Source organism: Cryptomeria japonica, chromosome 9 (assembly GCF_030272615.1).
Source record: "Cryptomeria japonica chromosome 9, Sugi_1.0, whole genome shotgun sequence".
Lineage (NCBI taxonomy): Eukaryota > Viridiplantae > Streptophyta > Pinopsida > Cupressales > Cupressaceae > Cryptomeria > Cryptomeria japonica.
The window spans coordinates 68,225,514-68,297,602 of NC_081413.1; the positions used below are offsets into that span (position 1 = coordinate 68,225,514).

General features: G+C 35.5%; 1 protein-coding gene across 1 annotated transcript; it reads left to right on the forward strand.

Annotated features, from left to right (window-relative positions):
- The first annotated feature begins 18,338 nt into the window (after positions 1–18,338).
- Positions 18,339–19,055, forward strand: LOC131858280 (uncharacterized). The gene has a single exon (XM_059211470.1). It carries the CDS (start codon positions 18,339–18,341, stop codon positions 19,053–19,055), a length of 717 nt encoding a protein of 238 aa, XP_059067453.1.
- The last annotated feature ends 53,034 nt before the right edge of the window (positions 19,056–72,089 follow it).

Sequence of the window (72,089 nt, forward strand, 5' to 3'; positions counted from 1 at the left end):
TTTTTGTCTATTCCACAATCCTTTAGCTTTGCTCTTAGCTCATTTGCTTTGGTTACATAATCTTGGATTGTATCAAAATTCTTGGGATCTAAGTTGGTGAGCTCATTATCAATCTGGTAGCCTCTGATTTCATCAACTTGTCCATACAATTTCTGAAACATATCCCAAGCCTCTTTAATTGTTTTACACTTCTCAATGTGGAAAATGAGGTCATCTGATACATACTTGCGTAAGGTTCCAAGAGCCATGCAATTCTTAGTGAGCCATTCTAAGTGAGCATTTGGATCAGCCTTAGGATCAGGTGGTGCTGTTATTGTTCCATCTATGTAGTGTGTGAGACCCTTTTCCATTAGTTTACTCCATACTTTAATTTTCCATGATGCATAATTATGTGGAGTTAATGGTGGAAACTTATTAGGACTCATTGCAACAAGAATGGAAAGAGCACAAAAGAGGCACAATCACACAAGACACCCCCCCAAATTCACTCAATCAAAGAACCCCCCCAAATGTGATGATTTTGGCACTTTATAAGTAGTGCGTATACAATGGGCCACTTGCAAAAAATGGCAAAGTGGATTTCTGATTTACAATTTTACAACTGCCTCAAGAAGGCCAAAAGAGACTCAACTGAAAATGCAAGAGATCTAGCTAAGATCCAAGCAATTTACAAGTACCTAATAGGCCAAATAAGACCAATATCTGAAAGTACAATTTTCACTCAAAATCTCTGAAATCTGATCATAGATTCTGAAAGTAGACGAAAAAATAAGCACTTTAAAAAAAAACGGCACCTGAAAAGGAGGTCGTATGAGCTCAAACGAGGCCTTTGAAGTTGCAGAATTGAGGATTGGACAGGTACAGCTGAGAGAATCCGAAAATTCCGAAAAACCTGTGCATCAAAATCAGAAAATAACCACACCACTGCGAAGAGCACGAAATTTTAGCCCATTTCAAAAAAAATTGCACCAAAAAAGGAGCAAAAATGAGCAAGATATGGCCTTCCAAAGTTGGACTGCAAAACTGAAAAGCCCAATGGAGAGGGGTTTAAAAATTTTCAAAAAATGCTGATGTAGCGCTGACGTCAGCAAACCACTGTGTTAAATTTGACGGCCGTATGACCGTCACGAAAACTTCGCTGCCTGGCTGACTGGGCGTCCGTACTGTACGGACGGATGACTCGGCCTGCTGACTGTGCAGTCCGTACTGTACGGAAATGATGACTGTGCAGGCTGATGTGTGCGTCCGTACTGCTGACTGTGCGTACGGTGATCTGCGTGGCGTACGGATGTGTTTATCCACGGGCCAGTGGCCGCCTGCCACGTGGCGGGCGTGGTCCACCTGTCTCTGTCCGCGTGTCCGGGTGACGTGGCTGCCGGAGAGGTCTTCGCCGGAGTCTGAAGCCGGCGGTCACAGTGTCACCGGAAGCTGGAGGCCGCAGGCGCCGGAGTCCGGGGAGGAGGCGGAGCTGGCCGGGAGCGGGCGCCGAGGAGGCGCTGCAGCAGAGCCGGGACGTGCACGGGAGGCGAAGCCCGAAGGGAGCTGCGGAGGCGGGCGAGTGGGGAGGTGACGCCGGGGACAAGCGCTGCTCGGGCGGCGAGCTGGAGGCCGCGGTACGAGGGAGGCGCGGTGGACGATGCAGACGTCGGGCGGAGTACCTGCGCGCACAGACCTGCAGGTACCTGCAAACAGGAGGTACGGCGAGCACGGGGGGGGGGTCTGCGGACCCCCCAAAAACCAATATTTGTTTTTTTTTGCTTTTCAATTTTTTTTTGATTTTTTTTGATTTTTTTTTTTTTGATTTTCAAAACAATATTCAGAAAAACAAAAAATATATTTTTTTTGAAAAAAATATATAAAAATTCGAAAATCCGTACAATATAGCCAAATTGGGGAAAAAAATTTTCCTCACCAAAATAGGTCGACTTTATAGTCAAAATTTATGGAAATGGCCTCCCGGATTCAACGGTGATGTCCAAATCGCTGTATGATGCCTCCAAAAAATGAAGATCCCCAAATCCGAAAATAGAAGCCTTCCACGATGTCTCCAAAAACTGATCAACGAAGCCCCAATAGCTCTGATACCATGTTGGATTTTGCCAAGATCAAGGGCACAATGAAAAGCATAAAAGAGACAATAGAATGACAAGAACAAACTGTATTCTCATCAATATAAAAATGATCAACTGGATTAACCAATACAATGAATAGAGGCCTGCTTATATAGGCAAGGCCATGTGGATGTATGAGCACACAAATATGACAAGTGGCTCAATGAGAAACAAGGGTAGGTAGGAAATAGGTGTGGGTAGGTAGGAGAAATAATATAATATTCCACATGAGGTGGATCACCCACCGAAGGTGGAATTATCACTCCACAATAAGTGGATATGATAGTGTAATAACAAGATCAACACCATAAGAGGTGGAATTTCTCCTACACACACTATCCCAATGAGGCACAAACACCCAAGTGTCTCATATCCAAACTACTATGAAATGCATTATCCTAAGTAAACTTAAGTAAGTGTAATAATATCCATGATGAATAATTATTTACACCAACAGATAGTATGCATGTTGTGGTCATGGTTGCTAGATATCAAGTTGATCCAAAAGAGATTCATGTCACTGTTGTTAAGAGGATATTCAGATACCCGAAAGGAACTATGGATTATGGTTTGTGGTATCCAAGGAATGATTATTTCATGTTATGTGCCTACATTGATGTAGATTGGGCTAGTGGTGTTGATAATCGAAAGAGAACTATCGGTGGAGCATTCTTTTTGGGTAAGAAGTTGGTTTTATGGGCTAGTAAGAAATAAGATTCAGTGTCCTTATCTACTGTTGAAGTTAAGTACATTGATGTTGCTAGTAATTTCACTCAGGTAGTCTAGATGAAGTAAATGTTGAAGGATATCAGAGTTATCTATGATGATCCTACTGTTATATAATATGATAATTCCAGTGCTATTAACATGTCATAGAATCTAGTGCAATGTTCAAAGACTAAGCATGTGTCAATCAAATATCATTATTTGAGAGATCAAGTCAGTGAAGAGAAGGTGAAGCTGGAGTATTTATCTACAAAGGAGCAAATTGTTGATATTTTCACTAAGCCTTTTCCTATAGATACATTTGTCTTTTTGAGTAGTGAGCTCTAGGTAGTGTGCTTGAATGCATGTGCATTCCACATTGTAACATTTTGACATACTAATACAGAGTATCATCTTACTGTGGCTAGGTTCCCATCGTCATTTTTCCCTTAACTAGGTCTTCCACATAAAAATCTTGGTGTTATGTGTTGTGCTTTCAATTTTATTATTTGTCTCATTACTGTAGTTTATCAGATCTATTATTTATGTTAGAATTGTTGATCCAGTGAAGACTGATTCAATGGCCCCCCTCTCAGTCTTACTCCTTGATTGCTTCTAACATAGGTTATGTCTTATACCTTTAACATAATAAACATCATTTACTTTATTCTTACCATCAATAGAGTTGTTTCTTTTTCCACAAATTGTTGTAGCTTCCGCTCCTACAAACTTGACTAATCTACCATCACATTTATCAAGGTTAATAAACTTATCTCTATCACTAGTCATATGATTTTAATTTCTGGTGTCAATGATCTATGCCTTTGGTTTCACTTAAGAAAGTAGACCACATTTGTCTTCTAAATTTCTACATCATCCATCAATATTTTCTTCAAAAGATAGGAACAAGTATTATTCATTCGAGTCATCTTCTTCTTTAGATGATTAGGCCTTCATTGAAGAAAAAATCCTCTTCTACTTATCTATATCGTCTCTTTTGATATCACTTTTAATCCTTTTATATTTTTCCAATTCTTTGTTATCATCATTTGTTCTTCAACCATAGTATTCCTTATACATACTTCTAGAAGCATAATATCCTATTCTTTCACAATTCAAACCTTTAGGGGTAACTTATCTCTATAGTTGTTAGTTCCCCTCCTCAAACCTCTTACAAATTTTTCTTTAATCTAATCCAAGTCTTCATTCTCTTCTTATTAACCTTCAAGCTTCGTTATGGATTTTAATGCTACTTTATTCCTTTCCTTCTTGAAGTAATATAATTCTACAATATCAAAGGTAGCAAGTGACTCAATAATCACATTGATAATGTGTAACTAGTTAAAGATTAGGGTTTCACCCTTTGATATAGTAAAACCACTCATTTTTCTTAGGGACCATGAAATTTGGGAAAGATAGTATTTGATAGATCTTGCCTTGATAGATCTAGATTCTAATCAGATTCTAGGGGTTTTAGATGAAACCCTTCTTCCCTTTAAAATGAATCAATTTAATTAATAATGTTGAAATTAGGTTCAATATGTTGAAATTGAAGCAATTATGCATAAATAGTGAGATACAATCATCAAACAAAGCCACAAACCTAGATCTCAGAAATATATGTGATCCAGTCACCGGTTAGGAGGGGCCTCAAAGAGATCAATCTGGACTAGGCAGCAAGAGTAAACACAATAGAAACAAGAGGATATGATGGAGATAATGAAGAACTGAATAAATTAGATCATGAAAACTGTTTACAAGCAACCGCTAATATTTGGGTTACAAGATTTGGCTCACTAACCTATTACAAACATGCCTAATTATAGAACATATCACTCTTGGACCTCTAAATATTAAGATCTATCTACTATGTTCTATCTAACTTGATAATGATGCTTAATAACACTAATTTATATAGTCTGGAGGGATCCGGTTGGCACAAGAGAGATCAAATACCGAAGAACAAGATCAAACATGCAAAACCAATAGGTCGGCCTCCAAGTTCCTTCAAAAAATCCAAAGGATGGAGTGAAGATCAAAGGGAAGGTCAGCCACATGCTAAGGAACATCGAAATCAATGAACTAGGAATCCACAAGCTATGAAAGAGATCCACAAGATTTGCCAATGCAAATAGGTCCAAGCGGTTCTAGTGCCAGAAAAATGTCTCAGAATTCAAAATCAATAACTTGTCAGTAAATGATCCAAATGCTCTATGGTTTAGGAATGAAGAAGATGATCATGTCCTCAACCAAAATGCTTAAACAAAAGATTTAGTGAGAAAATGCAAGAAAAATGTAGAAAGAAATGTTGAAATTTCAAAACAAAAAACATCAAACATCCAGGGTTGTTGAAAAAAAGTGAGTTTCTCACTTTGCATGGGTTAGAGGAAAACCAAGGCGGTCCACCTCTGCCTAAGAAATCCAAGATGGACCCTCAACTGGTTTGTCCTTCCACTTCACAAGATACTCCTTATACTGACTTCTCTGAGTGCTACATCCAATCCTACTATCCAAAATATCTTCAATCTGATCCGCCTCCTTCTGAGGTAACTATTTCTTGAAGTCTACAATACTATCATCACTGAATTTTGATTCATGATACTGATGTAGATCTGCAATATTGGATACAGGTGAAATACTCAAGCTATCTAGTAATTCAACTTCATATGCATTTCTGAAACTCAATTTCCTCAAGATCTTGCAAGGTCCAAACTTCCTCATCTGCAACTTTTTATAGGTTCCAATTGGAAATATTTTTTTCTAAGATACACCATCACTTCATCAAGACTTCAAATTATTTATGTCTTTGCTTCTCATCTGATTTCTCCTTATACTTGTTGTTCATATCCTCCAAATGTTGTTTAACCTAAATCTATAAGTCCTTCATATGATCTACAAACTCTTCTGCCTCTGCACTCCTTTTGTCTTCATTAATGAAATCTCTCAATTCTGATATACATCTAGGGTGTGCTCTGGTAACAATCTCAAAAGGTGTTCTTTCGTTACTCATGTTCATTGAATTATTGTAGGCAAACTCTGCTTGTGCAGGAATCAAATCCAAACTTCTGGTTTTCTCTCCAACTAAGCATCTCAACAAATTTCCCAAACTCCAGTTTACTACCTCTGTATGTCCATCGGTCTGTGGGTGAAAAGTGGAACTAAAATTTAAATTTGTCTTCATCTTCTTCCAAAGTTTTCTCCAAAAATAACCAACAAACTTAGCATCTCTGTGTGAAACTATGCTCTTAGGCGATCCATGCAATCTCACCACTTCCTTGAAAAATAAGTTAGCTACATGTAGTGCATCTAATGTTTTCTTACAAGGTATGAAATGAATTATCTTTAAGATTATATCCACCACCACAAATATATAATTATGTTTCCTCTCTGTGTCTTAGGCAATCCAAGTACGAAATCCATGCTTGTGCCTTCCCAAGGTCTCTCTGGTATTATCAAAGGTTTATACAATCCCACATTCTGACTACTACCTTTTACAACTTGGCAAACTCTACAACTCTGCATGAATTTCCTAACATCCTTATGAATCTAAGGCCAAAAGTAATGTTCAATTACCAATGCTACCATTTTGTCAACACCAAGTGTAAGGCTAATCCTCCACTATGCTTCTCCTTTATCAGATTCTCCCTCATAGAACTCTTAGGTATACAGAACTGAACTCCTCTAAATAACATCTCATCTTGAATGAAATAATCCAACCACTGACTTCTTTCCACCATAAACAATTATCCACAAGATTTCCATTGTTCTGCAAAATTTGGGTCATCATCATACAAGGTCTTCAACTTCTCAAATCCAAATACTGTCACTCTCATCTCTATCAACAAATTCCTTCTTCTACTTAATGCACCAACAACTTTGTTTGACTTTCCACTCATATGCTTCAACACAAAGGTGTAACTTTGTAAGAACTCTACTCATCTCATATGTCTCTTATTCAACTTATTCTCACTATTCAAATACTACAAGGTGCGATGATCAGTATACAACACAAATTTCTTAGGCAATAGGAAATGTCTCCACTTCTTCAAGGCTTGAACAATGGAATAAAATTCCTGATCATACACTGAATATCTCCTCTGGGAATCATTCAACTTCTCATTGAAATAAGATACTACTCTCCCTTCTTGACTCAAGACTGCTCCAAATGCATTCCCACTTGCATCACAGTCCACTTGAAATACTTTGTTGAAATTTGGTAAAGCTAACATAGGTTGTTCAGTGACCTTCTTCTTTAGCAATTCAAAAAAATTATTTTCTCTAGTGGTCCACTTGAATTCATTCCTATATCCTCTCATTTTCTCAGTCATAAGACTACAAACTGAATCAAAATTTCTGATGAACTTCCAGTACAAACTAGACAATCCATGAAATGATCTAACCTCTCTAATTATTTCTATTGTAGGCCATTCAAAAGTTGCTCTTACCTTCTCGAGGTGCATCTTCAATCCATCCACAGATACCACAAATCTCGAATAGACTAACTCTTCCTTCATGTAAGTACACTTCTTAAGGTTTATTAGAAACTTTTCTTCCCTAAACCTCTGTAAAACTTGTCTTAAATGCAACAAATACCCTCTTTTGTCTTACTGAAAATCAGAATGTCATCCAAATAAATGATAACAAACTTACCCAATAATTTCTTCAATACCTCATTCATCAATCTCATGAAAGTACTCGGTGGATTAGTCAACCCAAAAGGCATCACCAACCATTCATACAATCCTTCCTTTGTCTTGAATGTTGTCTTCCACTCGTCTCCTTCTACGATTCTAATCTGATGATATCCATTCTTCAATTCTCTTGGTGTAGTGCTTGGATCCACTCAAACAGTCCATTATGTCATCCATCCTAGGTAAAGGAAATCAGTACTTCACTCTGATCTTGTTTATTGCTCTGGAATCAGTACACATCCTCCATTATCTATTCTTCTTAGGTGTTAATACTACGGGTACTGCATAGGGACTCAAACTTTCTCTAATCAAACATTTCTTCAACAGCTCCTGCACTTGTCTATTCAACTCTTCATTTTATGTCGGTGTCATCCAATGTGCAGCTTTTTTAGGCAAACTAGCTCCGAGAATCAGGTCCATGTAATGAGTAATACTCCTCAAAGGTGGTAATCCATCAGGCACATTATCTAAAATGATGTCTTCATACTCTGTCATCATCTCCTTTATCTCTTCTAGTCCTTCTTCATGCTCTAGATTCTCAATCTTCTTAGGATCTAAGGAAAAACACACATTATCATGTCTCATTCCATCGAGGAATTTCCTTCCATCCCCTAAATAGATTCTAGCATTCATATAGACTTCACTCTTCAGGGGATCCTCCAAGGGTAACAAGGTTTGCTTCATCCCATTTTCTACAATAGTGTATATGTTCTTTCTCCCATCATGTATTGTTTGTCTATCAAACTGCCAAGGTCTACCCAACAAAAGGTGACAAATATCCATAGGCATAATATCACACAAGACTTCATCATATGAACTTTTTTGAATGTATAAACAACTATATTGACTTCTTCTCTCCAATATACAAGAGGTAGGTTTTCTTCTGATATCATGCTTCTAGCTGCATCTAGAATAGTTATGTTCTTCCTTTCCACAACTCCATTTTGCTGGGGTGTCCGAGGTGCTGATAATTTTATTTTGATTCCATTCGCTTTACAGAATGTATTAAATTCCTTAGATGTGAATTCACCTCCTTGATCTAATCTCAAGCATTTGATTTTCTTATCAGTTTCATTCTCTACCATTACCTTCAATAGTTTGAATTTCCCAAAATCTTTTGATTTCTCCCTGAGAAAAGTAACCCAACACATTCTAGAATATTCATCAATGATTAGCATAAAATATCTATCTCCTTGTAAACTTCTATTTGTTGTTGGACCACATAAATTAGTATGAATTAAGTCAATAACATTATTGGATTTTTCTGGAATACTCTTAAAAGTTTCTCTAACTTGTTTTCCAAATTGACATTCCTTACATACCAAATTGTGAGGTTTAACAATCTTAGGTAAATCCCTTCCTTAGTTGTATTGATTTTCACAATGCAATCAAAATTTACATGACAAAGTCTTTTATGCCATAACCAACTTTCATAAATATGTGCAATCAAGCATGTCTTCTCATTGTTATTCAAATAAAAGATATTACCTCTAGTCTGATTACCGGTTGCAATTTCCAAATGAGTTTTGTTCATAATTTTGCATTTACCATTCTTGAATTGTAACTGAAATATCTTTTCAACTAATTGACCAACACTCAAAAGATTATTGCTTCAAACCTTCAACATAATAAACGTTGTCAGTATTGTGCTTACCATCAAAAGATATAGAGCCTTTTCCTCTGATCAAACAAGCTTTATCATCCCAAAATCTTACTAGACCTCCATTGTATTCCTGAAGGGTTAAGAATTTACTTTTATCACTAGTGATATGATGTGAACATCCGGAATCAATGATCCATTTAAATCCTTTTCTTCAATTTTAGCTGCCAGGGCCTGCTCTATCGGTTGAATAGTAGGTGTCGGTTGATCTTCTGTTATTGCAACAAAATCCCATCCATTGTCTGTCAGTTCGTCATCAGAATTATCAGTAACTCCTTCATCAACATAGTAACATGATTTGTCTCTATTATTCTTAAATTTGTATCTTTGATATTCAGGGTTAGGCTTATATGTTCTTTTAGCTACTTCTTTCAATCTTGCATGTCTATCAGGACACCTAGATGCCATATGACCAATTTTATTGCAGTTAAGACATTTAAATGGTGCTTTACCTTCATACTTACTTCCAACTGGACCTTTAGGCATTTACCTTCCAAATAGTGCTTCAATCTCTTCAAGTTATTCATTCTCTCTTCTGATTTCTTCAAGTTCTCTAGCATAGAGTTCTTTCCAATCAGATTTTTCAGATGATGATGATGATGCTATAGATGATGAAGCTTTGAAAGCCAAATCTGTCTTAATTGTAGAAATAGGATGAAATTCATCAAATTCAAAAGATGAAATTTTTCCAACCAAAGTATCTCTAGATACTGATGTATTAGGCATTGTTCTCAATTCATTAATAGCAGTTACTTTCATTTTGCATGCCGGTCGCAATGCTCTTAAAACTTTAGAAACAATTTCATCTTCACTCAAGGTTCCTCCACAACATTGTATACCCAAAAAAATTTCATTAACTCTTTCCATAAAAGCATAAATCCTTTCATCTTCTTCCATTTTCAGATTTTTACACCTAACCCAGAAGCATTCCAGTTTTGCAATTTTGACAGTGGTATCATCTTCATTCAATGTCTCCAATTTATCCCAAATAGATTTAGCAATAGATTGGTATGATAATTTGATGATTTGTTAATCTAACAATGCGCTCAAAAGTGCTTCCCTTGCTTTGCAATCATTCTCCTGATCTTTAGCCAAGGTAGGTGGATTAGGTTGACTCTGTGTAGGACCAACATAGCCATTCTTTGTAACATCCCATATGTCTTAACCAATGCAATTAAGATGTGTCTCCATTCTAATCTTTCATTTACCATAGTTAGTTCCATCAAGCTTCGAATTGTCCTTCCTGAAATAGTTAGTTGCCATAGAATCTCCTCAAGCTATTAAACTTTTGCAAAAATAGGAATTAGCTCTGATACCAATTGTTAGTACCCAAAGGAAACTAAGAGGGGGGGGGGGGGGTGAATCAGTTGTCTATTAATTTCAACCCAAGTATAGCTTAACCAAAATTAATGCATCATATCGGTAAACCAAACTTAATGTCGATAGACAATTTAATAGTTAATAACAGTATCGGTAAAGTTTAATGCATGAAACAGAAAGACAAATAATATCCACAACACATAGCACAGATATTTGTACATGGAAATCCTGTAAGGGAAAAACCATGGTGGGAAACCTTACCCACAATCAGATGATACTACTGCAGATAGTATGTGTGTACAAATTTGGTATGCACATGCTGAGAGGCCAACTGCCTAGATCTTACTGCTCAATCAAAAAATGGGAGTCACACTTACTACAATTGGATGGTTAAATCCAATGATAATGTACTACTCAAAATAGCATCTTCATATGTTGGATTCAGTACCAGTTAAGCTCTGATTGTCTTCTTTATACCTTCCTTGAATTTTTAAATGATGTCTACGTGTATAAATTTTCTTATATTCGCATATACCTTATTGCATTCCCTTTCAAACCTTCTCTATAATATCACAAATGAGATCTTACATATATACCAAAACCTAAGACAAAATGTGTAGGTCAACTCACTAAGAATATTACAATTAAATTAATTACAAATGAAACGATATGCAATGCATCATGTCAGCTTAATGCATTTAAAATAATAACCAATCAATAAAAAATCTCCATAATGTAACGTAATAATGCATTTCATGCATGTTGGGAGATAAACTGGGTATTAGCACTTACTGATAGGAGTAGATGGACAATAGTACACAATCTGTCAATCATCAGTGAGAAGAATCTTTGTCACTTGTTGGCACTAGTGTGACATCATTGTCATTGAGCAGATACATCTTCCTTACTATCCTACAGTAGTATTCATTCTTTTGTATTCTCTTCATCTGTGGACAACATCATTACCCAGTGGGAGTCTTGTTGATTGTCATCAATCCATCTCTATACCGGTTGCACTATTGACCCTCTATTTGTTCACCTTGCTTTCTTACTGGTTGGCAACATCTTAATTTTAACACATCACTCATCGATCAATGTCAACATATCATTCACCTATTGACATGACTAACTCAAATGCCTACTCATCGGTGAGTACCAACATGTATACCAGGTACCAATTCTTTCTTTGGAACACAAGCTTGAATGTTAGTGACTCAACTTGTATACTGGTTGACCTCACAGGCCACACTATCAATTGACATCAAGGACAATACTGACAGCAATACCAGTTGACATCAATGACCACAATTCCATTTGATGTCAATGACAACACAATGCCAGCAAACAAGACCTTAAACTCTTAGATCAAAGTACTCTTGTCATCTCTGTTTTCCACCTAGATAGTTATAGGGTGTAAGTTATAGGGAAATATGTGAATCTAAAAGATGATTATTCTACCCACCCACTACAACAAGAAAAACAAACCATAGTGAAACTTTTTAAGATCAGAAATGCTAAAACCGAGAAATAACTAAAGCTAAGATCTTTCAAACCCTCATGTAAATTTTAGATAAATAGATGGCATATTTGGATAATGCTCATAACCAGCTTTCTAACACCTACTCATTTGAAAAAACTAGAGTTCAAGTGTGCAAGATATGCCTTGGAAGCATAAAAATATTTTAATCTGACTTCATGGGCCTAGTATGGAAAATTGAATTAAAATTTATAAAAATACTAATATCACTTGATTGGTATTAGAACTAGCTTTTCAATGATATCTCATTTGAATGATTTTAAGTTTGTATGTCCATATTATGTACCAAAATTTGAGTGTAGTTCAAAAACCAAACATAAAGGCTTGGAATGGTGATGTGGTGCTTATACAGTGTTGATGTTAGCATGATGTCAGGTTGCATCAACAAATATTAAATGTTGAATGGGCCAATATTTTACTAAGGTGAGAAACATTCTACTGATGTGATAAATTCCTTTTGACATTGCAAACTAGAGAAAAAAATGAAATATTTCAAATAGAATATTTTTTTGGCCAGATATTCCTTGGGTTGATTAAGTGGGCTGACATCAACCTAGTAGACCGTGTGTGTTGACATCATCCTTGCATGCACAAGTACAATACTAAAAAATGGTATGCACAAGTTTATTTTTTTGTTGGACCAAAAGAATTTAATGAACCCTTAATTTTGTTTTGGAAAATACTTTTAATCAACCTACATTTTCTTGTGTTTCGTTTTATGTACTAAGAACAACACAAAAGTATGTCACACTATTATACATAGTATAGATCTATATAGAAAATCATGCCAACAAATATTTTTCCCTTGGATTCAACTTTTCCAATTTTGATGATTTATTTGTTCAACTTAGAGTTTTTGGGTGTTTGTAGTACATTGTCCACATCTATTTTGCTACAAAGTGCCTAGCTTTTTTGTTGAACCCTATATTTTTTATTTTCCCACTTCTATAGATTATAGGAGCTTTTCCATAATTAAATTAATATTTAGTTAAAGTATATGAGTTCTATTATAACTGAATACATCAACATATTCTTATTTGGGCCCTTATTCTAAGTTTTCCCTTCATCTTATATCATTTAAATCTTATATAATTTTTAAGTTCAATTCACTTTTCCATGACTCAAATATTGTCATTTTTCATATAAATTATAGATTTAACATCAATGCCATATTATCTCTTGACCCTTAAAATTTTGGCATATTTTGTTGAGATTATGGTGCTTAGCCCCTTAGTCTAATGCTCTTTGGGTAAAATTTTTAGAGGAGGCAACTAAACCTAGTCACCCAAATACAATATTAGGGAGAGATCAACATATTGAGATTCTTGTGGTAGATATGAGTAAACATAGTCAACCAAATACATTTTTATAGTCTTTTGTTATAAACATACACTTCTAGATGTCTATCCAAAAAGATAGTCCCATCCCTATATTTCATTCTACTCATGTTCCAAAGATTTAGTTGCACAACAACCCTTGTGATAAGGAGATTATTTGAAATAGCATTCCCTCATCTATAAAAAGAATAACAACACATAGCAAAAACTAAAATATTAACACATAAAATACAAGAAAGAATATCAGCCATTTCCACTTTATTCTAAGAAACAATTATATGTTTAGAATTTGCAATGCTACAATGATGTAGTATTAACCGAATACAAAGAAAATATACTCTCTTGGAAAAGTCAACAATTTAGAGGCATAATGTACACTAATAGAGTTATCTCTTGTATCTTGTATTCATCTCTTTATTTGGCACCAATAACTACCTAAAAACACTTTGGAAAGAATAACTCCCATTTTTTGGTGCTTAGAAGTCCAACCATTCATTTTCCTATCCAAAAAGAAATTTAATATGAATTTTAAATTTTCATAGCAGAACATCTTGGAGCTATATCATTTTACTGAAGCATCTAATTTATTATTATAATATATTCTTTAAAATACGATGAAGAGTTCTACAACATTAAAATCATCTAAACTTTATTTTGTTCACTTTTTGAGCATTTATGAGGTTTTAAGGGGCTTCAAATTTGAATACAAAGCCTTATATGAATTTTTTCCATGATAAAATATTGAGATGATAAAGCATATAGAATATTGAGATGATTCTTTCACCATTCACCTCTTTTTGCATTTCCACACCTTAGAGTAAGCTTTTAGGTCTATAAGTACCCATACAGGGTGACTTACTAAAAATAGTGACATTTTTTTACCTTCATATTTATCTTCTATATTCTAATAAATGACTTATAAATGCTTAATTACATAGATTTATATTATAAGTATGATCTACATTGCCCCAAGATGAAACAAATGCTCATGAACAAGATGTAACATGTAAAATAACAAGGTCGACCTCCGCCAAAGAGAGCCTTCCAAAAAATCTGTAGACTGAAGTGCCGACCCAAGGGAAGGTCGACCACACACCAATTAACATTGGAAATAATAAACTAAAGCTCTGCAAGCTATGTAAGTGATCCACAAGATTCGCCAATAGAAAATAGGTCCAAGCGGTTGTGGTGTTCCAAGCCAGAAAACTGTCTTAGATTTCAGAAGCAATAACTTGCCAGAAAAAAGATCCAAACATCCTGCAGACTTAGGATAAGGTAGATGAACATGTCCATGAATAAAATCCAGCTCCACAAGGTCTAGTGAGAAAATGCAAAGAAACGCATAAAGAAATGTTGAAACTGCAAAACTAGAAACAAACTCAAAAGAAAATGTTTTTGGTTGATGCAAGATTTCCATGAACGAGGGACACTCTTGCATCACTTCTAGTAATATATTTTAGGCTCTTATATAATGTTCATATCAATTTTTAATTGGCTCATAGCACGCACAAAAATAATAGTTGTGGTCTCATTTCTTCTCTATAGACTTGGTATTTTCATTTTAATTATACAAAATGATATACATGAGCCTAGAATTTTATAAATGTTCATTCTACAACTTATTATTTTCTATGAAAAATTTTCCCTTGTAATAAATATGAGACCTTCAAGCACTCTTTGTAGATGTGTCTATTAGGCTAAAATGCTTGGAGTTATATCCTTAATCTCTTCAACCCTTTCAATCTTTTTTCTTGAAGAATTTATTTGTTAAGGGAAATGGTTTTGTATCCTTTTAATTTTGTCATTTTATGGAATTATTTTATGGCTTCCATCATCTTTTACATTTAAAAATCATTGAAAAACCTTATGATTTATGATAAATAAAATCTTATTCTTTTTCTTTTAATAATATTTTTTTAATTGTTATCTAGATGCTTATATTATCTAGACAGGTTGAAGAACTAGCAATCTAATTTTGTACCTTTAAGGCCTTTGCAATGATTAATGAAGTGCATGTCACACTATAAGCTGAATTCCTACAAATATACCCCCCAAGTCCACTACAACCATAACCAAATAAAAAAGCAGATCATATAATAGCAAATGTTTCTTATATATTCCTTTTAAACTTTGATGGTTCCTCACTTGATAATCTGAGGCAAGTAGATAGGGGCGGTATCATGCAAAACCATGATGGGAGGCTAATCTTTGTATATGCAAACAACCTTGTGGTGTAGAATTTACAATTTGTTGAGGTGGTGTAGTGGCCTTTCATGGTAGCCATGTAGCTAAAAACAAGGGTTTAAAGATCATAATTATTGATGGTGACTCCTTGAACGTGGTAAATCACCTCTCTAAGAAAGATAAATCTAGTTTCCAAGTTAGTGATTTGATTAATAATGCCCCTACCTTTATCAAGTCTTTTTAGAAGAACATGATGTTACATGTCTTTATAAATGGAGATAGATTAGTGGTTGTTGTACTAGTTATTCTCCTCTATGTTTGCTACTCTATGGATATGGGTGGGGATTTGGTTTAGATTTAGCCACAGCACCACAAAAATTTTGAAAAATAACCTTGAGCTTTGGGAAATTCTAGAAGATGGGGAATTTTATCCCTTATGTCCATGTTGTGTGACAATTTGGTCAAACTATTTCCATGGAGTTTTCTAGTCTGTGGAAGCAAGGTGTGGTTTTAGTGCATGGAATATTATTTCAAGTCCTGGTTGAGCCTATTGTTTTGGTGAATGACATTCCTAATGATGATATGCAATTGACAAAAAAAAAATGGAAATTAAAAGGAGGCAGTGCACATTCTTTAGAGAGTGGAAGAAAGTAAATCAACTCCAAAATTGATATAACTATAAAGACCTTATAAGTGCCTAGTCTAGGGTTGTTGATGTTTAAATTATGTTTATTACTTTGGAAGGCTATTATAAAAGGTTTCATGTCTTTTTTATTCTCTATGATATATCATTTCCAAATTTACTAGATTAAGCTCAATTTTTGTTTCTATATTTTTACATCTTTGAAAGAATATGTGTTAAAGAGTATTGGATTTGAGAAAGCCCCTCTACAATAAGGGTTAATCATTTATTTATTTTGATGTAACTTGGCTCTCACCTTTGCATTTAACCCAAACCTACGCTGGTCAACCCTTCCCATTTGTACCAAGAGCACCCTAAATTTCCTACCCCTTTTATTGCATCACTTTTGTCTACTCTAGTCCTCAAATCTAATTTGAACCCTTCTCTCTAGGCTTCTAACTCCTCCCTAGTAATTTTGATTGATCTTTCCAAAGAACACTCAAAAGGAAAATAGGTATGTTTTTATAAACCTTCAAAGATCTTCATTGTGCTAGATAGTGAACATAGTGTTGATTCCTTGAGCTATGAGACTAATTCTACTTCTCACCCTGATTCCCCTAACTCTAATGCCCCTTTTCAAAGAGGACTCTAATCAGTCAAAGGAAGTGCCCATTTATAAACCCAACTAGATGCATGGCATTTTTTATTTCAAGCTCAAACACAAGATAGAGGAGATTTTTAGGGCCTTCAATACACATATGGAACTTTCAAAGTGCCAAATGGCCTAGAAAATTTATACTTTGGAGAAGTTGATTTTTAAGAAAAAACTAGTTGAAAGAAGATCTTCGTAGTAAGGTGTAGCAACAAACTAAGATTATGGAAGAGACATTTGAGAGCTAGCATGTGATTGCAGAAAAAGAGAAGTATGGTAGTGTCTATTGCCTCCCCCGACAAATTCCAAAAAGACATAACGTGAATCATTTTCTACTTCCCCATATGTTCAATGTTTTATAAAAGAAAATGATTAATAATAGTAACACACTAGTTTGCCATACGCATGTTTCTCTTCAAACTAATTTTAATAGTTGTACAGACATGTGATGTGGAAAGGTTCTTGCTCAATTGGATTTTTACAGTGGTATCACCTTCATTCAATGTCACCAATTTATCCCAAGTAGATTTAGCAATAGATTGGTTTGATAATCCCATGATTTGTTGATCTGACAATGCGCTCAAAAGTGCTTCCTTTTCTTTGCAATCATTCTCCTGATCTTTAACCAACGTTGGTGGATTAGGTTGACTCTGTGTAGGACCAACATAGCCATTCTTTGTAACATCCCATATGTCTTTTCCAATGCAATTCAGATGTGTATCCATTCTGATCTTCCATATACCATAGTTAGTTCCATCAAGCTTCGGATTGTCCTTCTTGAAATCTAATTTGAACCCTTCTCTCTAGGCTTCTAACTTGTCCCTAGTAATTTTGGTTGATAGTGAACATAGTGTTGATTCTTTGAGCTATGAGACTAATTCCACTTCTCACCCTGATTCCCCTAACTCTAATGACCGTTTGCAAAGAGGAGTCTAATGAGTCAAAGAAAGTGCCCATTTATAAACCCAACTAGATGCAATGTATTTTTTATTTCAAACTCAAACACAAGATAGAGGAGATTTGTAGGGCCTTCAAGACACATATGGAACTTTCAAAGTGCCAAATGGCCTAGAAAATATATACATTGGAGAAGTTGATTTTTAAGAAAAAACTAGTTGGAAGAAGATCTTCATAGTAAGGTGTAGCAACAAACTAAGATTATGGAAGAGACATTTGAGAGCTAGCATGTAATTGCAGAGGAGATTTAGAACATCAAGAAGGAGGCTAAGTACCGCTAGCTGGAGGATGAGATCACAATTTTGAAAGAAAATGTTTTTTAAAAGAAAATGATTAATAATAGTAACACACTGGTTTGCCATACGCATGTTTCTCTTCAAACTAATTTTAATAGTTGTACAGACATGTGATGTGGAAAGGTTCTTGCTCAATTGGATTTGGAATGGTTGCATCGCTTGAGATGAAATAAAGAAGGCATTCCACATGTTTCAGAAGAAACCCAATTTTAAACCGTTGTTGAATTCTCGAAGAATAGCTATCTTGTGTGATAATACTTGCAAAAATGTCGAATGCAAATGAGAATGGTAAGCAAAAGCAGTATTCTGATAGCAATAACGGGATGAAGAAGAAAAACAAAAAGGGCAGAGCATTGACCCTTTCGGAGCTTCTGATTGGTAAACAAGTGATACCGCAGGTCTATGAGAAACAAGCTAAGCGACCTATGAACGATCCTCGTGATCAAAGTCATGAGACTGAAAACTCCAAAGACAGCGGACATGGCGAGAAGAATAAGAAAAAAATAATGGCGGGGACCGAGCAATACAAGGAGAATGAAACTTTGAGAACGACCGCTAATTCTCGAACACGTTCCCGTTCGCCTCCCTTTATTTCAAGAGCCAATGGAGATGACAATTGGAACATTCCGAAACACACAAACGATTTTCGTTCTGCAAGAGCAGGCAATAATATAAACATTAACAATACCACCTCCAATTCCAGTTGGAGGTGTTCCGAGTCACATTCAAATACCAATGTAAATGAAAACTGGAACATTGCAAAAGATAGAAGACAAACATCCAATTATAGTAAAGATTACAGTTCTAGAGCAAACTCTAACAATGGTAATTCTGGTTATTCTCGTCCTCTGTATGGAAGTGGTTTTAGTAATAGGCCTTGGCAGCAGCAGCAAAGGAATACTGCTCACCCTCCATGTCCTCCCTCCCAATATCGTCCACTTTCCAATAATTGGGATGACGACGACCGAAATTACAGGCTTTAAGCTACTTACTTCTCTTTTTTGTCCTGCCCACATCAAGTCGTTATTCTAAAATCCACATTGACTACATAGCATTATTGATTTAATGGAACTACAATTGTTCTAATTCATCTAACAAACATTCAAATGATATTATTAGAACCATCTTATGTATATTTTCTAGATAATTTGAATTTAATACTGATAGTTGTATATTTAAAGATAAATCTTAGGACAGTATAATGCTTTTAGCTAATTTCATAATTATTTTAATTATTATAGATAATTGTTTAATGTTTACATACAATAGGTAGAATCACCTCCAACATTCATCTTGTATAGATACTAATTTTAAAAGTTTGTTATCTTCTATGTCTTTCATGTTACTAATCTTGTGAAATTAGCAAGGGGAATTGACCAAGAACTAGTAGGTTTTCTCACTTCAATCATCTCACAAAAGATCCACAAAAGTGTTCACTAACACTTAAAGTTCCAAAATGGGTACCATTTGTAAGTGCATAGGTTTTATGAATGTGTGACAACTTATGGTATCTTATATAGAAACGAGTTACATTTGGCATAATTCTGTGTGATCATTTCTCAAAGCTAAGAAGAAAATTAGAGCTAGGTGTGTCACAAATTTTCATGACACTTATATCTAAGAAATATCAATAGTGGCCCTATTTACTTGCTTTTATCTTCTAGCCCTATGTTTATGGTGATTTCGTCCAATTTTCATTATACTCTCACTCTTCATTGACTAATTTGGCCATTTTATTTTTTATACAAATTATTCAATTTGTATTATCCATCGATGAGCCTCTATGTAAAGTCTCTATCATTGATAATTTATCAAGATTTAAATTGTTAAGGTGTAGCTCATATATAAATGAGCTCTATTCATTTGACAACTAAGAAATCATTGCTATTACCACATATCATATAGTCTATTCACTTTATTACTTAAAATAGTTACATCTTCTAGGAAGATCTACAATGCAAATTAATTATTGTGAGCAACCCACTAAATTAATTACTTTGTAGTAAATTATAAATTATACAAGGTTGACCAAATAGACATTACTTTTGCCACCTATTTTGAATCACAATAGAGATAATATATATTTAAATAATACCTTTTAAAAACCTACAGAAGATAGACAAACAAAAATTTCATAAAATTGTGAGAACGATACACCTTAAATATGTAACATTGTAAAATATAACAAATTGTAATTGAATCCAATATGATTTTATTTTTGGATGGCCATTTCTTTTTACCAATCCAAATGGCATGGCCAATTCTTAGATGCCTATTTTGGATACAACTAAGTGATGAAATCAAAATATTTTTTACAATTAAGCAGGGAACATTTACCTATTGAAAGGTATCATTTGTCCTAAGTAATACAAGAGCTACTTTCCAATCCATCGTGGACATTGGTTAGAAACAGTATGATCATTTAAATTGATGACCGAATTTTATTTTTGAAAAATATAGGACATCACATAGCTACCTAAGAAAATAATTACAAAGTGTAAAAATCATAGCATATCACTAAATCCAAGAAGTATGTGTTTGGTGTAATATACGGAAATTTATTAAGGTAATTTATATTTGAAGGTAGAATATCCTTTGATCTAGATAGAATAAAATTAATAATGAAGATCAAATTGCTAGTACTAAGAAAGAGCTAAATATTACTTTCATAGTTTAATATTTACAAAAATTTATTACCAATCTTTTAGGATTGTTAGTACACTAAATTCTATGCTAAAAATGGATGTCAAAGTAGAATGGAATCTTAAAGCTAGGGTAGTTTCAAAGATATATAGAAAGATAAATTTTATGCACTTATTTTTGTGTCCTAATTACTTAATATTGTTTTACTATTCATTTGATTTAGATAACATGTACATAAATGCTTGCACAAATGAATGACCTAAAAGATGTAAGGCCTACTAATTTTATGAGCTCACCCTCTAAGGGTTCCAAGCTAAATTATCCAAATGTATAGGAAAAAAATATGCTATAGTATTATCTTTTTAAAGGATATTATAACATTATATTTTAAAGATCCCCCAAATTAGAAAAAATGCTTGTTGTTATTTAAGGTTTATTAATGTAAATTGAATTAGCAAAGGAAATAGTAAAATAGATATAACAATATTACAATAGTTTTACATACAGATTACTTCCATGAATTTGGGTAGAAAAATATAATCATTAACAAAGGCTAGATTTGGGATTAATTAGGGTTTATCCAATCATTTGTATGCTTTTTATATTTTAACAAGAGATGAATGGTAGGTAGATATCTTTCATTATTTGTTAAGTAACAAGTTACCTCCAAATTTAACAACCTTTTCAACAAATGCAAATGTTTCTGATTTGTATGTCAATTGTCAAATATTAAAATATGCTTAGATACATATAAGATATTATTACACGTACTAGATTATAACAAAAAAATATTAATATTGTCCAACCTTTGAAACATGCTATGAAAATGCATCAATCTGCATAGTACGGACTAGAATTCATAGCTTAGAGTTGCAAGATAGATAGTGCAATGTACATAGAGCATAACATCATATGTATAACCATAGCATATAATTTATACATGTCAGAGGAATACAAGGAATTCTTCCACTAAGACATTAAATATTGTTTCCTTCATATTGAGACTTCTGTGGTACCATCCTTTTGAAAATACATCAACATCTGCACCAGATAAATTAATAGTACCTAAACATATAAATAGTGCTTTCTTCTTATTGGAACTTCCACTATATCATCCTTACTTCAACATCTTACTGAAACCCATAAGTACTCTTTCCTGCATATTGGAACTTTCACTATATCATCCTTCTTTCAATATCTATAACAACTTAAAACAAGTTGACATAAATGACAACACAAGATAGGTTTCCATCACTATCCTCATTTGTCATTGATGATAACACATGTGTACCACCAATAGTAAAGTCAATGTAACTCATCCTGTATCTCTCTCTCTTTTTGACATCAAGGACAAAGGGCATTGTACTGAATATTTTCCTACTTCGACATCAAGGACAATGAATCAGTCTTAAATAGCTCTACTCAATAACACATCAGAAAATAATCTAAAAAATATCACAAGAACTACAATACTCCCCCTGACACATATGCACAACAATTTATACCTTTCTATCATGAAAAATTATGTCTTCCTAGTAACATTATATTTAGTGATTTATGTTGGAAAGAGACATTGTACAGGTTGAGCTAAGTGCGTGAGGAATGTTTTGGGGTTGTCATTGATCGCAACTTAGATTAGAAATCACATCTGATATATGCTGAATTGTTCTACCAGAAGTTTGATATACAATTTGCAAAAGTCTAGAAGGTGGAATACGGTATGTGGTAGAGTTTGAGTATATTGAGCAGAAATTAATTTTTGTTTAATAGTTCTGGTTGTACTGGAAGATGTAGTTGATTGGACGTTCGAGACAACTTAATTCACAATCCTAGCCTCTGGTATTGATTCTCATGCAATATTGGAGATCTGGTATCCGCTATTTCAGGAAGAACAAGGTTATTCTGATGTAGCATGTTATGCAGAATCTCTCGGATAATTTTGATGATTGGTTTTGAGTTCAAGATAATTGAGCCGACATGTGTGAAGCCCATTATCAATTTGTTTAGGTCCTTGTATGAATTTGTAATCACATTGTGCCGACTTATTGTTACAAGTTTCATGTTGTGTGTTATGTGGTTTCCAGGCTGACATGGAATTGATTTCAATTCTAACAAATTTTCACAATCCATAATAATTAAGTGAACAACTTCTGGATTTGATTGTGTGCAAGTTTTTAGTCATCAACATTTTGAATCACACTCTGTGATCCATCATCAGGATGAATGAGAGCTCAAGGAAATGAAAAATGATGTTGGATCACGGAGTGTAATCCGAAACGTTGATGATTAAAAACTTGCAAACAATCAAATCCAGAGTTCGCTCACTTAATGGAATTGATTTAATCTGATGGTGTGGATATATAAGACTGATTTGTGTGAGCATTTTTTATAGAGATGTAAGTGTACAAAGATTGTATGAGCATTGGTGCACGGTTTTAAATGCACTATCCCTAGATTGGTGCTCCAATGTTTGATAGAACAAAGAAAAACATAGCAGTTTGATAGAACAGTGGAAGATAGTCACTTTGCACTAAACTAGAACTGCATTTTGGCATTTGTATATGGTACTCATCAATTCACATATACTTGTTATCATTTGTAATCATTTGTAACACAGTGAGTCTTGCAGGGTTGTATCCTTGTTTTGTAATTAAGTAGTAAGCTCTAGGAAGTGTGCCTGAATGAATGTGCATTTCACTCTTGTAATATTATCATACTCCTTGTCATAGTATTATAATATTGTGGGTCTCAATCCCACTATGGTTTTTCCCTTTCCGGGTTTCCACGTAAAAAATTTAGTGTTATGGTTTTGTGCTTCTTTGCATTTAGTTTTTGCACTTTTCTTTTACTCATTCGCATATGGTGGTTTAACAATCAATTTAAGAAAGTTGTTAATTTCAAACCAAGCATTCCACCCGCCCTCCACCCCCCCACCCCCCTCTCAGTGTTCATTCATTCCAACAATTGGTATCAGAGCCTATTTCCCCCAAGGACGCCTAACAACTTGAGGAAGATCTGGGAGAGAGAATCAATGGACTGTGTTTTTTAAAAACAACTTATTGTGGCACTTGAAGACTTAGATGCAGCAAGGAAAAAAGAAAGTAGCCTGAGAAGAAATTTGAGTGATGCTGAAAATTTCATTGAGTCATTGAAAGAACAAGTGAACACATCCAAAGAGAAATGAAAGGAGTTGATGGACAAACTCAAGGAAAAAGAAGAGCAAATAATTGATGATCAAATTCTAAAAGACATGACAAATGAATGTGAAAAAATTGCCAGAGACAATTTAGTAGTCAAGAATGAAACGTAATCCATTGTGATGAAGCTAACAAAGGAGAGTGAAGACATGAAGAAGAATGAAGAATGTCTGACATGGTCATTGAAGGATAGATCTAATGAATGTTGCAGATTGAATCATGAAAATGACTTGCTGAAGCATGAATTGCTACAATCCAAGAATAATGAGCAAGATCTTCAAAGATAAATCATAATTCTGAGAGATGAACTTAGAACTACTAACGAGTACAAAGAAAAATTCAATGCTAGCCCAACTAAACTAGATAAAATGCTACAAAGTCATAAGAATAAAGGTGATATGGGAGTGTTGGATTATTGGGGAGATTGTTAGATTTGGTTGATCATTTTTGTTACTAGGATATGTTGTTGTCATTGATGTAAACATATTCATGTGAGTTATTCCGATGGGTTTGGGAAGAGTTTTTTATCCAGTTTTGTAGTTTGGTTTTGTTGATCACTATTTTATAGAATCTGGTATTTTCTCCAGTATATTCCGGTGTGATCAGATCTTGTACTAAGACTCTGTATTATTGTTTTGGATGACCTTGTGGTTTGTGATTTGGTGCTCTACAAATTATCTTTCCTCATGACAGTTGCTGATTGGTTGTGTTCTTGAGTTTTGAGCCATTGATAGATGAAGATTTTAAAACAGGTGTTGGTGCAACTATTTTGGATAATTCTAACATGCTTGTTAGTGTTTCCTAGTCATGTCCTATTTTTTTTTTGTGATCTGCATTGATCATCATGTGATTTTTTAGTGATTTATATGAACTGACGATGATTTCCATGTTATGCAGTATTTATGGTGGTGTAGTGTGTTGCGGTTGATCTTGGCGGGATTTCTAGTGGATGTAATCATTTGGGAATTTGAATTAGGTCTATGATATGTAATGTAAATCATAATATTGGTCCGCTGGTCGATCTTTGTATCATGCAATATAAGTTTTGTAATTGTGAGCTAAGGGTTGAGGATTTAGTCAACCTTGTTATCAAGGTTGATGATTTGTATATATAGGAGAGATGTTTATGTAATTTAGGTTTCGGTATTGTTTCTATATTATCAGAGAGAGGTGATTGTGTGAACAAGGATATATCTTTTATTAAAATGTTGAGGTGAGATTGGTGTTGCAGAGTATGTTGGTTTGATGATAATTGTAATGTATTCATCACTTGTTGTCATTGATGAAACACTCTCACACACATATATGATTACATTGACTACCGATGTAACTTCAATTGGTTTACACTACCAACCGGTATGTTTAAGATCTATCTCTTACCGGTACTTTGTGTCAACCGGTATGTGCCTAAGAGATAACCTGTTATTACACTAATTCGGCATCAAAATGAAGATAAAGATGAAGATGAAGATCAAGTGGAAGATTCCAGGACAACGATTCACTAGTTTTATTCTAACCAGTATTGACTACTCTAAATCGGTATCCATTTGTATCATGAGTTACCAACACCGTTGGTTTGGTGCTCATTTTTGTGATGAGTTATGTTTAAATGTCTACATATACTACATCTAGGAAATCGTGTTCCTATGACCGACATAAGTTACGAATGTCTATTCAAAAATTTTTAAGTGAATCGTTTAATAAGAGATGAAAAAGAGAGAATAGACATAGAAAAGCTTATCTATGCAAATGCTTTTGATGAAGATCGATAAGTGTTTAGATGGAGAGCAGTTTTGAATGTACTTAGAATGATCTGATCAAGCAATTTTTGTGCTACTCAGAATAGATCAAATCTTTCTTGTTGTTTTCTAATCATTAAAATAAAATAAAATCCCCTAACCGGGTAATCTCTAACAAGCTTCATTGTACAAATCCTCTAACAAGGTGATCCATTACTTTGGATTCTAAAATCCTCCAGCAAGGTTAATCTTAACAAGGTATAAGCTTCTAATCAAGCTTGGGATCTCTAACAAGATTTTCTCCTAGCAGAGCTCTTTGTAAGACCTTAACCGGTCAGTTTTCTATTACTGTAGATAGTTAACTTGTGAGTTCCATCTCACCGTGGTTTTTACCTATTTGGGTTTTCCAAGTGCAAACACTTGTGTTATGGTGAATGTTCTACTTTATGTGGATGCTCTTATTTCATTTTGGATAGCATGTATTTTGTTCAAACTCTTAGTTAAGTTCATCTACCAGTTAGTGTTTAAAGTTGTGTGTGTTTTGGTGTAACTGATTCACCCCCCTCTCTCAATGCTTTTCAAGACCATCAGAGTAGACAACTGTGCTTAACCGGAACTGTCATCACACATTTGTAGATGCTATCATTGTAGTTCATTCATTCTAGATTGTAGTTCAAATCATATTGTAAGTTAGTTACACTTCCCTGAGGGCTGTATCTTTCTAGGAAAATATCTTTTGAGCAATGAGCTTTAGGAAGTGTGCCTGAATGCATGTGCATTCCTCATTGTAATATTTTCATATACTATTGCAGACTATCATGTTACTGCAGGTAGGTTCCCACCATGGGTTTTCCCTTCACCGGGTTTTCCAAGTCATAATCTTGGTGTTGTGTGTTGTGTTGTTAATTTGCTTATCCATTATTGCTACAGTCTATAAATTTATATTTTGAATTTTAGTTTGTTGGGATCTGGTGAAGACTGATTCACCCCCCCCACCCCACCCTCTCAGTATTCCTTCTTGATTGCTGCTAATAATTGTTATCAAAGTTAGATCGTCTAGTAGAAGCTTAATTGCTTGTGGAGATCTGGGATGGTAGCTCAAGGTATTCGTTTCAAGAAGCACAGTCTGAGGTTTGATGGAAGCAACCATACTATATGGAAGAGACAGCTGGAGGTACATTTTAAATATCTTGGAAAAGATTACTAAGAATGCCTTGACTGATTCTCAAATGACAAATGTTATAGAACTTTAGACAACACATGAAATCTAGGTGAATCTTGAAATCCTATATGAAGGTGATAGTCAAGTGAAAATTTAAAAGTTTAAAACGAAATTATTTGATATTGAATATGCGAGATGATGAGAACTTACATTCATACATGGCTAAGGTGAATGAGCTTGTGCTTGGTATCAGATATGTCGGTGGAAAGATTGAAGAATATGAGATTGTTTCTAAGGTGTTGAGATCTTTTCCTCCTACTTACAAACATAAGGTTGTTTCTATTGATGAGATCCGGAGTGTAACTATAGTGACAAGAGATGTGTTGGTTAGAAAACTTGTTGCATTTTAGATGAGCAAATTTGGAGAATCACGTGGAAATTTTGAGATAACATTTAAAGCATTAGCATCTATGTTCGGTAAGTAGAAATATGATCCTGATGAGTGCAGGATATCCACATATGAAAGAGAAAGGAGAGAGATAACTGAGGAAGAAAGAGAGCTTGATCAACTTGAAGCATTGATTGCATAGAGATTGTCAAAAGGTGTTGGTAACTATGATGGAAATTTTCCCATGAAATATTTTTCTTGTAATAAGATAGGACATTTTGCTTCTATTTTCCCAGAGAGAATGGCTAAGTTTGATAAGCATGATAGGAATGATAGATATGAGAAGCATGAAAAGTATGATAAGCCTTATAAGTATAACCAAAAGTTTAGGAACCAGAAGAACAATTATTATGTTACATATGAATGTGTTATATATGATGAATCAGAAAAAGATGAAGTTGTGTTTATTGCCATTAAAGAGGATAGACTTGTACCTATTGATTCCACTAGTTGTTCTATTGAGGAGAAAGATTTGGCTGCAAAGGTAGAAGAAAAATGTGAATGGGTGATTGCCAGTGGTTGTTCAGATCATATGACCCACACTAAAAGAAGATTTATAAGCATGGAAAGGTATGATGGTAGAATAGTTAGATTTGGTGATGACAAAGCCTATGTAATCCATGGGAGGGGTTCTATTTCTTTTTATGGTAAGCATACCACTGATGTTGTTTTGTATGTTGAAGGTTTGACGCATAATATTTTGAGTGTTGGATAGATGGTTGATAAGGGTTATGATCTACATTTCAAAGATGGTAAATGCAAAATCTTGAATGCCTCTGGTATAGAGATTGTATCTGGAACTAAGACTGAAGGTAACATTTTTCATTTGAATGCTAGTGAGAAAATTTGTTTCATTGCTAAGATAGATGAGGGTTGATTGTGGCATAGAAGAATATGTCATGTAAACTTGATTCATTGATCAAGATTAGTTCCACACAAGTTGTTAGGGATCTGCCTAAGATTATTAACCCTATTAATCTGATACGTAAGGAATGTTAGATGGGTAAGAAAAAAATGATTTGTTTCAAGAGAAAATGATATACATCAAATGGATTGTTAGAAATTGTGCATACTGACCTGTGTGGACCTATAAATGTTATAAGTGTGGAGGGTGATATATACTTTATGCTACTAATTGATGACTATTCAAAAATGATGTGGGTTGTCTTTTTGAAGGAAAAATCAGAAGCATTTTAGAACTTTAAGATATTCAAAACTAAAGTTGAAACTAAGTTCGTATTGAAGCTCAAGTGTCTGAGATCTAATAGAGGTGGATAATTCTATTCCACTAAGTTTAATTCTCTTTGTGAGATGCACGGAATCAGTAGACAACTATTTGCTCCTAGGACCCCACACCAAAATGGGATAGTTGAAAGGAAGAGCCATACTATTTTAGATATTGCAAGAACAATGATAATTGAAGGAAATGTTTTGAAGGTCTACTGGAGAGAAGCTATTAGAACTACAGTCTATACATTTAATAGAGGTCATATCAAAGGTGATACCGGTAAGACCCCTTATGAGCTTTGGTTTGATCATGTTCCTACTGTGAAATATTTCAAAGTTTTTGGTAGAAAATGTTATATCAAGAGAGATGATAATATTGGAAAGTTTGATGCTATAAGTGATCAAGGTATCTTTTTGGGATATTCTACAAATAGAAAAGCCTACCAGTGCTATAACAAGAGACTAAGAAAGATAGTTGAGAGTGAAAAGTGAAGGTGGATGAAAACCTTGGGAAGGAGATCAGAGCTTTTGATGAAGGTCAACATTTTGTTTTAGCTCCTATTCAGCCTAAAGAGACTAAGTAGAATTATCTGGTAGAGACTGTAAATCCAAATGTTGTTGTTGATGGTGATGATGTGTAGGAACCTAAAGATCAGAACAATCAAAAGACTCTGAGGTATGTCAGACTAAATCATTCTGAGAATCATATTATTGGTGATAAGAATAAAGGTGTGGTGACTAGAAGGAGGTGAGTTGCAAAAGAAGTATGTTTGATTTCTAAATTTGAACCTAAAGATGTTGTTGAAGCCTGTAAAGATGATAACTCGATTAGAGCCATGGAAGAAGAGCTAGATTAGATTGAAAAGAACTATACTTGTGAAATTGTGCCTAGACCCAAGGATAAAAAATGTTATTGGTACTAAACGGGTGTTTAGCAACAAATTGAATGAAGTTGGTGTAGTAGTGACAAATAAAGTTATCTTTCCTCATGACAGTTGTTGATTGGTTGTGTTCTTGAGCTTTGAGACCTTGACCGATGAAGATTTGAAAAGAGGTGTTGGTGCGACTATTCCAGATGATTCTAGCCTGCTTGCTGGTGTTTCCTAGTCATGTCCTATTTGTTTTGGCAATCTTAATTGATCGTTGTGCAAGTTTTTAGCGATTTCTATTAATCGGTGATGATTTTCATGTTATGTAGTATTTTGGGTGGTGTAGCGTGTTGCGGTTGACCTTGGCGGGATTTCTGGTGGATGTAATTATTTGGGAATTTGAATTAAGTCCATTCTATGTAATATAATTCATAATTTTGGTCCAGTGGTCGATCTTTGTATCGTGCAATGTAATTTTTGTAATTGTGAGTGGAGGGTTGAGGGTTTAGCCGACCTTTTTATCAAGGTTGATGATTTGTATATATAGGCAAGCTTCTTATGTAATTTAGGTGTCGGTATTGTGTCTGCATTATCAAAGAGAGGTGATTGTGCGAACAAGGATATATCATTCAGTGAAGTGTTGAGGTGAGATTGGTGTTTCAAAGGAAACAATTGTGCTTAATCAGAACTATCATTAGGGATTTGTAGATGCTATCATTGCAGTTCATTCCTTTCGGATTGTACTCTGAGTCATATTGTAAGTCAATGAGACTTCCCTGATGGTTGTAGCCTTCCGAGAAAATATCTTTTGAGCAGTGAGCTCTAGGAAGTGTGCGTGAATGCATGTGCATTCCACATTGTAATATTTTCACATACTACTACAGAGTATCATCTTGCTATGGGTAGGTTCCCACCGTGGTTTTACCATTAACCAGGTTTTCCACATCAAAATATTGGTGTTGTGTGTTGTGCTATTAATTTTCTTATATGTTATTACTATATTCTATCAGTTTATGATTTGAAGTTTAGTTTGTTGAGATACAGTGAAGATTGATTCACCTCCCTCCCCTCTCAGTCTTCCTTTTTTATTGCTGCTAACAGGTAAAACTTGGATATGAGAAAGGAGAAAGCTTTAGATCAGGTCAAAGCAATCATCAGAAGAACAAGAAATCTCTGGTAAGATAGCCTAATGCTTATAAATTCAATTATAAATGCTTTTTTTTGTAATAAATCTGGTCATATGGCAAGTCAGTGTAGAAATAGGGCTAATCATAATAATTCATCATTCTCTGGACAATGTTTCAATTGCAATAAATATGGTCAAAAGTCAGTTGAATGAAGAAGTGTTGTAAATAGAAGAAATGTAACATGTTATGATTGTAGAAGATTTGGACATATTGCTAACCAATGTAGATCTAAGGGAAATCAATGTAATTTTAGGCCTAATTAGAGAAACAACATTGTTTTCTATGCTTGCAAAAAATCTGGTCATATTGCAAAATACTATAGAATCAAGAATATGAGCGAGAATGCTCTGGTAGACAAGAAAAAAGTAGATGAAAAGGGTAAAGCGAAGCTTGAAGAGATCAAAGAGAATAACAAGAAGATGTGGGTTAAAAAGAATGATTCAAATGCAATAAATGGGTCTACACCTGATTCCAGTGTTGGAACCTTATCCGGTGACTAAGGAATTTAACCTTAGGGGGAATCTTTTCATGCAGATCCTTAAAACCCCCTTTCTGAGATCTCCAACCGATTGGGGAAGGTTCTGCAAATGATATTAAGAGATATCTGAAAGATTTTATGCCTATTTGATATTGCAATACAATATTCATGAGATGTAAAGCATCCAGGAGAACTTTAAGGTTGATCATTTATTGCACCTTAAAGCTAGGTATTTGAAGGATAAAAAGGAATATTAACATTCATTTTTCACATTAGATTCAAAGTGAAAGAGAAGAAGAGTGTTGTAAATAAGATTGTGCAGCTTAATCTGAGCTTGTGAGCATTAAACGAAGATTTCTTGCATCCAGTTGAAGATAAAAAGGTATTTTCTCAGTTTGAGCTATATCTTCATAACTTAGAATTTGATGATTGCATCATCTAGTTCTAGTGTGGTGACTCCATAGGTCATTGAGATAACTAATAGGGCAAGGCTAAAATTCAAGAAACATCCATATAAATCGATGGAAGATTATCCGAATGGAGCATTTCCATCTAATTTGTTATGGGGTTTTGCACGTTGAAGATATTAGGGAATATGTCAATTACAATATCGAATAGCTTGGGAGTGTTGAAATGCTATCACTATACACTGAGCACATGATAGATGATATGGGAAACTTGAAACTAGATTTCAAATCTGTATAGGATAAGCGTTACATTTAGTTTGTGAACTTTCTAGTTTTCGATGAACCCAAATGGGTTAGATATATTTTGAGCAGGATCCATAATGAATTTATATGTCTTGATAAACCATACAAGATCACCAATAATGCAATCCAAGCAGTGGTGACATGTCTGAATTTAAGCAGTGAAGTTCCTAGTCTAAGAAATGTGAAGAACACAATAGTGATAGAGGTAACCAATTCCCAACATGATAGCAGATTGATGATAATAAGTGACATTATTGTATATGATATCATATTTGCCTCCATGGTGACAGGATACAAGGTATATCAATCTAGTAGAGTAAACTTAGTTTTTGGTATAGAAATATATGCAACTTATCAAATTCTTAAGGAGGACAAGTTATATGATCTATGTGGGGTACTTTTGAGTGAGCTAATGAGAAATTTAAAGAAGATAAAGAAGGATAAGAAGCATGTCTTTAAGTTTGATACCTTGATTACTTGTCTAGCCTTCTATTTTATGAGGGAGAACCCCAATGTAGGCAAAATTCAGTGGGCATATGAAAATTTGGTGGTAGTGTAGATCAACGAAGCCTTACAAGGATTAGGAGATGCTCAAGCACAAGATGTTATCTTATGGGGTTATTTCAAATCCTTAGAAACCATGATGAAAAGTAGGGCAAGGATCCCAAAGGAGATTGTAGATAAGTATGAGGACACCATATGCTTCATGGTGGAAATTGACCAATGCCTAAGGGAAGTTATTTTACCAAGAACAATGTTGATCATGCCCATGGGGTATGAAGTTGATGCTAATACTCTTGATGCATACGCTCAACATCTTTGAGTAAGCTAGTGGATGAAAAGGAAGAACGATTAGGGACTTATAAAGACAAAAGATTAAGATTACACTCCCAATTCACTAAGCCCAGAAGGCATAAGAGAGTGAGAAAAGAGGTAGAGAAACTTGGTGAAGATATGGTGATTACAAAGGAAGCAAGCTGCAAAGCACGGAAGCAAAACATTCTCAAAGAGGAGGACATGGTGAAACCCAAGAAGATCAAACCAACCTCTACTCCTCCTAAGCCAAGGTAAAACAAGTCAACACCTTCTTCCAATGCACAAAAGCATGTCCCTCCACCAAAGCCTCAAACCAAATCATCTAGTGGAGTAGAGAAGAGAAAGAAAGGGAAGCCAAAAAGAGTCTATGTGGCAACCATTGCTGAAAAAGAGACAAAATATGATGCAGTAGTAAAGGAAGTGAAGAAGACTACTACTTCTACTAGGGTAGTCAAGAAGCCACCATCAAGTGAATGTAATAACCTACCAAAATTGATTCAACAAAAATTGAGTATTATTTTTTTTTTTTTTTCATTATGTTTTATTCAATTGCATACTCTGGGCATCCACCCAATTAGGATTAGGCATTCATCCATTCGGGATGAGCTTCTAACCATACGGGTTAGGCAATTGTCCATACGGGACGTAAAATTTCCATCTATCCAATACGGGATAGGCATCTACCCATACGGGGTAGGCATCCATCCAAACGGGATAGGAGATGCTCTGGCCAGAGACTTAGACTCATCGGGACCATTCGGGTCCTGAGCCACTCACTAAGTACTACACTCTTCTAACAAGAATGCACCGAGGTCGCCGTCCTTAGGAGTAATTAAAAATAATACAAGCTTGAATTCCGCCTCGGAATTTGGCTTAAAGCCTCAGGAAGTCAAGCGAATCCATACGGGATTCCTTCCGAGTATGCATTGAATTAAATTTGATTATCTTATCTTTCAATTAGGATTCTTACTCAACCAAGCCTAGACCCCACCCACGAACGCCTGAGTACGAGGGACAACTCCGTCCCAAGACTGCCTACATACCCGCTTTGGCACGGGATCAAGGCGTAAAGTATGTAGTTCTATTTTCTAATCTAAGGTTTGATGTAAACTGATTTGTGGGTACGCAACCCTTTCTAGGGTCAGTGCCCCAGATAGTTTCTCTACGGTTGCTACCCACGATGGTAGCACTTAAGTGAAGGCTCAAGATGGCCTATTGCTTGTGGCCTAAACAAAATAACTAGATCCTAATACTTATCATGAGCATCACCCAATTGCAAATCACCAATATCCCTTCGAGATGAATAAATAAATAAAGAAAGTAAATTTCATGAGAGCTTTTAACTTGACCATCCCTAAGTGGGGGTTTACTATGGTTTACCTCAACGGATGTGAAATTCATTTAAAAGTTATCTTATTAAATTATCGATCCAAGGGGGATTACCCGCCCCTCAGATTTTAACTTCCAAATGTCCCTTATTACTCCCCGACGATTTATAGGGACGATGCCACAGACGTCGTTAATGCATCTTTATTAGGCGTTAAGTGCAGTAGTTCAACACGACGGCATTACCCGTAAGCGTGACCCAGAGGCACCGTATATACCGAACGCTGCTAGTTTTGGTTTTCCAACTCCATTTGTTTAGTTTTCTAAACTAACATCATGCTTGAAATATAATTATGAAATGGATGTACACAATTTAAACTTTAAATACTTTCGAAAAAAAAAGAGAGATATCGTTATTCTACAATTGGCATGATAATTGAGAACTTATGAGCAATTGCATGTAGATGATGAATGCAGAATAAAAGCAAGGTAAAATAATATCATTGCACAAAAAATGAAGGAGTGTTTACTCTTATTGTAAGAACAATTAAATGTAGAGTTACTAGCAATTTGTTTACACTTTTGGGATTAATCATAAGACTTAAAGATTTAAGTAAGCTCAAGTTTATCACCCAAGAATCAATTAGATCCTCAATGGTTTGGGAGGTCCATTTTTTTTTTTTTTCAATAATATACCATGCGATAATTTCAATTGATCATTAAAACTATTATCAATGAATATCAATATTAATAACTATTACCAATTACATTAATAATAATTATTAATAAGTTATTAATTATTGTTAGATAATCCAAAACTTATTAAAAAAAAATCTAAAGTTTATCAATTATCAACAACTAAACTTTATTACCATCTATTAACAATTAAATTCAACAAAAAAGGGATTTAAAATATGCAAAGGCGTGGTATTGCGTGCCCAGCGCGCTTAGTGGGAGGGGGGGGCCCCACAGTTCCCCCCACTACCCTGTGGCCACTGCCATAGCAGTGACCGCAGGTTAGTGGAGGGTACCGTAACGGTACCGCTCCCCACCTGCAGAGTTATTACTCTGCCTGCAGCCGAAGTCCCATGCAACGTACCGCATGGTAATCACAGTTTCTCACATGCGATGGGGTTTTTTTTGAAACGCTTCGTATGTATATATATATATATATATACGGTTTTATTTATTCATTTTATCTTATCATATTTTTTTTTCTTTTCCAGGTTAATTTAAATAGATAGAGAGTAGATTTAACTTCAAGGATAAAATAAATTAAAATATTAAGTAGCAATGGGGTTCATTCTTAGGAATAATTAACCCACAGGGATAAACAATCTAGGGAGAATAACTAGATCCCAGCATAGTGCAGAGGATTGAAACCCAGATGTGTAACTAAGGGTAATTCATTTTTTTTTGCTTCCACACAGAGATTAAAATATCCCAGAGAGTAAATCGTTTCCAGCTATGAAAGGTAGATGGATTTATGCAGGCTTATGATTGTATTTCGTTGGTATGATTTCAATCTTAAATTTACAGGGATGAATTTATTCCTACAGGAGGATTTTATTCATTCAAAACAAGATTTTGTTCATAGCAATGAATATTTTAATTCTACAGCAAAAACAACATTTTGATTATTCAAACTGACAAAATCCAAACTACAGCAAGCAAATTGATAGATAATTTCTTTTTTTTTATTAACAGTATCAATCTACAGCAAGAAATTGAAAGACATTATTTTAAATCTTCAAGCTAATAGTATCCAATCTACAGCAAGAAATTGAAGGATAATAATATTATTTAACAGTATCCAATCTACAGCAAGAAATTGAAAAACAATAATTTAATTCTTCAACTCATCCACTACAAACAGATTTTCAACTAAGTTTAACAATATATATTAAACCTTGATCTAACAAAATTTTTTTTTTTAAATGAATCTAAAAAAATCTGAAACTAAATTTCTTATCAAGACTCTAAAAACAATTAATCTAGTTCTCATCAAATGATTTTAAACTAATTCTTTTCAAAAATCTGAAAACAAAAGAATCTTATTCTCATCAAATGATTCTAATTACCTACTTCTTATAAATTTTGAAACTAATTCTTTCAAGAATCTAAAAACAAATGAATCTCATTCTAACAATTTAATCAAATCTAATTGCAGCAAAATAAGATGCATGAAAACTAAATTTGAAGAACCTGGGTGCTTGGAGATGGTGTAGAATCCTCTATGAATCTTCCTTGATCCTCCAAACTTGAAGAGAAATCCTCCCAAAACAAAATCTTGACTACAAAGGAAAAATTTACTTGCAGAATTTCTTATGGAATAGCCAACACTCATTTTGAAACTTGTACCTCTTTTATAAAAGAAATTTCAAATTCCCACTACCTAATTTTTAATTGAAAAAAAAAAAGAGATTCTCTCCCAATTTGGCCTCCATGCAAATTGATTAGGCTTAGTGGGAGGAGTTACATGCAAGGGTGGTGGAGAAGCCTCTAGAAGCTTCTTATTCCTCCTACAACATGTGCCTTAATTTGGGTGAGGGAAATTAATTAACCAATTAAATATATATATGTATTTTCCATGTGTATGTGTGGTTTATTATTTTTATTCCTTTACAATATTCATTCAATAGTTTATCCAAAGAAATATATAATAGAGTTTTGTATTTAACTCAAAAGGTGATAAAGGAGGGTTGTGACAGTGAAGGTCAACCAAGCAAGAAGCAGAAATTTGGAGCTGAGAAATCTAGAAGACCTCTACCTCGCAAGAAGCCCAAGTCAAATGTTTATGAAGCATTGAAGTCTAAGAAGCTTGAAGGCAACTACATTATTGTTCCCCCCATAACATTAAGCAAAATAGTTGATACAGTAGTAAAGGAAGGGAATTTGAAGCATGTGTCATAATGGTATGAGAACTATGATGAAAATGATAAAAGACACTAGAAGATGTCATTGTAGAATATATGAATGTATATAGAAAATCCCTGATAGAATTATCAATGATTGCGAAGGATCTATATGAAATTTTGGATGCTAGAAGGCATATGGATAGTCTAGAAGATGAGTGAATAAAAGAGTATGTGCTGGTTAATTTGTGCTCAGTAATTTCCAAGAGTGAAGTGGATAGACTTATTCAGATTGCAAATAATAGATTTAGAAGGAAAACCAGAGAATAATATCATGTTTGGAAAGTTTGATTTAGTGGCGAAGGAAACATACGCAATTTTTAAAGAAGTTTTGGAAGAGCATAAGTATGAGATAAATCCAGTGAAAGTTGACACTCATCCAGAAGTGCATACATAGGATGATACCTTTATTTTGGATGAGAAAGAAAATAAACAAGCTACAGTTATAGATGATATTGTTGATAATCAAAAGGTTGCAAACTCTAATGAAGATGATTAGAATCCTCTAGTAACAAATGTTGAATTTGAGAATGAAGATGAGGAGGTTGGTGATCAGAAAGGAGAAGAGGCAAAGAAGGAGAAGGATGGAGACAAGGTTGAACCGTTTCCAGTGGTAATAAACATTGTATACAAGGGCAAGTATATTATCAATGACACATATCTCACCAAAGGGCCTATAGATCTTAACTTACTATGTCTTTTCCAAGCACTCAATCTTGCAGCACTTGCACAGGCCAAAGCTAGTGAAGACTTATTGAAATATCAGTCTAAGGATAAGGACCTGATATCTATGGCTACATGTGTGTTGGATAAAATTCTGCCATCTTTTAAGTAAGATACAACAGACTCACCCTCTAGAAGGATGAGGAGCATATTAAATCATTGGATTGTCATTTTGTATCTTTAGAGAAAGTTTTTGAAGGAAATATTCTTAGCCAATTCAATGCTATCAGTCAAGGATAATTTTGAAAATGGTTGACGATAATAGGGTTAGTTTTACAGTCACTTTGAAGGCCATTCAAGGTGCACTGGACAAAGGAGGTAAAATATACAAGTCATGTCATCTTTTTCCTAAGTTCACAACTAAGATTGATAAGAAGATCAAATAATTTGAAGGGAAATTAGCTAGTATTTCTTAATCCTTTGCCCCTATGTTAGTTTTTGTTAGTAATCTTGAAGCTCAGGTGATCGCTCTACTAGACAAAACCAAGAGCCTTAATTAGGAAAAAGAAAAAGTAGTTGGTGTCTACCCCAACTATAATGATAATAATATCTGTAATTGAAATCTCAATCCGAAGTTTGGACATTCATATGGTAGAGTTTACTATTTTCATGGCTGGTGTTCATTTAGTTATCAATCCAGGAATGTAAAACTTGAAATGGGTCTACAATATATATGCACTAAGCTCCTTAAATGATTGTTCTGCATTACTGCAGTAACTAACATTATGCAGAAAGGAAAGGCAAGAATGGAACACCTTTCTATCTTGACTGCAGGAACAGTCAGCGGATCTATTTCCAGTGGCTACAGGAACAATCCAGTCATGAACTTGTACTACAACTAAGTAAAAACTAACTTCAATAATCATAAACACAAGATCACTCACCAAGTGGGCCCCCTTGGATAAGTGATATCAAACTTCTAGCAAAATAGTTTTAACATATCAGAACAACATATTCTTTATCCATTTCTTCCTGAAAATAATTACATATTCTAAAAGAGAAAATTCAGAATGCTTGTCAAAACTCTGTTCAATTCCTTTCTATCTTGTCTAACTCTAAGAAAGAAGGAAGAGCTTATTATAAAGAAAAGATCAACTACAATGGACAACTCAAATCATGCTTAGAAGAAGAGGTGGATGATTGTCATATGAAGGAGATAACTGAGAGCTTGGCTGCAGGAACCGTGGATCTGAAACCGAACCACAGTGTTTGCATGCCAAAGTGATATTTTGCGAATTCAATATGCACTAGAGTTAAACTCCCATGGTAAAGTATAACTGCTCCGATTATGCCATACATTGCGCTTGCTCAGATCCCCTTCAGTTTGATCTCCATTTATCTGAACATGATTCTCCAGTCCTTAGGCGCGAAAGAAAATCATCCACCGCAACATCAATTATTATCTACACTAAAACAAAAACAACATACAAGGACATGCATATGTATCTTATTCAATTAATACATTCATTAACTCACATATGACATTATCCTAAATAATCCGCATATCACAGGGACAAATCATTTGGCTGTAGGAATAAACTGACATGGCTGCAGGAATTAACTGACAAACTTCAAACATGATTTCATAAGTTTAGATTTAAAACATGGATTACATATAGTCAATTCACAATACTTTACTTAGTCAATGCAACCCAAAAGATGTCAAAAACCTAAGAGTCATGATAAAAAACATGTCAAAGCATCAACTTATCATGCCCCCCAACTTTAAGGGTTTGCTGCTCCTGCAGCGAAAGGAAAATTTCTGATTTTCGCTAAAACTCTAAAATCACCAATAGTGTCCTGCCCTGTTCCCTTGGAAGGCAAATTCCAATAAAATCCTTTCATTGTTTCTAACCTGGACGATCTAGCTGTTTCTTTTGCAACTGCATCATAATTCTGTTTTGTTGGTTGGCATGCCAAAAGTGGCCACATAAGGATCGGAGGCTGAAAGATCAATGGCAACTAGTTGTTGGTTTTCTCCCTGCCTAACTGTATGTATCTGGAGGCTCTTTGTATGGCTGCCTGAAAATTCTATAATGAGTAAGGTTCTCCCAGTTTTAAATGATCTGGTAGATTATTCCAGCATTGAGTTAACCCTTCTATTGCGGTTGTCCTATGGGTTTGAACCAAATTCTCATACGCTTGATAGACTTTCTCTCTCATTGGAAGTACTATCTTACTAACATCATCTCTTATTAGCAACTTTTGCCAATCATAATAAAGAACCCTTGGTGCTTCTGATTCCCTTCTCAATGGTAATGGACAGTCAAGCTCTAATTTTTCAAATTCCTTGGCTTGTGGCCCTATGATAGTCTCATTTTGGATCCATGAGATTAAAGCTCTAAGATGGATATCCCTAATATATAATAAAGGATTCCATTCTCTGTCTTGGGGTACAACATAGTTATGTAAATATAATTCACATAACAAATTTCTCACAGCATGTGGAGAGGTTTGATAAGCATGATAGAATTCCTCAGGTTTTTCCAAGGATGGATTAAGGTCCCTAACAATGCGGTTTAGTCTGAAGTTCAGATACCGCTCTTTCAAATGTACTACATAAACACATGGGGGTGCCCTACACTGCATCAACTTAGGAACCATACCATAAATCACTTCTACCTTAGCTTCTAATTCCTCAATTCTATTATCTCTCTTTTCAATCTCTTTTTGCTGGTTACTGATTATCCCCTGCAACCTATCCTTCTCTATTTCCCATTGCCTAAAAAAAGTTAAAGCAATAGATAAACTACTTAGGGATGAAGGAGGTCTAATAGGTCCTACCTTAGACCGTGGAATTTCTTCAATAAACTCCTCATTCTGAGTTGACATATCTCCCACATTTTCTTCAGGTTGTTGTAGAACATCATCAGCAATCTCTCACATTGCAATGCCATAGAAGCAAGATTTGCTAGCTTATCCATTACAACCTCTTCCTGAATTTCTTCTTGGATTTCTTCTTCCATAGGGTTTTCTTGCATTGATTTCTCTGTGGCATCTTCTTGCATTTCTTTCTCTGCAGCATCTTTTTCCTCCATAGGGTTTTCTTGAATTATTTTCTCTACAGCATCTTCTTCTTCCAAAGTTTCTACTTCAATAACCTCTGTTGGATTACTCATAGGTTGAGTCTTATGTTTCCTCCTTCTTGTTCTCCTTACATACACTTTTGAAATGGCTATAGGAGTTTAATTTTTTGTTCAACGCCACTTGGCTGTAGGAGGAATCTGAGTTACCTATGGCCAGATAACAAATTCTTCATCTAATTCATCCTTTTCCAACTCTTTTCCTTCCCTTTTCAAAATGGGTGAATCTCTTTGAAGAGAAGTAGAGGGTTGTTATTCAATTGACTTTGCTTCAATATTTTCTTCCATAATAATTGGGGCTCCTTCAGCAACAAGCAAACCCTCATCTTCACCAAAAGGATCTTCTGCAACAATCTCTTCTTGAGCCAGCGGATTATTTGCAACAGGGGCATCATCAACCCTAAACTATAGAATATCCTCAAATACACCCCATTCCATTTGTGCAACATCTCTCAGGGACCACTGTACAAGCAACTTAACCAGTCCATGATGGCTAACAAAGTGATTTCCATACTTTCAAGTCTCCTTAGCACTTATAGAAATGAGATGGTATAAGAAATTAGGGACATTAACTCACCGGCCATGACACAGATGACTAAGTAACTTAAAATGAGGTGAATGCAGATTTGAATACTGCCCTTCACATGTAATATATTTCATAACATACACAGCTACCTGAGGCCAATGTGCTAGTAAACAAACCCTTCTAGTCCCTTGTCTATCCACCATTAAGGGTCTGCCAGTGAAAATTGTGAACTCTGCTCTGGCACTCCTTGCGTCTTTTGATTCTGGAAAGAGTTCTCCTTCCTGCGGCAACCCTGTGAACTCTGCAATTCGCTACTCTGTAGCAATTACCCTCAACCCTTTAACTATAGCTTCTCCTTCGTCAAAGGAATGCATGAACTCTATAGCAATTTTGTCATTGTAATCCTTGATTTTCAAGAAATAATCCAACCAACTGTGGTTTTGGAAATAATGCTCACAGGCAACATCCTGCAGTAACCCTTCATGAACTATTGTCTCATGGCGAATTAGATCACCACCCATATTTTACTCTGATACTTCCGCAGCTTCACCAAAATGTTTGATAGTTTTTCAAAAAAAACTAAAATCTACATACATATCTTAATTTTGGCAGCACAGTTTATTATTCACTTGCGTGAAATAATAATCATCATAAGTAATGTCAGTTAGGAAATCAATTTTGGGTATCAAAAAAATAATAATCAAAAAACTGATAATAAATATCATTGGAAAAAGGACCATAAAGTACCCCCCCCAACTTAACCTAGCATGTGTCTACACAGGCTGACTAGATTTCAAGTTTGGAGCGGATTTAAACAGGTTAAAATCATAATGAACTAATAAATGCATAATTAAAATAAAGTACAATATACACGTACCTAAAATTGGGTGAAGATGATGGTGAAATGAAATGAAGTGACAGGTAAGAAAGTGGGATGAAATGTAGTGGATGGAACTTTATGTACGAAGAACAATATTCCCATGGAAATATTTTATTATGATACGGTAAATAAGCTCACTACAGAGGCTGCAGGAACATCACCTTTATGAATTTTCTCAAGTGCAACAGGAAGCTCATGAATTGATACCGCATCATTGGCAGTTGCTGCAGGAACTTTTATTTCACTTTGTGGAGCAAACTACTGCAGGAACTCTTCTCTAGTAGTTGGCTTGTGATAAAGTCATAGGCGATGTCAATTCACTAAGAGTTTAAATCCAACAGGATCTATTATGGACAAATAGACTGCTCCATTCTGAAAAACTTCTTCTACCTCATAAGGACCTAACCACCTTGTTTGGAGTTTTCCCATAGCATCTTTATATCTGGAATCATACAGGAGTGCCCAGTCACCAACTTTGAATTTATTTTCTCTGATATATTTATCATGCCATCTTGCTCTTTGGTTTTGAATCAATTCTATCTGTTGAACAAATATCTTCCTCCATTCATCAAGAGCATTTGACTGCTGAATGCATTCTTTATGTGCTTCAGACAATGTCATATTTAGTTGTAGAGGTGTTCTCAAGGTTTTATGCTCAAATTCAATAGGCATCATTGTTGTTTTGCCATAAACCATCTCAAAAGGTGTGAATTCAATTGGTGTTTTCCATGTTGTTCTATATGCCCAAATTGCCTCTAAAAGTCGATGAGACCAATCTTTCTTGTGGATAGACACTGTTTTTGTAAGAATAGCCTCAAGCTCTTTATTGGTAACTTCTACTTGTCCATTAGACTGTGGATGATATGGAGTAAATTTTCTGTGTCTTATATTGTATTCATTGACCAAAGCTTTTATCAATGTTCATGTAAATTGAGGTCCCTGATTTGAGACAATTTCCCTTGGTACTCCATACCTTGTAAATATATCTTCATAGAGAAACTCAGCCACCTTATTATCTCTTGCATGTTGCATAGCTCTAGCTTCTACCCATTTTGTTACATAGTCTGTACATACCAAGATATAATATTTTCCATTAGAAGGTGGATCAATGGGGCCAGCAAAATCTAATCCCCACTTCTCAAATGGTGTAACAGATATTTGAGGATATAGTGGCATCTCATCAGATTTTGTAGGTCAACCCATTCGCTGGCATCTGTCACATTTCCTTGTGTACTAAGCTGCATCCTTGTGTAATGTAGGCCAATAGTATTCGGTATTGAGTATTTTCAGTGCTATCCTTTTGGCAGCAAAATGACCTCCACATGGCTCATCATGACATGCATGCAGGATGTCATATGTTTCATCTTCTCTGACACATCTTCGCATGACTTGGTCAAGTCCAATATAAAACAGACAATCAACAATCCATGAAAAGTTAAAACTTTTCTCAACTAGCAACCTTCTTTGCTTAGGAGAAAAAGAAATTGGCATCTTAGTTACAGCTAAATAGTTGGCAATATCAGCATACCAAGGAGTATGAGCCTGTATGAGAAACAAAAGCTCATCTCGAAAAGTGTCATCTATCATTGTAGAATCTTCCTGCAATTGAAGACGTGAAAGATAATCTGCAACCACATTAGACTTCCTTGGCTTATCAACAACTATGATATCAAATTCCTGCATCAACAATAACCAATGACCTAATCTATTGGTGATTGATGGCTTATTCATGAGATATCTAATTGCAGTATGATCTATATGCACAAATATGGGATACCCTATAATATAGTGTCTAAACTTGTTAAGGGCATATATGATAGCTAGCATTTCCTTTTCAGTAACTATATAATTCAATTTAGGTCCGTGAAAATTCTTGCTAATATAATATATTGCACTTTCCAACTTGTCAACTTTTTGTCCCAGCACCGCTCCTATGGCATAATCAGATGCATCAGTATGGATTTGGAATGGTAGAGACCAATTTGGTCCTTTTAGAACTAGTGCTTGAGTCAAAGCATGCTCAAGCTTTAAAAAAGCTTCATTGCATGCTGAGGTTCATTTAAATTCTGCATCTTTAGTAAGCAGTGAATATAAGGGACTTGCAATTTTGCTAAAATCTTTGATAAACCTTCTATAGTATCCAGCATGGATGAGAAAACTTCTCACATCTTTTTGCTTCACAGGGTCATTAATATGCTGAATAACCTTAATCTCTGCTGGATCCACTTGTATACCTTGTACAAATATATGATGACCAAGGACTATTCCTTCTTCCATCATAATGAAACACTTCTCACTATTTAGAGACAAGTTGTAGTCTTCACACCGCTGCAAAACTTTCTTCAAATTACCCTATGCTTGATCAAATTTAGAGCCATAAGTTGTAAAGTCATCCATGTAAATTTCCATAATATCTTGAGAAATATCAGAAAAAATACTGATCACTGCCCTTTGAAAAGTGGCTAGAGCATTACACAACCTAAAAGAAAGAACAAAATATGCATATGTGCCCCATAGGCAAGTAAATGTTGTCTTCTCTTGATCCTCGGGAGCTATTTGTATCTGATTATAGCCACTAAATCCATCCAAAAATGAAAAATATATCTTACTAGCAAGAGAATCCAATACCTAATCCACAAATGGCAGTGGAAAATGATCTTTCCTTGTGGCTAAGTTCAAGGCTCTATAATCAACACATACTCTCCATTTGCCTCCCTTTTTAGGAACTATCATGAAAGGTGATATCCATTGACTGTCAGAGATAGGATAGATAAACCCAGCTTTCAACAATTTCTATAATTCTTCTTTAACTATCTCCTTCAAGGCAGGGTTGACTCTTCTTTGGGGTTGCCTGAGGGGGCAAAACTCATCCTTTATGTAAATACGATAAGTACAAACTGCTTGATCAATTCCATTCATATCCTTGTAATCCCATGCAAAAGCATTTCTATGGAGTTTCAACAGGTCCACTAGGCTATCCTTTTGAGTATCTGATATATTCTTATTGATATTCAGATATTTATTCAATTCCACCTGTATCTTGATAGTAAGATCAATCTGATTTATATCAAAAAAATGAGAATAAGACAATTCCTGCGACAACAAGATATGCAAGATATCAGTGGCTGCAGGAAAGTCCAAACCTGCAATATTCAGAACCAATTCCTACAATTCTTGATCTTCTATTAATTCATTTATAGGAGCTTATAAAGAATTGATTCTTCATCATATAATTGCATGAGTGGCCCTCAATTAATAATCATAAGGTGATTAATAGAGTCAATTTCTTCAGATTCCTATCCCAAGATAGGCCAAACAGCCTATTGTTGCTCAAGCTGAGGTTGTGCTAGGGAATACAAGGCTAATGTTTTTATGGAACCACCATCTAAAATAGTCATGTCTCCTGATCTACACCTAATATATGCATCAGTTGTGGCAAGACATGGTCTACCCAAAATGACTAGATATCCGCCAATGTTGCTTTTGGAGATAAAATCATAAAGTCTGCAAGATATTCCTAGGAATCTAGAATAACTACTATATCTTCTATGATACCATCAGGTCTTGCTACAGAGTCATCAGCAAGTTGGAGAACTATGGGTGTAGCCCTTAAACTATCGATATCTAGATTTTTCATTACTTCCCTTGTCATTACATTAATGTCTGCCCCTAGATCAACTAAAACATTTTTTATTTGACTGCCATTAATGACTATACTCACAACAGGACTACCTGGATCAGAATACTTTGGAATGGTAATTTTTCCTAACATAATATCAGCCCATTGAACCATAACATGAACTATTTGTGGATCCATTTTCTTTCTGCAAGGTTTCTTTAAGCATGCTTCTCTCAATGCCTTACCATATATAGGGACATCCTTTATTGCTTGCAACAATGGAATTTTAACACAAATGTGCTTCAGTTGATCAAGAATATCAAAGCTTTGTTGTTGTTCAGTGGAAACTTCTTTGTCTTTCAATCTATGGGGAAATGGTGGTAATATTTGATTCTGAGGTATTGTATCTTTAGGATAAGAGATTGTCTGCTCTTCTTGTACCTCAGTAATAACCAGATGAGAGGGATTAGGTAGAGTTGTCTCAGATTAGAGGTGAATATCATCTAGTGATAAAGAATAGGCTAGGTATTGATTAGCGTCGACTGGATAAGCTTGTTGTTGTTGCTGAGATTTTATATTTGGATTAGGCAACGGTTGAGTAGGCCACTGCGTTGGCTTAGGAGGTACAATTGTAGCTACAGGAGGAGGCATTAAAGTGGGAGGTTGTGGCTGCTGAGCATAGGGTTGATATCTAGAAGATTGGGATGGTCATGATGGGTTTCCCCTCAATTGAGAGGGAGGTTGCCAATTCCCTTTAAACTAGTTCCCTTGACCCTAACGTGGATACCAGTTTCCCTGTGGTTGCTGCCACTGGGGGACTTGATTAGAAAATTGATTTCCTTGGCCTTGTGACCCATACCAATGTGGATAGTTACCAAAATTTTTAGAATATTGTGGTTGCCATTGGTTATTTGGTTCATAAGAATTACCACTATAACCAGAAAAGGAAAGTGGATCGGGTGGCATACCTTGTCTTTGAAAATTTGGTCTTCTTTGAGAAACATAGAAGACTTGTTCATCCTCACCTTGAATTGGTTTGAAATCAGGTACTTAAATATTTGCAACCATCTTACATCTACAATCTTTCTTCCACTGCTTACAATGAGGACAAAATTCTGCAAGAAATGCATCAGGTTCCTCATGCTTCTTCTTAGCTGCCAATGTATCCAACTGAGTAGCCATATTGTTTATAATGTCCTCCTTGAAATATTTTAACAGATGGCTTAGTTCCAGTCTAGAAACTCCAGTTCCAGATGTTGATGATGGTGCCCCTAGCTTAAATCTCCTATTCTTCTTAGAAGTAGATATGGAATACTTCTTGCAAATTTGTCCTATTTCAGCCCATGTAGATTGTGCAATGTCACCTCCTCCCATAAGATCTAAGGAATTGGTGCATTCATCACTGATGCCCCTCAAAAATATCAATTTGAGGGAATCTTCATTGAGAGTACTATGCTTGGACTTCTTGACACTAAACATGAACCTTTCCAGATAATCCTCAAGACTCTCATCTTCAGTTTGTGTCATTCTAAATATATCATCCCCATGACGATCAGTACCTCTACAATAATCTTTGTATTTTGCAAGTAACAACTGTTTCATCTCATCCCATGTGTTGATTGTGCTACTACCCAAGCTCATAAACCATCTCAAGGATGACTCCTTCAAAGTGGCTGGAAAATTTTTGAGTCTATGGGCATCTGTAGTATAGTCAAAACTCCTACAGAGAACATAAAACTCAAACAAAAATGTATCCAGATCCTCTGTCACCAACCCATAGAATTTAAGAAATGAAGATGCTGGAATGTTCTTGAGGTTAGCATTATCATGCTGGTCAAAGATGGGAAAATCAAACCTTGGACCTGGTGGTGGTGGATTATTCCCACCAGGAGGAGGATTCCCTTGCATTGGACTTGTGGGGGTTGTTATTATAGGGAATTCTTCTTCTTGTGAACCAAAAAGGAACTGAAGGCTACCTTCTGCAAAATCAGACTCAAGGTGATTCAAATTCTGTGGGGCTTGGTAAATTTTAGCAAAAGGATTTATATCTGGAAAATTATCTTTTGCATGAGTAGGATGAGTGGGCAAAAATCTACCTCTGGCATCTCTTCTTCTATTATGCATGCAGATTCATGAAATTTCAAACAATGAACTGGAAACTAAAATAATCATAAAAGGTTCTTAGCTTGACACCATCCCTGGCAACGACGCCAAAAATGTCTACCCCAAATATAATGATAATAACATCTCTAATTGAAATCTCAATCTGAAGTTTGGACATTCATATGGTAGAGTTTACTATTTTCATGGCCGGTGTTCATTTATTTATCAATCTAGGAACGTAAAACTTGAAATGGGTCTACAATATATATGCACTAAGCTCCTTAAATGATTATTCTGCATTACTACAATAACTAACATTATGTAGAAAGGAAAGGCAAGAATGGAAATCATTAAAGGCTACATGAAAGCTTCACAAAACAAATGTTGGAATGATCGAATGAAAATAATAGAAATCACACCGTTCTATCTTGGTTGAAGGAACATTCAGCAGATCTATTTCCAGTGGCTGAAGGAACAATCCAGTCATGAACTTCTACTGCAACTAAGTAAAAACTAACTTCAATGATCATAAACACAGGATCACTCACCAAGTGCGCCCCCTTCGATGAGTGATATCAAACTTCCAGCAAAATACTTTTAACCGATCAGAACAACATATTCTTTATTCATTTCTTCCTGAATGCTTGTCAAAACTCTGCTCAATTCCTTTCTATCTTGTCTAACTCTAAGAAAGAAGGAAGAGCTTATTATAAAGAAAAGATCAACTACAATGGACAACTCAAATCATGCCCAGAAGAAGAGGTGGATGATTGTCAAATGAAGGAGATAACTAAGAGCTTGGCTACAAGAACTGTGGATCTAAAACCGAATCACAGTCTTTGCACGCCAAAGCGATATTTTGTAAATTCAATATGCACTAAAGTTAAACTCCCATGGTGACTTATAACTGCTCTGATTATGCCATACATTGTGCTTGATCAGATCCCCTTCAGTTTGATCTCTAGTTATCTGAACAGGATTCTCCAGGCCTTAGGTGCGAAAGAAAATAATCCACCGTAGCATCAATTATTATCTGCACTAAAACAAAAACAACATACAAGGACATGCATTTGTATCTTACTTAATTAATACATTCATTAACTCACATATGACATTATTCTAAATAATCTGCATATCACAGGGATAAACCATTTGGCTGCAGTAATAAATTGGCATGGCTGCAGGAATTAACCGACAAAGTTCAAACATGATTTCATAAGTTCAAATTTAATACATGGATTACATATAGTCTGTTGTTCACCAAAAGTGATAACCCAAGACACTTGCAAATCTATCTATGAGATAACTGATCTCAATCAATGAAACACCTCAGGGCTTGGACAACATAACATAGGATCCTAATGATCCTCTTGCACTTTAGGTTCTTCTAGACCTAGGGGGGACACCCTTTTGATGCATTGAATACAACAATCACAAGCATAAGACTGCATCAACAATGAGCAGACAAACCATTCCACAAGCTCACCAAATTAGGTAACATGTACAGATGGGCTGGATCTTATACAAATAATAGGTGAAATAGAGCTTTGAAAGGATAGAACATTAACCCCTAAACATAAAGGGAAATAGATTTATCTTTTAAAATGTATATCTGAGACCATTCCCAAATCTGTCAAAGACCAGTGCCTTGTTCATTAGGCAACAGAGTCACACACACAGAACTACAAAATGTTAATCACAATTGCAAATTGGTTTTCCTTACAACATATCCCAGCATTAATACCATGTACTAATGCATTACTCAATCCATTCATAAAATTATCAGATCTGGGACAAATTCCATTATTTATGACTGATTATAGAATTTAAACTCTTCATTGAAGAATGCCTACAAACAATCATACAATCTCCTTGAGATGACAAATTATAAGCCTCCTTGAGGATTCAATTCATAACAATTAAATGCATACACAGAGACAATATCATGGGAAATTTACTCATGCCTGACACAAGTAAGACCTGGAACTAGAAAACAATCTGTCATCCCACAATGTAGCCTCTATACCCTGAATAGATCCATAGAACTTTACAGGTTTGGGTCAAGAATTTCCGAAAATGGAAGCCATGAAAACTGGAGCACTTCCTCATAGAATTCTGGAACCCTTACAACTGAGAAGAATTGGGAATAAAAAGGGAGAGCGAACCAAATCAAATCTTCAACTGAATTGCCAAGTGTCTCCTCTCTAACTAAATTTTGTTCCTGACTAAATTGCTTCCAAAATATCAGATCTACACCAAAATTAACTTCATAATCCGATTCCTCATTCCGAGAGCTTTCTGAAAATATATAACACTTCATACTTTGGCCAAAAATTGAGCCCTGGGCGAATTAATTCCCCAATGTGCACCATCATTTAAATTTTTCAAAATTTAATATAGTTTAGACTATATCGTTTACTCATTTTAATTTTGATTTTTGCCTCCATATGTGCTCTGACGCTTTGCCACGTGGTGGGATCTGATTGGTCGATGGGGTTGACCGAATGCCACCTGGGATGACACCTCATCACTGCCATGTCATCTGCTTTGTCATTGCCACTTGGCCGCCACATGTACACCACCTCAGTGCCATGTCATCACCACCTAGGCACCACCTCTGCACCACATCATCGCCACCTCACCGAGACCCGCCTGCTAGACTGCTAACTGTACCCGCCACCTAGATTTCATAACTTCGTAGGGTGTAACTCGCATGTATCTTCCTTTCGTGAAATAGTGCACACCGTTGATCCATATCGAACTTGCTCACTCGTTAAGCTGACCTTCCTCTGCAAAATTTTGCATGTTTGCCTCAGGAAGCATGCCCACGTGGGGTCAACTTGGTTGCCGCTCAGTCACCTCCTCCATCACCTCGGGATGCGTGCTCGCGCTCGGGCCCAGCTTGGGCGCCCATAGGCACTATCCGTCAAAAGCCTTTATGGCTTCGACATATTAGATGAGTGGAGCATTGCATATAAATATTAAAAAAGACCATTTCCCAGCCAATGTGGGATTAAGGCTTATGCCTAGAGCTACGTTTTTGGAGATTTACCTGAGACTTTCATGGCACTTGATTGATTTGCTTGGAATTTCTTCTATTTTCCTTTTCACTCACCATGTCCTTTGTTCCCTTTCGAGATCACGTGAAGGGAGAATGTTGCTTGAATGGTTTCAATTGCTGCCAATTTGAAGCTTATTGACTTCCATATAGCCATGTGATTAGCTATAGCAAAGAGGAAAAATTGTCATGGTTGCCAATTTTGATTTGCTAGCTGGTTTAGACAGCCACGTGAGGAATTGCTTGAGGTTTTGAACTGTTGTAGATGCTAACAAAAGACTCACATGGAAACATCCCAGCTCTATGAAGGAAAAAAAAATATTGCTATTGTTTGCTGAATGCTCTAATTGCTGTTAATTCTCCATTATCTTGTGCTTTCAACGCATCTTTTCAAAGGTTTCATGTGAGGGGTGTTGTGGAAATTGGTTATACACCATTTGCATTTTATAAAAGTCAATGTGCCCAATCCATGCTACTGCTGCACATTGCCTCTTGCTATTGCTAGAAGACTTCAACCTGTCCAATCACCAGACATCGTGAGAGACTAAACTAATGTTATTCTTGTTTTAGTGGCTTTTCACCAAGCTCATGCAAGAGGAGAGGATATTAGCCTTGCCAATGTGCATTCGTTGGAGTTCCATTGAAAACTTAACCACAACCATCCACGCAGGGGTTGGGCCATTAAGTGTTTGCATTTAATTGAAAGCTTCTGCATTTTAAACTTCACTCCACGTAAGGGGAGGCTGCTGGTAGAGGCAATTTCATTTGGTTAAAAGCTGCCCCCCAAAAATCCACACAAAGGATTAAACTGCTGTTTGTATTGGCTGGAGTTTTAAAATGCACTCCCAGACATCACACACAACAAGGAGAATGCTGCGAAGGTTGTGGAATTTGGCTTTCAACCTCCCAAATTACATTTGGTTGAAAGGTTTAATGAATTTCCACATGCCAATGCGTTTGGTTTAAAATTTTTAAATGGTCTTCTCAACACCACGGCTGCCAAGTGCATTTGCATTTTTAATGTCTCTTCTCTGTCACTGAAGGAGGATTTGGCTCTAAACTCACCAATTTTAAATTGCCTAAAGTTCATAATAACATCTTGAACTCTTATGACATGCCTCGTGATTATAATCCATATTTAGATATTCTGAAAATCTCTTAGTGAACAAAGTCGCCAATAAACTAATACGGCACATGCATGAGCCAGGTCGGGCCCCAAAGTGGGTCCGACTAAAAAAAATTTCGATTTCACGCAACTGAACTCTGGAATGATTCACGGACCTCAAACATACCTCTGGAAATGATCAGCATCATTTTTTGGATCATTAATCCGCATTTTACAACCTTCAGGCAATTACGCCACAATTTTCGCATTTAATCGTGAAGATGTAATTTTCAAACCTGTCAAAACACCTTTCTGGAGCTCGCCATCTGACACGCGTGTACTCTGATATACAAGGATGACTTCTACCAAACGGTTTCTCAAGACAAGTCCCGAGAAAAGAGATATTAATTTCTGAAAATGCCCAACTGGCTTTGTCGACACTGCGGACCTGATGAAGTCAATGTCCTGGCAACACATGACGCCTTTCTCAAAAATATCAAACGACCTCCGTAGGCCCTCAAATTTGAAACATAGGTACCTATAAGTACATATTAAATTTTTTAATTCTCAGTTTGATCACCAGACTGACAGGATGCAAATGGTGCACTCACAAAAATGGCTACATTAACTGATCTAACACTGGAGTGTGGATAACTGAATTTGATGGCAAAATGAGCTCTTTTGAAAACCGATCAAATGGATTGGTAGAGCCTTGAAATTTGAAACGTAGCTCATCATTTATACCAACATCAGCTTAGAACAAACATTATGGCATGACGCTTACTGAGACAACTTTTACACTTGTGCGAAACAGGGCTCCGACTAGCTGTCGAAATAGGGACTTGCCAAACCATAGAAACTGCAAATGGATTCATTAAGACTTGAAAATTTGCGAGCTCACTCAAATTTATGCATAGAATTGAATCAACTTTGAATTTCTCCATGATGATCAACAGGGCAAAAGATATAATCGCTCAAAGAAGGCTACTCAATAAAATCTGCATTTGTGCCTAAAATGCACTTCCAGCTCACCCCTCAAAATGGGTACCTCATAAACTTATCCAAATTGAATTCTAAAAGTTGCACATCACTGCATAGGCCAAATGAAAGGTGTGGGACATGAATCCTGAGCCTTACCCTCTGAAAATGAACTGGCTTAATTTTACCCCCTCTCAAACTAAGCAATTCAAACTGACTCATTTAGGTACTTTTTTGACATGCAGAGCAAAATTTTGAAATGGGCCTATAAACTTTACTCAATTTTGATCAGTCCCAATAGTGGCTCTGACTAGGGATGGTTGATTGAGAGATCAACACAAGAATCCGGATATCTTTGGTTAAGCAGACCACCCAAAAGACGGGTCATTCTTCTTTCAATTCTTCTCTTCTCATTTCAAAAAAAAGGGCTTCCTTATTCTACCCAAACAGCAGAGATCCTTATTGAAAACCACACAACTGAAGCAAAACAACTATACAAAATATACAACTTATAAATGGCCCCGGGCCATCAAAACTGAAATCAATTCTTACCTCTGTCAAAAACATGATTTTCTTTCCCACAAACCGGAGGTAAGTTGAGATCATCATTCCAATCTGCCTGATCAAAAACACTTCAACTTCTAATCAGCTGGTCACATAAAACATAATCATCAACATGTTTATAATCATGATATCTCTGAAAATCAAACACACGTTGAAAGGACTGATCACTAGGTGACATAAGAGTGTCGTACTCTTTACCATTTTTTTCCAGCTGAGATGAAAAGTAGTCTAACTCTTTCTGAAAGTTGGGAATATCAGACAAATCCTTATTGCTAGCTTGCTGAAATAATAAACACTCTTTCACAATAATATCCTACAAACTAGAGAGGAAAAATTCGTCATAACATGACTGCACTTCAACTTGCTGATCACAAAAACTATCAGCATTTTGCACACATGAAAGTACATGATTTTTACTTGCCAATGGTTCATTTCCTCCTTGCAAATCTAAGAAAAACACCCCAGATCTGTCATGTCTTCTAAAAGGTAGATCCTCATAATGCATATCAAAGCTAGAATTCATATCAACATATGAACCTTCATTATCATAACTATCAACCATATATGCATTATCATTTTGTCTATCAAACATAGGAAAAGAATCAACATCATATGTATCATTTTTTACACCCTCAAAAACATCATCAGAATCAAAACAACTACTTAGTGAACCTCCTTCATTTTCATTTTCCTTGGCTTCATCCTCTGAGCTGTAAACATTGTCCCAATCTGATAAAAGTATTGGATCTGCAGTGCTCATGTCTCTATGTACATTTATTTCATCATCACAACAACTTGCATCTGCATCATATCCTTTATCACGCTGCTCATAATGTGTTGCTACATGTTGCAACATAGTTTCATAACTGGGGTTGCAAACATCTTGTGGATTGAAATCAACAACAAGGTGATCTACATCATTAGCATTTGAAACCTCAACGGACTCATAATTAGTTGAACAATCATTGTTCCCACAAATTTCTTCTCGCTCTGAATACACATCTAGACTGTCACACTGAGAATAATCACATTTAGCATCATAGGAGGTACATCCACTCAGGGGCTCATCTCCTTCATTATTTTTAATCTTGTGTATATTTTTAGATTGGTTACTTTCAATCATATCTATCCATTCTTTAATAGATTCAACACATTCTTCTCTGAAGGCAGTAGACCAATTAATTGAGTTAGGCTCATAAAGCTCTAAGAATATCTCAATTAAAATAGACTCAGGGGGTCTATTATCAGTTGAAAGCTCATTCAATGCAGCTAAAAATCTTTCATAGAAGACATATGACGATTCTCCTTTACTTCTTAGCCCTACTTCCCCTTTTAACAACCAGACAAATCTCTCTTGGATCATTTGAAGACATTTTTCAATTTCTATATTGATCTCTTTCAAATTTGACAAAGGATTCACGGATCTAGGAACTACATCTGGATCCATCAGGTTTTATAACAGTCACTGAACCATTATTTTTTGACCATGCATCTTATTGTGTCATAAATTCATTCCAAAACATATGTAGTCACTAATTTTTGAAATCATACACACTTCTCACCATATTTCTACTAAAAAATTATTTCAATGAAGTATTTAAATTGTAAATTTCTTTTCCTTTTAACGGTGACTTTTTCACCTCATAAGGAACATGAATTGTCTCATTAATACTTTGAGGAATACCTGGAGTAAATTTGTTGCTGCTATTGCTGCTCTGATATTCGGTAAGATCTCTCTGAGATCTTCTAACATTATACACTGATCTTCATATAGAGTCGCCACCTCCTTCACAGAGGAAAATATCTTCAATAGATTCTTTGGGATCTACAATCATAAAACCCCAAGCAGCTGCTAAATCTTTGATGAAAGTTCACCCAATATTTTAAAACTTTTACCACAATGAACACTGGTGTAGAGATCTTTCAGAGTCGCCACTCACTGCTGTGAGAATTTATAAAATCATTTGTAGAACATGAACAAATCTGAACTCACACAAAGATAAAAGGACAACAAGTTTTCCACACTTGGCACACAACACTACCAGGCACATAACTACAGATCTGAAAATGCTTTCAGATTTATAATACTTTTATGACTCTTTCCTCAAAATAGATATGGCACAACTCTGGGATTCGATTCAACATGAGTTATTACAACACATCCCTAGCAGAGTCGCCATTTTTGTTGTGGTGACTTGGATGGGAAAATCTCAACCTTATATGAGTTAATTCTTTCTTAACCAGAGGCTCTTGACAGTTCATTTACTCCCCAGTAGAGTCACAATTTTTGTTGTTCACCAAAAGTGATAACCCAAGACACCTGCAAATCTATCTATGAGATAGCCGATCTCAATCAATGAAACACCTCAGAGCTTGGACAACATAACATAGGATCCTAATGATCCTCCTGCACTTCAGGTTCTGCTAGACCTAGGGGGGGACACCCTTTTGATGCATTGAATACAACAATCACAAACATAAGACTGCATCAACAATGAGCAGACAAACCATTCCACAAGCTCACCAAATTAGGTAACATGTACAGATGGGCTGGATCTTATACAAATAATAGGTGAAATAGAGCTTTGAAAGGATAGAACATTAACCCCTAAACATAAAGGGAAATATATTTATCTTTTAAAATGTATATCTGAGACCATTCCCAAATTTGTCAAAGACCAGTGCCTTGTTCATTGGGCAACAGAGTCACACACACAGAACTACAAAATGTTAATCACAGTTGCAAATTGGTTTTCCTTAGAACATATCCCTGCATTAATACCTTGTACTAATGCATTACTCAATCCATTCATAAAATTATCAGATCTGGGACAAATTCCATTATTTATGACTGATTATAGAATTTAAACTCTTCATTGAAGAATGCCTACAAACAATCATACAATCTCCTTGAGATGACAAATTATAAACCTCCTTGAGGATTCAATTCATAACAATTAAATGCATACACAGAGACAATATCATGGGAAATTTACTCATGCCTGACACAAGTAAGACCTGCAACTAGAAAACAATCTGTCATCCTGCAATGTAGCCTCTATACCCTGAATAGATCCATAGAACTTTATAGGTTTGGGTCAAGAATTTCAGAAAATGGAAGCCACGAAAACTGGAGCACTTCCTCACAGAATTCTGGAACCCTTACAACTGAGAAGAATTGGGAATAAAAAGGGAGAGGGAACCAAATCAAATCTTCAACTGAATTGCCAAGTGTCTCCTCTCTAACTGAATTTTGTTCCCGACTAAAATTCTTCCAAAATATTAGATCTTCACCAAAATTAACTTCATAATCAAATTCCTCATTCCGAGAGCTTTCCGAAAATATATAACACTTCATACTTTGGCCAAAACTTGAGCCCTAGGCGAATTAATTCCCCAATGTGCACCATCATTTAAATTTTTCAAAATTTAATATAGTTTAGACTATATCATTTACTCATTTTAATTTTGATTTTTGCCTCCATATGTGCTCTGATGCTTTGCCAAGTGGTGGGATCTGATTGGTCGATGGAGTTGACCGGACACCACCTAGGATGACACCTCATCACTGCCACGTCATCTGCTTTATCATTGCCACTTGGCCGCAACATGTACACCACCTCAGTGCCACGTCATCGCCACCTCACTGGGACCCACCTACTGGACCGCTGACTGTACCCGCCACCTGGATTTGGCAACTTCGTAGGGTTAACTCGCGTGCATCTTTCTTTCGCGAAATAGCGCGCACCATTGATCCATCTCAAACTTGCTCACTCGTTAAGCTGACCTTCCTCTACAAAATTTTGTCTATTTGCCTCGGGAAGCGTGCATGCGTGGGGTCCACCTGGTCGCCGCTCAGTCACCTCCTCCATCGCCTTGGGATGCATGCTCATGAGTGGGCCCACCTTGGGCACCCATAGGCACCATCCGTCAAAAGCCTTTATGGCTTAGACATATTAGATGAGTGGAGCATTGCATATAAATATTAAAAAAGACCATTTCCCAGCCAATGTGGCATTAAGGCTTATGCCTGGAGCTGCGTTTTTGGAGATTTGCCTGAGACTTTCATGGCGCTTGATTGATTTGCTTGGAATTTCTTTTGTTTTCCTCTTCACTCACCATGGCCTTTGTTCCCTTTCGAGATCACGTGAAGGGAGAATGTTGCTTGAATGGTTTCAATTGCTGCCAATTTGAAGCTTATTGACTTCCATAAAGCCATGTGATTAGCTACAGCAAAGAGGGAAAATTGCCATGGTTGCCAATTTTGATTTGCTTGCTGGTTTAGACAGCCACGTGAGGAATTGCTTGAGGTTTTGAACTGCTGTAGATGCTAACAGAAGACTCACATGGAAACATCCCAGCTCTATGAAGGAAAAAAAAATATTGCTATTGTTTGCTAAATGCTCTATTTGCTGTTAATTCTCCATTATCTTGTGCTTTCAATGCCTCTTTTCAAAGGTTTCATGTGAGGGGTGCTGTGGAAATTGGTTATACACCATTTGCATTTTATAAAATTCAATGTGCCCAATCCATGCTACTGCTACACATTGCCTCTTGCTATTGCTGGAAGACTTCAACCTGCCCAATCTCCAGCCATCGTGAGAGACTAAACTATTGTTATTCTTGTTTTAATGGCTTTTCACCAAGCTCATGCAAGAGGAGAGGATATTAGCCTTGCCAATGTGCATTCGTTGGAGTTCCATTGAAAACTTAACCACACCCATCCACGCAGGGGCCGCCATTAAGTGTTTGCATTTAATTGAAAGCTTCTGCATTTTAAACTTCACTCCACATAAGGGGAGGCTACTGGTAGAGGCAATTTCATTTGGTTAAAAGCTGCCCCCCAAAACTCCACACAAAGGATTAACCTGTTGTTTGTATTGGCTGGAGTTTTAAAATGCACTCCCAGACATCACACACAACAAGGAGAATGCTGGGAAGGTTGTGGAATTTGGCTTTCAACCTCCCAAATTACATTTGGTTGAAAGGTTTAATGAATTTCCACATGCCAATGCATTTGGTTTAAAACTTTTAAATGGTCCTCTCAACACCACGATTGCCAAGTGCATTTGCATTTTTAATGTCTCTTCTCTGTCGCTAAAGGAGGATTTGGCTCTAAACTCGCCAATTTTAAATTGCCTAAAGTTCATAATATCATCTTGAACTCTTATGACATGCCTCGTGATTATAATCCATATTTAGATATTCTGAAAATCTCTTAGTGAACAAAGTCGCCAATAAACTAATACGGCACACGCATGAGCCAGGTCAGGCCCCAAAGTGGGTCCAGCTAAAAAAAAATTTGATTTCACGCAACTGACCTCTGGAATGATTCACTAACCTCAAACATGCCTCTGGAAATGATCGGCGTCATTTTTCGGATCATTAATCTGCATTTTACAACCTTCGGGCAATTACGCCACAATTTTCGCATTTAATCGCGAAGACATAATTTTCAAACCTGTCAAAACACCTTTCTGGAGCTCGCCAACTGACAGGCGTGTACTTCGATATACAAGGATGACTTCTACCAAACGGTTTCTCAAGACGAGTCCCAAGCAAAGAGATATTAATGTCTGAAAATGCCCAACTGGCTTTGTCGACACTGCAGACCTGATGAAGTCAATGTCCTGGCAACACATGACGCCTTTCTCAAAAATATCAAACAACCTCCGTAGGCCCTCAAATTTGAAACATAGGTACCTATAAGTACATATTAAATCTTTGAATTCTCAGTTTGATCACCAGACTGACAAGATGCAAATGGTGCACTCACAAAAATGGCTACATTAACTGATCTAACACTGGAGTGCGGATAATTGAAATTGATGGCAAAATGAGCTCTTTTGAAAACTGATCAAATGGATTTGTAGAGCCTTGAAATTTGAAACATAGCTCATCATTTATACGAACATCAGCTCAGAACAAACATTATGGCATGACACTTACTGAGGCAACTTTTACACTTGTGCGAAGCAGGGCTCCGACTAGCTGTCGAAATAGGGACTTGCCAAAACATAGAAACTACAAATGGATTTGGCTTCAAAAACTAAGAAAATGGATTCGTTAAGACTTGAAAATTTGTGAGCTCACTCAAATTTATGCATAGAATTGAATCCACTTTGAATTTCTCCATGACGATCAACAAGGCAAAAGATATAATCGCTCAAAGAAGACTACTCCATAAAATCTGCATTTGTGCCTAAAATGTACTTCCAGCTCACCCCTCAAAATGGGTACCACATAAACTTATCCAAATTGATTCTGAAAGTTGCACATGACTGCATAGGCCAAATGAAAGGTGTGGGACATGTATCCTGAGCCTTACCATCTGAAAATCAACTGGCTCCATTTTACCCCCTCTCAAACTAAGCCATTCAAACTAACTCATTTAGGTGCTTTTCTGACATGCAGAGCAAAATTTTGAAATGGTCCTATAAACTTTACACAATTTTGATTAGTCCCAACATAGTCAATTCACAATACTTTACTATCACAATGCAACCCAAAAGATGCCAAAAACCTAAGAGTCATGATAAAAAACATGTCAAAGCATCAACTTATCAGTTGGCAGAGTGGGAGAACTAAGGAACTTAATTACTCCTCGATTGGACACCTTGTTGAGTACTCAACAAGATGCTATGAATGCTCTGAATAAGAGTGTTTTGTCATATCTTAGAGGAGTGGAGATACATTCCTATTTGTTTAGCACTCTTATCAACAGTTTGGAGAACCTTAAGAAAGCTTGGGATGATCACCTGCAATCCCTAAAGACAATTTTTGTAGACATCTTTAAATTTTTGTAAGTTATTGTGTATACCCTTGTACATAAATTTTGGTGGATACCTACATTTTTCATTGATGTCAAAGAGGGAGAGAGAGGAATGAAAAATGATGTATATTTTTAGGGTGAGCTTGTTGAGTTGGAGTTGTTACATTTTTGTAGTTTTGAAGTTTTGCAGTGTATGTCAGTTTTGATCTTACAGTGTCATTTTTCATCAAGTGTTTCCATCGATGCCAAATGGGGAGATTGTTGGCAAGAGACTTTGTACTAATTGAGTTAAGTGCATGAGTAATATTTCAGGGTTGTCATTGATTGAAACTAAGATCAGAAATCACATCCGATATATATTGAATTGTTCTACTATATGTTTGATATCCAATTTGCTTAAGTTTGGAAGGTGGAATACAGTATGCGGCCTAGAGTATGAGCACATTGAAAAAAAACCAATTTTGGTTGCAGTAGAAGATGTAGTTGATTAGACATGTACGTCATCTTAATTCGCAATCCTAGCCTTCAGTATTGATTCTTGTGCAAGATTGGAGATCCGGTATATGATATTTGAGGAAGAATAGGGTTATTTTGGTGTAGCACGTTATGCAGAATCTTTGGGATGATTTTGGTGATTGGTTTTGAGTTTAAGGTGATTGAGCTTACATGTGTGAATCCTATTATCAATTTTTTTAGGTCTGCATATGGATTTGTAATCTGATTAAGATGACTTATTGTTACATGTTTCATGTTGTGTGTTATGCATTTTTTATAATGAAATGGAATTAATTTAATTTGATAATGTAGATATATAAGACCACTTTGTATGAGCATTTTTATAGAGATTTAAGTGTGCAAAGGTTGTATGAGCATTGGTGTGTAGTTGCATATGCACTATCCTTGGATTGGTGCTCTGATATTTGACAGAACAGAGCATAACAAAGTAGTTTGACAAAACAGTGGAACACAATCACTTTGCGCTTAACCGAAACTACATTTCAGCATTTATGGATGCTACTCATTAGTTTAGACATTCTTGTTATCATTTGTAGGATAGTGAGTTCTCTGGGGTTATAGCCCTCTTTTGTAATTGAGCAGTGAGCTCTAGGTAGTGTGTCTGAATGCATGTGCATTCCCCTCTTGCAATATTGTCATAATCTTGATCATAATATTATAATATTATGGGTCTCAATCCCACCGTGGTTTTTCCCTTTCCGGGTTGCCACGTAAAAATTCTAGTGTTATGGTTTTGTGCTTATTTGCATTTAGTTTCTGCACTTTACTTTTACTCATTTGCATCGAGTGGTTTAACAATCAGTTTAAGAAAGTTGTTAATTGCAGAACCTTGATTAACCCACCCCTCTAGATGTTCATTAATTCCAACAATTTATTCCTTTGTCATACCTGCATTGACTTCTATATTGGCCTCAGCCCAACAATATCTAGGAACCCAAATAACTTCTCCATCTATATGTATGAACAATTATTTCTAGACTTCTAGAACCTCACAAATGTAGAGGTAAACAGAAGAATCTTTACCATGCTAAAAACATGATCAACAACAAACCGCAAGAGGGATCATAATATTTTCATTTCAGTCTCCCCTTCAAATGGTACATGTTGTCTGGTTATTGGATGAAGAATAAACAACACTAAAGGGTGCAAATTCATTGTAACATTTTTCCTCTATCTTTTCTTATGATTCTCTTACCCACATCTTTTGCATTTTCTCCTTTCTATATTGATATATGTCATGGTGAAAATTAGGAATTAGGGTTTAAGATAATAAAACCACTAAATAGACCAATTAATCCACATACATTAAAAAAGGATTGAACCATATAGATCTAGGCTCAATCCTAATAGGAAAGAGATTAAGTTTCCTGATTGGATTCAATTAGGGGTGGGGTTGATTAATCCTTTATCTAAGTTGAATTTGACTGATTATGAAATTATGGCAAAATAAGGGATTATTAAAGTGATCTAACAAAAATAGTAAACTATAGATGTCCCACAGAGCCACAAACCTATATCTGAGCAAAATCAGATATTTAAACCCTATCCTTCAAAGTTTAACTTGATTTTTTTGGGACCGAGTAGCACAGATGCACCTTGGTACTCTGAATTTTATAGTTATAAAAAGATAACATGTTCCTCATTCTTGAGTCTGTTAGATTTCCTAGGTATATCTCTATACCTATTTCTTGCACACATATTAAAAGGAAAAGATGTTGAGAATAGAGGTTTGCCTTTGGTCAAATGCCGATTTTGGAATTAACCATGAATAAAATAATGAAAATACTAAAATAAATAATAAGGAGACATACCTTACATAGATAATTGTTGATGATGATACAATGCTCTTTGAATGTAATAACAAATGTTGAATTTAATGGTATGAGACACACATGGACATGAAAAACCCTAATAACACACATTCTAGTATGAACACTAATGTAAGCTTGTTCAAAAATGGTTGATGATGAATACTTGACCTTGAAAATCATAAGATGCTTGATAATGAATACTTTAGAAATGCATAAGTGTTATAGATATATGATGGATACCAAAATGAATTTATAGGATGTCTTTATATATGGTTCCATACATAATTTACTAATCAGGCTAACCTCAAATAGTCATTTGTAGACCCGAGGATCAAATGTGGGAGCATGAACCTAGATATTGCATGAGGCTAGCAATACAAAAGTGGGAGCACAAATAAGAGGTGTAAATTAGACTACTGACAATTTACAATACTACAATATCAATCTTCTTTACCAGACCATTTTTCTCATTTCTTTCTCTACAAAATTTGGCAATGTGTCCAGGTCTGTTACAATTGAATATATCAAAATTTTCTAATAAGCACTTATGTTTATTCTCACATTTCTATATCTTGTAACACTTCCACTTCTTTTGATAATTATTTTGCACTCAATAGCTTTATGACCAGTATTATTACAAGTATAACAACGTCCATTGAAAATTTTAACATTTCTACTATTTGAATTCCTCATCATTCCACTTCTACACTTACTATCAATATGAACAAATTTGATACAAAAATAACACTGATCATTAAAAAATTGAGATTCAATTTGATTTTTGCATTTACTAGATCTATGTCCAAGCATATTGTATGAAAAATAGTTACCATTGAAAGTTGATGAGTACCTAGTTTGAGTATGAGATCTCCTAGACACGTATTTGTTTTGGATCTGAGTGAAAATGTTTTGACTAGGATTACTTGCTTCATTTATGACCTTTTATCTACCAACTTAATTGTTTTTTAATCCCTGGTTTTCTTCCACCAGATTTTTGTCAATAGACTTAGGCTCTTATTTCATTGTCCTACTTTCCTCTGTCTAATTTAGTTCTTCTTATAACATCTTTCCCAAACTTTTAGCTTTTGATATATTCATCTTTATTATAATAGTAGGAGTATCTATAGTCATAGCTACATCTCTAGTCTAATTGTAGACTTGTGCCAATATAAAAATACCTTCATTATGGTCCCTTACATAGAAAATATTACCATTAGTTCTTGACCCTTCTACAACCAATCTTCTAGAGCATGCCTTTCTAAATTCACATCGAAACCCATGAAATGTGACCTTAAATCCTCTTCTACATATTTGATGCACACTTAATAGGTTGTTGGATATTGTTGATCATTGTTTCTTCTAGGATATGTTGCTGTCATTGATGTCAACATATTCCTGTGTATTGCTCTAGTGATTGCAGTTTGGGAAGGTCTTATCATCCGGTTTGTAGTGTTGTTTTATTGATCACTATTTTGCAGAGTTCAGTATTCCCTCTAGTATATTTAGGTGTGATTAGATCTTGTTCTTAGTTTTTGGGATAATTCTTGGGATGTTATTTTCTATCTTCATTTCAAATGGATTGTGATTTGGTGGTCCACGAGTTATCTTTCTTCATGACAATTGCTAATTGGTTGTGTTCTTGAGCTTTCAGATGTTGATCAATGAAGATTTGATAAGTGGTGTTGGTGCAGCTATTTTTGATGATTCTAATGTGCTTGTTGGTGCTTCCTTTTTTTTTTGATGATCCACATTGATCTTTGTGCAAATTTTTGGTGGTTTCTATGAACCGCTGATGATTTTCATGTTATACAGTTTTCCTAGTGGTGAAGCATGTTGTGGTTTATCTTGGCATGATTTCTGGCGGAGTTGAGAATTTGGCATTTTGGTTTAGGTCCATGTTATTCTATGTAAATCATTATATTGGTCTGGTGGTCGATCTTTGTATCATGTGATGTAATTTTGTAATTGAGGTTTGAGGATTTAGCCGACCTTGTTATCAAGGTTGATGAACTGTATATATAGGTGATATTGTCATGTAATTAGGTGTCGATATTATTTTTGCATTATTAGAGAAATGTTTATGTGTGAACAAGTAATTAATCCTTCAGTATTGTGAGTAAGGAGAGATTGGTGTTGCAAAGGAGACATCTATGCTTAACTGAAATTGTAATCATGCATTTGGAGATGTTATTCTTTCAATTCATTTTTTTTGGATTGTAGTTTGAATCTTATTGTAAGTCACTGAGACTTCCCTGAAGGTTGTAACTTTGAAGGCCATTATATTTGAGAAGTAACCTCTAGGCAGTGTGCCTGAATGCATGTGCATTCCCCGTTATAATATTTTTACATACTACTGCAGAGTTTCATCTTACTATGGGTAGGTTCCCACTATGGTTTTTCCCTTAACCGAGTTTTCCACATCAAAATTTTGGTGTTCTGTGTTGTTCTTTAAATTTTTGTATCTATCCCATTGCTACAGTTTATCAGATCTATTTTTGATGTTAAAATTGCTGATTTGGCAAAGACTGATTCACCCGCCCCTTAGTCTTCCTCCTTGATTGGCACTAAAAACTGGTATCAAAGCTAGATCCTCTAGTAGAAGCTTAATCGTTTGATGAGATCCAAGATGGCAGCTCAAGGTGTTATCATTAATAAGGACAGTCTGAGATTTGATGGGAGTAACTATGCTATATGGAAGGACCAAATTGAAGTGCACTTGAAATGTCTTGGTGAAAATTATTGGAAGATTATAAATAATTCTACTAATGTTCCTCTGAATGGACCAACTACTCCTAATGAGATCAAGGAAGTTGAACATAATATTAGAGCGAAGGAAACATTGCTTAGTGGCCTGACTGATTCTGAAATGATAAATGTAATGGGAATTAAAACCACACATTAGATTTGGGTAAAGCTTGAGATTCTATATGAAGGTGATAAATAGGTGATAGTTGCTAATTTGCAAAGTTTGAAAGGGGAGTATGAGACATTGAAGATGAGAGATGATGAGAACATACACTCTTTCATGGCTAAGGTGAATGATCTTGTCCTAGGTATCAGATGTGTCGGTGGAACCATTGAAGATGATGAAATTATTGCTAAGGTATTGAGATCTTTGCCTTGTACTTATCAGCATAAGGTTGCTGCTATTGATGAGATATGGAGTGTGACTATAGTGAAAACAGATATGTTGGTTGGAAAGATTGTTGTATTTGAGCTATGTGAGTTTGAGAATAACATGGAAAGTCTGAGACTGCATTGAGAGTATCTGCATCTATATCTTGTAAGTAGAGATATTACCCTAATGAGTGCAAAATATCTAGATATGTAAGAGAGAGAAGAGAGATGGAAGAGCAAGAAAGAGACCTAGATGAACTTGAAGCACTGATTGCCTGGAGATTGCCTAAAGGAGCTGGTAAGTATGATTGAAGGTTACCTTTAAAATGTTTCTCTTGTAATAAGATAGGGCATTTTGCTTCTAGATGCCTAGAGAGAATGGCTAAGTATGATAGGCATGATAAGCTCTATAAGCATGATAGATATGAAAATCATGAGAAGTGTGATAAGCCTTATAAGCCCAACCAGAAGTATAGGAATCAAAAGAATTGTTATTATGTTGTTGATGAAGGTATTACAGATGAAGAATCAGAAGGAGATGAAGTTGTATTCCTTTTCATTAATGAGGATGGACTTGTACCTGTTGATTCCACTAGCTGTACTATTGAGGAGAAAGCTTTAGCAACTAAAGTTGAAGAGAAAGATGAATGGGTAATTGACAGTGGTTGTTCACATCATATGACTGATGATAAAAGAAAATTTGTGACTATGGAAAGATATGATGGTGGAGTAGCTACATTTGGGGATGACAAAGCCTATGTGATCTATGGGAAAGGTTATATTTCCTTTGATGGTAAGCATAACATTGATGATGTCTTGTATGTTGAAGGTTTGAAGCATAATATTTTGAGTGTTTGATAGAGGCTATGATCTAAAATTCAAGGATGGAAAATGCAAGATCCTAAATGCCTCAGGTATAGAGATTGCATCTAGAACTAAGATTGAAGGTAACATTTTTTGTCTGAATGTTGGTGAGAAAAGTTGTTTGATTGCTCAGATCAATAAAATTTGGTTGTCGCATAGGATAATGTGTCATATAAATTTTCATTCAATGATTAAGATCCATTCTTCACATGTTGTAAGAGATCTACCTAAGATTGTTAAGCTTGTTAATATGGTATGTAAGGAATGTCAATTGGGTAAGCAAACAAGGATTTATTTCAAGAGAAAACAGTATACATCAGATGGACTACTATATCCTATGCATACTAACCTATGTGCACATACAAATGTTAGAAGTGTTCAGGGTGATAGATATTTTATGTTGCTAATTGATGGTTATTCTAGGATGATGTGGGTTGTCATTTTGAAGGAGAGATAAGAAGTGTTGGACAAGTTCAAGATATTCAAAGCAAAGGTTGAGACTGAGTCTGGATTGAAGGTGAAGTGTCTAAGATCTGATAGACGTGGAGAATTTTGTTGTGATGAATTCAACTCATTCTGTGAGAAGCATGGGATTAGAAGACAATTATATGCTCCTAGAACCCCTTGGCAGAATGGACTTGTTGAAAGTAAGAACATAACTGTCTTGGATGGTGCAAGGACTATATTGATTAAAGGGAATGTTCTGAAGATCTACTAGAGAGAATATAATAGCATTATTGTTTACACATTCAACAGAGTTCACATCAAAGGTGATACTGATAAGACTACTTATGAGATATGCTTTGGTCACATTCCTACTATGAGATATTTTAGAGTATTTGGTAGAAACTGTTATATCAATAGAGATGATGATATAGGAAAGTTTGAAGCTAGGAGTGATGAAGGAATTTTTTTGGGATATTCAACAAAGAGAAAAGCCTATTGGTTCTACAACAAGAGACTAAGAAAGATAGTAGAAAGTGTAAATGTGAAGGTGGATGAGAACCTTGTAAAAGAGATCAGAGCATATGGTTATTATGATGGACAACATACTATTTTAGATCCTATTCAAATTGAAGAGCCTAAGTAGAATGATCTGGTAGAGAGTTAATCCAAATGTTGCTATTACTGGTGAAGAAGTGGAGGAACCTAGTGATAAGATTAAAGGTGTAATGACTATAAGAAAGCCTTCTACTCCTGAAAAAGTATGGTTGATTTCTAATGTTGAACATAAAGATGTTGTTGAAGCTTGCAAAGATGAAAATTGGATGAGATCTATGGAAGAAGAATTGGATTAGATTGAAAAGAATAATAATTGGTAACTTGTACCTAGACCTAAGGATAAGAATTTTATTGGTACTAAATGGGTATTCAAGAACAAATTGAATGAAGCCGGTGAAGTTGTTAGAAATAAAGTTAGACTGGTTTGCAAACAATATTCTCTGAAAGAAGGAAAATATTATGAGGAGACGTTTACTCCTATGGCCAAACTTGAAGCTATTAGACTATTGCTTGCTTATTCTGCTTATAAAGATTTCAAAGTATAGAAGATGGATGTCAAATCTACCTTTTTGAATGGTGGTCTTGAGGAAGAAGTCTACATTGAGAAACCTAATTAATTTTCATTGACAGATGATGGAGACATGGTATGTAAGATGAAGAAAGCTCTTTACGGACTGAAGCAAGCCCCTAGAGCCTAGTATTCTACTAGATAAATATTTGTTGAAATTGGGAATTAGTAAAGGTATTGCTAACAGTAATATGTACTTTAAGATAGAAAAAAATAACATCCTAATTGTTGAAGTCTTTGTTGATGATATTATCTTTGGAGGTGATGATGACTAGAGCATGAAGTTTTCCAAAGATATGCAGAAAGAATTTGAGATGTCTATGATTGGTGAGACAAATTTTTTCTTAGGTTTCCATATTTCATAGACTGGAAAAGGTATATTCATATCTCAAACTAAGTATGTGAAGGAATTGCTGAATTTTGGGTTAGATGACTCCAAACCTATTGGAGCTCCTATTTTGGCTAGTTGTAAATTGTCTAAGAATGATGAATCTCGAAAAGCTAATCATATTTTGTACAATTCTATGGTTGGTGGAATGTTATATCTTACTTGGACTAGGATGGACATTATGCATTTTGTGGTCATGGGCGCTAGATATCAAGTTGATTTAAAAGAGATTCATGTCATTGTTGTTATGAGTATATTCAGATACCCGAAGGGAACTATGGATTATGGTGTGTGGTATCCAAGGAATAATTATTTCATGCTATATGCATACATTGAAGTGGATTGGGCTAGTGATGATGATCGGAAGAGCACTATCAATGGAGCATTCTTTTTGGGTAAGAAGTTGGCTTCATGGGCTAGTAAGAAACAAGATACAATGTCCTTATCTACTGTTGAAGCTAAGTACATTGATGTTGCTAGTAATTGCACTCGGGTAGTCTAGATGAAGTAAATGTTGAAGGATATCAGAGTTATCTATGATGATCCTATTGTTATATAATATGATAATTCCAGTTCTATTAACATGTCAAAGAATCTGGTACAATGTTCAAAGACTAAGCATGTGTCAATTAAATATCATTACTTGAGAGAGCAAGTCAGTGAAGAGAAGGTGAAGCTGGAGTATGTATCTACAAAGGAAAAAATTGTTGATATTCTCACTAAGCCTTTGCCTATAGATACATTTGTCTTTTTGGGCAGTGAGCTATAGGTAGTGTACTTGAATGCATGTGCATTCCACATTGTAACATTTTCACATACTACTGCAAAGTATTATCTTACTATGGTTAGGTTCCCATCGGTGTTTTTCCCTTAACCGGGTTTTCCACATCAAAATATTGGTGTTATGTGTTGTGCTTTCAATTTTATTATCTGTCTCATTACTACAGTTTATCAGATCTATTGTTTATGTTAGAATTGTTGATCCATTGAAGATTGAGTCAACCCCCCCCTCTCAGTCTTACTCCTTGATTGCTTCTATCATAGGTTATGTCTTATACCTTTAACATAATAAACATCATTTACTTTATTCTTACCATCAATAGAGTTGTTTCTTTTTCCACAAATTGTTGTAGCTTCCGCTCCTACAAACTTGACTAATCTACCATCACATTTATCAAGGTTAATAAACTTATCTCTATCACTAGTCATATGATTTTAATTTCTAGTGTCGATGATCTATGCCTTTGGTTTCACTTAAGAAAGTAGACCATATTTGTCTTCTAAATTTCTACATCATCCATCAATATTTTCTTCAAAAGCCAGGAACAACTATTATTCATTCCAGTCATCTTCTTCTTTAGATGATTAGGTCTTCATTGAAGAAAAAATCCTCTTCTACTTATCTCTATTGTCTCTTTTGATGTCAGTTTTAATCCTTTTATATTTTTTGAATTCTTTATTATCATCATTTGTTCTTCAACCATAATATTCCTTATACATACATCTAGAAGCATAATATCCTATTCTTTCACAATTCAAACCTTTAGGGGTAACTTATCTCTATAGTTGTTAGTTCCCCTCCTCAAACCTCTTACAATTTTTTCTTTAATCAAATCCAAGTCTTCATTCTCTTCTTATTCATCTTCAAGTTACGTTATGGATTTTAATGCTACTTTATTCCTTTCCTTCTTGAAGTAATATAATTCTACAATATCAAAGGTAGCAAGTGACTCAATAATCACATTTATAATGTGTAACTAGTGAAAGATTAAGGTTTCACCCTTTGATATAGTAAAACCACTCATTTTTTCTTAGGGACCATTAAATTTGGGAAAGATAGAATTTGACAGATCTTGCCTTCATAGATCTAGATTCTAATTAGATTCTAGGGGTTTTAGATGAAACTCTTATTTCCCTTTAAAATGAATTAATTTAATTAATAATGTTGAAATTAGGTTCATTGTGTTGAAATTGAAGAAATTATGCATAAATAGTGAGATACAATCATCAAACAAAGCCATAAACCTAGATCTGAGAAATACATGTGATCTAGTCACTAGTTAGGAGGGGCCTCAAAGAGATCAATCCAGATTGAGTAGAAAGAGTAAACACAACAGAAACAAGAGGATATGAAGGAGATAATGAAGAACTAAATGAATTAGATCACGAAAACTATTTACAAGCAACTGGTAATATCTGGGTTACAGGATTCGGCTCACTAACCTATTACAAACATGCCTAATTACAAAATAGATCACTCTTAGACCTCTAAATCTTAAGATCAATATAATATGCTCTATATAACTCGATTATGATGCTTAATAACATTGATTTATATAGTCTGGAAGGATCAGGTCAGCCCAAGAGAGATCAAATACCGAAGAACAAGATCAAACATGCAAAACCAATAGGTCGGCCTCTGCCAAAGAAGTTCCTTCAAAAAATCCAAAGGATGGAGTGAAGATCAAAGGGAAGGTTGGCCACATGCCAAGGAACATCAGAATCAATGAACTAGGGATCTACAAGCTACGAAAGATATGAACTAGGTGAAATACTCAAGCTATCCGGTAATTCTACTTCATATGCATTTCCAAAACTCAATTTCCTCAAGATCTTGCAAGGTCCAAACTTCCTCATCTGCAACTTGTTATAGGTTCCAATTGGAAATATTTCTTTTCTCAGATGCACCATCACTTCATCGTCAACTTTAAATTATTTATGTCTTTTCTTCTCATATGCTTTCTCCTAATACTTGTTGTCCATATCCTCCAAATGTTGTTTAACCTAAATATCTAAGTCCTTCATATGATTTGCAAACTCTTCTTCCTCTCCACTCCTTTCGTCTTCATTAATGATATCTCTCAATTCTGATATACCTCTGGGGTGTGCTCCAGTAAAAATCTCAAAAGGTGTTCTTTTGGTACTCATGTCCATTGAATTATTGTAGGCAAACTTTCTGTAAAGTGGAAAAATCGAACCCTAGTTGTTCTCTCCTCCCCAATCTCCAAGGAGAGAGAAGGGAGAGTCACTAGGGTTGATGGTTTTCACTTAGGAGAGACTTTACATTCAAAAGAGGGGTTGAAACCCACAAGATCCAATCCCACACAATGCAAGATTGGATTCTAAATGAGTTTCAAGGGTTAAGACATCAAGGATACCCTCTTTTCTAAAGAAATGTAGATAGAAAGATTGAACTAGGAATGCATGTAAAGTAGAAAATATTCGCTTATAAACAGAGATAGGGATATGGGATGAAGCTGCAAACCTGGAATTAGCAGTAAAATGTCGAGACGGTGCTGTTCTTCAAATTTGAGCGAAAGTTGAGGGGACGATGATGCCCAGCGTGCACACGGTCCTCCGAAAAATCCGTGAAACGAAGGGGGATCTGTTCGTCTCTGTACAAGGATTCCAGATCTTCAATTACAGCTGCGTACCTGCAACCTACACACAGAAAAGAGAGGACGATTGGGGGGTTAGGGATAAGGGGTTTGCCTTTAGGTCAAACCCCAATTTTGGAATTAACCAAGAAATGAGAATGCTGTAAGTGTAAATGTTTGTAATGTAAACAAGTACTGATACCTTGTTGTAAGAATGTTTGTATTCTTACATGCGAAGGTGTAATG

Excerpts from the sequence above, each read along its gene's own strand:
- LOC131858280 (XM_059211470.1), top strand. The coding sequence starts at position 18,339 with ATGTCGAATGCAAATGAGAATGGTAAGCAAAAGCAGTATTCTGATAGC.